Consider the following 72,089-nt stretch of genomic DNA (forward strand, 5'->3'; position numbering starts at 1 on the left):
TGGCATCCCATACACGGGCCAATTGTCCTGATGATTGATATGTGGTGCAGTGAGGAGGTTCAATGAAACCATTAGGTGAAATTTGGACTCACAAAGGGGCCCTTTAAGGAGTTTGACTTTACCTCTCTCTACTAAAACGGGCGCATGGATAAATTTTTGCAAACAAACTCCAAAGTTGGCGGAGGTTTGTCACTTTAGAATGTCACTATATATCTACTAATATATAGCACGCCATGAGATTCCTCATATTTTAGATGTTTTTCTTTTATTCACTTAGATTCCGATAGAGTTGTCACATCTAGGTGAATCAAAAAAAGAATCTTCGAAAATATGAGGAATCTCATGGCGTGCTATATATCAGTAGACAGAGCTTGAAGAAGACATTCTAAATGTCAAACCTCCGCCAACTTTGGAATTTGCTTGCAAAAATATATCCATGCACCCATTTTGGTAGAGAGAGGTAAAGTCAAACTCCTTAAAGGGCCCCTTTGTAGTCCAAATTTCACCTAATGCAAGAGCAAAATCTTGATTTTCAACATTGTTGTCCTTTTGCAACCACTTGTATCTAAATGGTAACTCAATTTATAATTCACGTGAGTACTTTAAAGGAGGAACCACAACTAAAAGGTGTCTAAAGACATAACCAATTTTCAGACTTTCTGAGAGATACTAGAAAATGCAAGAAAACCTTGACACAACTTTCCATGAAGTTGTGAGCCAGATTTCCAACTCGCATGAGTATCTTGAAAAGCTCATAGCTATTGAGGGACAGAATAGGGAGTTTTTGCATGTCGATTGTTGAACATTGTGGAACACACAGAACTACATGTTCGCCCCTAATGAAGGTTAAATGTCAACGGTCTTTCTCAGCACACCTACTAAGTCCTTGACTTATGAAGCTATTGATTCGGTATCCAACCCCACTATAACAGGTGTTCAAAATTGAAAACCTAAGCAAATCCTAGAATAGGGAGACAATTGTCCATTCATAATGCTTTGTGCTAACGTATGCTCTTAGCAGATCCTTTAGTACTAGAAAAATACTTTGTAAGTCGCCCATCCAATGCAGGAGGAATAGCAGTAGTAAGAGTGAGAGACTTGCCCCAACCACTTACAGATAGTCTTCCATGACTGATAATAACTTTGACTCAACTAGTGAGTAGCCAACCATATACTTAATATGGAGTGGAGGCAACCAACTCATAGAGTATAGACCATCCAACCCCAGACACCCATCCTGAGCCGTTACCTTGTACGGTAGGGTGTAAACTCATAAAATGGCTGGAAAAGTTGCACTTGAAGTGCAAAAAAATCCAAAAACAAAAAAGTCCATGAATTGGCATGTTGTTTTGAACAAATTTGTGTTAAACACTAGCGCCCATAACACCTAGTGTGCATGCATTCAACATAAACAAATCCGAACCGCAATTCCATGACGAGATGTTCCACGGCACGTACGTGAAAGCCTTGCAAAAAGAGTTGGACCATCAGAATGTGAAAGCTAAGTCACACCTAGTTACCAACCATGAGGCAAATGTACAGCCTATGGGGGTTTCCAAAAATGTTATAGATCAGCCTATTACTGATGCAGATGTACATGATGTACTTGATGAGGAAAGGGCTGAAATGAGCAGGCTAAAGGTATGCTAAAATGGCTGGTGCACACTTTACGTGACAGTAAATTGGATGCACCTTTGTATAGTCGTACTCGTTTAGGCTCTTGCCATGCATCTTATGCATCAGATTGTTATGCTTTGGCTGTGTCTAGCTTACGTGATGTTGAGGAACCTCTGTCTTTTGAGGAAGCACAAAATTCAAAAAATTGGATGGTTGTGCAATCAGAATATGATGCACTTATAGAAAATGACATATGGACTTTATGTGATTTGCCTCCTGGGAAAAAGGCCATTGGTATGAAGTGGGTTTACAAGTTGAAATGCAAGCTAGATGGTGAGATCGATTGCCATAAGTCTTGACTTGTTGCAAAGGGTTATGCACAACAAAAAGACATAGATTATGAAGAGACTTTTGCTCCCACTTGTCATATGACTACTGTGCATTTTCTATGTGCATTGGCAGCTCATTTTGGTTGGGATGTGCATCAATCAGACATTGTTACTACTTTCTCGAACTGTGACATATTTGAGGAAGTTTATGTAACGCAACCTCGCGGTTTTGTCAAGAAAGGAGAAGAGGACAAAGTGTGAAAATGTAACAAGGCTTTGTATGGGTTGAAGCAATCTCCTCGTGCTTGCTAAGAGAAAGCTGACACTCATTTGGTCAAACAAGGCTTTCTTAACATTCCAACAAAAAGCACATTCTATGTAAAGCATGAGGGTAATGTACTTTTGTGGTTCTTTATGTAGATGATTTGCTGATCACTGGACCAAATGAGAGACACATTGCTAAATTTAAGGCTGATTTGAATGCTACTTTCAAGATGAAAGATTTGGGGCTATTGCATCATTACTTGGGCATACAGTTTAAGCAGTGTGATGGTGGTATTGCCTTGTGTTAGAAAATTTACATAGAGACATTGCTGCATTCTCTTTATGACTCGCATTAGGGTATCAAAATCTGTAAGTTTGGACTTGAGCATTGTAAACCTATTGCCACTTCCATGGAAACAGTTTGAAATTAAGTCTACATGATGCTGGTGATCTTGCAGATGTCACTCTTTACCAAACTACTGTTGGATGCCTCATTTATGTATGCAACATGAGGCCAGATATTAAGTTTGCAGTCTCACAGGTCAACACATTTATGCATAGCCCAGGTTCTAAGCATTGGCAAGCTGTCAAGAAGATTTTTTGCTACCTTAGTGGCACTTTACATCTTGGCTTGTTTTATCCCAGGGGGAGATCATTGCCACCAGACTTACATGCTTTTTTGGACTCAGGTTGGGCTGGTTGTTTTGACACGCGAGTGTCCATAAGTGGTTTTTGTTTCATGCTTGGCAGTTCATGTATATCATGGTTGAGCAAGAAGCAACCTACTGTGGCCACTTCGAGTTGTGAGGCTGAGTACAGGGCAATCTTCACAGCTATGATTGAGTGTGTATGGCTCAGACGCCTTATGGCTGATTTGGGTGTTGGACAGGACACTACCAACACTATCTACACTGACAGTCAGAGCGCATTGGCAGTTGCAAGGAACCCAGTTTTTCATGCTTGCACAAGGCATATTGAGGTGCATTACCACTATGTCAGGGAGAGGCTCTCACCAGGAGAGATTAGCTAGGCTTATGTGCCAACACAGGACAACCTTGCAGATCGTTTCACAAAGGCATTGTTGCGTGAGAAGCTTGAAGCTTTTTGCAAAGCTTTGGGCTTACTGCCCTTTGTGGACTGATCATGTCCTCAGGGCATGGCACTTCCCTTTACTCATGTGACATCTCTCATTCACCGCATCACTCTTGGGGGGATTTGTTATACCATATACATGTGGTAGTGATGTGTGTGAACACACTAGGACCGCTGGGGTATTTTTTTTCCCTCTTTAGGAGGTTTTTTTCCTTGTGCATTGTATATACGCCCATCATTCTAGGGCTATCTATTTTTCCATTGCGCACTAAGTAACACACTCTCAGTTGTGTCCCTTGAGCTTCCTTCATCTTCTCCAAGCTGTGTGCGTTTCCTTGCAACCGTAATTCCAATAACTATTACTTTAGGTTTTTTGGCCCAAACATTGGTGTTCCCCTGGAAGTAGCCTTGAGTAGTGAATGACTCATTCGACGCTACCCACCTTGTCACCTGTGGTTGTTGAGATTGAATTTGTGAGTGATGTATCCAAATTAGATCTTTCACTTTGATGTGGTCTATTGACACTAACACTTGGTTGATTCTCTTTGGCTTCTTTTGAATGGTCTTTGGTGATGAAAACTTTGGTTATAAACTTTTTACTTGCGTTTCCATTGCATTGCTGATGGTATATTGGCTATTGATGTAGAGGCTGTGCATGAATTTTGATGGAGGTTTGTTGAAGCTAAAATCAACTTGCAAGGTTGATCTACTTCGGTGTTAGCCTTAGCTTTACCTTTTTCTGTGATGGTTGGTTGCTTCTTCTCTGCATGGATTTGAGATGCTTCTGAGGGTTTGGATGGTGTTGTTGTTGAAGCTTTTTTTTGTTGTCCGAAGGAAGGCATTCATCCAGATTTTAGTCAAGACCAAGCTCTCTTTGATGTGATGAGAGTCAATCATATCATGTAGAAAGTGTCCTTGAACTCCCCAATACTCAATTTGAGTACGGCCTCCACCACGCCAAAGCTAGGAATCAACATTTTTGAACTTGTGTGCAATGTTTCTTGTAGTTCTTTGATCGATGGCTTTCCCATTGTTATCCAAGTGCCATAAGACATCTGATTTCTTATCGCATAAGCATCAATCACATAGATGAACATATGATTTTGAGTCGTATTTCTCCACATACACTGACTTTGACACCGTAGGAGACAATCGATCTTCTACCTTATCCATGTTCTTCTCTTGATCTTGCGTTTGTTGGGCATTTGATGTGGACCTTGGTTCTTCATTTGCTTTCCATAGTACCTTTTCTAGATCCATCCTCTTTGAAGCATCTTCTATCGATTCTTCAGGTATGTCAATGATGACATATTCTCGCAGTTGCTTTGCTTCTTTTGTTTGTGGTTTTGCATCATGGTTCATGACTTTGTTTATCTCACATATTCTATTTTCATACTCACAATTTTCATCAGTTTCTTTCAATACCTTTATCGTAAAGCAGGGATTTATATCATTGTCATTCTTGTCACAAAATTTTGTAGGCGCTATTTTGTTTGTGCACATATTTAGAGTCACCAGTATTTGTTCCCATCCAAAGGGTTCAAATAAATCTTTTGGAAACGGTTCTTGAATGTAAGATTTATCCTCCACTAACCTCTTTAGTGTGCAATCTTTTTTCCTTAAGCACACTTCCAAACATGTGCTCCCTTCACCAACCAAGCAGGCAATTGTGTTTTGGAATCTATAGCTACACCAAAATCTTCCATTGGGGTTTGATTTACATCTTTGTAACTATGGTCCTTTGTACTGACCCTAGTTCTGCTACCCTTATGCCGCAAGTAGAGATGGTCATAACCCCAATCTTGCGCCATTTTGAGTTGATGCATGAATGTCCGTCCCAAAAAAACCTCAAAGTTGTTGCCTTTTCCAAATATAATTACAATAAAATTGTGCTTGTACTGTATTCCACAAGAGGATACAATAATTTGTTCCAGCATCCTCAAGGGCTTCACTACAAGAGGTTGTGTGCTCTTGTGACGCTTTTAGCAACGAAAATACACTGGGTTTTTATAGCCCCCGCCATGTACACGGTGGTGCAGCCAAACCCTGTCGACGGTGGAAGTGGGCACAAGTGGAGGTGTGTATGCCTACAGGTGCAGGAGGAGGTGCTACAGCAAGTGTGAACTGCATGTGCAGCTAGGTGGTTATGGGAGTGTATGCTTGATGCGGTGTTTTTTGGCCAAAGGTGTGTTGCAAAGAGCTAAGCATGGTGATGGACTTCTGTGCCCGAGATGATGGTTTTTTGTGCTAGAATGTGGTGCTCATTGTGCTTTCCATGCTGGTCCAAACGGCTTGTCAAACGGAGCTATATGGGGAGAGATATGCCAGTGTGAAGGTGAAAGTGGTTGTAGATTCCCGACGGGATGGACATGTGTGGTTAGGCCAGGGAAGTGGATGTGAAGTGATAGAGTTGGAGTACTCAATTTATGGAGCCTGTTGGACTTTTCAGATCGATGATCGGAGCTACGGTGAGCAAGATATCAGCTATCAAAGTTTGGAGGGGAGCCGGGTCTGAGCCCACTTGGCTGCATGGGAGAATGTGCCATCTGGCATCTTCTGGGCCTTGACGAAGTTCTAGAGCAGAGTGTACACCATAGGGAGCTAACAGAAAGTGACTGCATGCCAAACGAAGGCCGGAGCGAGGAGATATAGCCGTCGGAAAACTGGGAGCATTTAACCGGATTGGATTGCAGATGATTTTTCCATTTTTGAAGGCCCTGATTCGAGGATGCCGAGAAGTCGAAGTGCGGATACAGAGAGGGTGATTGTAGCCGGGAAGATGGAGTTTCAGAAGGGTTTTACATCTTGGCCACAGGAGGTGGGAGCAGAGAATGGGGTCCAGGCAAAGGCAGGTAAAACAAAAAAAGTTTTTTGTTAAAAAACAAAGATGTTTATGGATTTTCGAAGCCCTTAAGGCTCAAGGCACTGGGTGCTCCCACGTGGCGGGAGACAAATCCGACATGCGCTGAGGGAGCTCGGCAGAGGAGCCTATATGAGCAGGGCCATGAGGCTCATTGGGTGTGTAGCAAGGGCGTGGAGAGATCTTGGAGCTCGTGGCTATCGCGCGTGAGGCGCGGCGCTACAGGGGCGGAATGTTGGTGGTTCTAGCGACGGCGGCGGCTGGCAAGGCGGTGAGGCGGTGGCGCTCGTGGGCGGCCGCATAGCGGGGGAGTTTGTTGATGATGTGGCAAGTAGCCAAGAGGTGGTGCCCGCGCCTGTTTGGGCCAAAACTTTTGAGGTAAGGGGTGTCCCCCCCCCCCCCCCTCCCCAATAGCGACAACGCTATTGCCTGGAGGGGAAGGGGTCCCACTGCAAGGAGGTGGCGGTAAAGACAGTTGGCTAGGATACTCAAGGGCCAAGGAAAAAGAAGTCCGGCCTGCCAAAATCAAAGGTGCAAAGGGCAAGTGTACACACCATGCAAAGCTTTCCAAAGTGAGCTAGGCCAAGTGTTGGCAATGCAAGTTAATGCTAAAAGGAGCTTCAAATGGAGTGCATGACATAGAATGACACCATTTTTTTCTTTTTTGAGATTTCTAGGCACACCCCTATAAAAGGAGGTTTATGCTCAGTTTTGAGGGTCTTTTCGACCAGGGTCTTTGGCCAATGTGATTTTTTTGCTTGAGGTGTTTTGCCAAGGCCTTTGAGCCATTGTTTTTGGTTGCCAAGGTTCATGCTGACGGTGTGTTGGTTGTACATGATATTGCCTATGCTAGAAGACTATTCCCTACTGTTTCTGGGCATCATTCCCCCTTCTCTTCTCTGCTTGTGTGCGTGTGTTTCCGGGCATGTGTAGGCGTGTGTAACCCCCGAGGTTGTCGTGCAAAGAGAGATAGAGAGAGGTTGTATGAGTGTGGAAGGCTGTGAATTGAGCGAAGCGGAGTGATTGAGTCTGTCTGGTGCATTGCAAGGCGTATGTGTGTATGGTTGTGTGAAAGCGGTGGTTTGTTTGTGGGTAGTGTTGAGTTTTGAAGGTGAACTCTAGTGGATTGGGGCGTTGTGTATACTCTGGGCTATAGTGAGGCATTGTGTTGTGTGCTGGGTGTGTCCCCCTTTCCCCCTCTCCAACGGTTAGACGGGGCTCAGAGGTCGGGTGCCATGAGCTCTGATACCAATTGATGGAGCAGAGGTGGAGTGTCAAAGAGAGGGAAGGAGAGAAGGGGAAGAAGAAGAAGAGCAGTAGACACATAGTTTGGTGGAGCATATGAGAGAGTCCCTCTCACTCTCCTTAGTGTTCTTTATTACCAAATGAATAAGTGGGTGATCACCTGCCACCACAGGCCATTGGCTTAAAACCTAACAGGGTGGTCTTACCATGAAGGACTCCTTTGGGCAGTGTGTAAAACCCATGCTTGTGTGCATACAAGTGCCGTCATGCACAAGTGTGCCATAAATGTTATAAAGGGCTTTGTGCAAATGCATGGTGTGAGGGTTTTTAAAATCTTGAGATTGCTTGAAGTCATCCTTATGTGGGCAATGCCTTTATAAATATACATTTTTCAAATTTGAAAGCATTGGTGCTAGTAGATATGTTCCATTGTTGTGAATCATGTACTTGTAGTCTCCATATGATAGCATTATCATTGCATGCATTTCTATTATCCTTCTCTTCTCGTTATGAGAATAATCCTTTAAGAGCTCAATTGTTCTTGGACACTGGTGATGGGAAAGCACCCTAACAAGAGGGCTTCCATTGCAATCACTCACACTAAGCACTATAGATCTTGAAAGATGTCACTACAAAGCTTGAAAAATGTCAAATGTGGCACAATGTGTGGGGAAATTATGTGGTGATTGTGAAGCTACACTTATAATCAAAAGGATCCATGATTTTTTATGATACACGAGCAAGGCTAGAAGCCGTGGATAGGAGGGCACGTTGTTGGGTTGTGGGGTAATGAGGCCCATGGAAAAGGCATCCAAGAAATTAAAATGTCACCAAAAATGATGTATGTAGAGACCATCGCTTATGGTATCAAAAACCAAGCAGATGTGGCATTCGGCAACGCAAGTCATATTTGATGAGTGCATACAAATTTCCGCACCAACTCTTGAGAGAAAAGGCTTGTAGATAGATGCTCCTAATGTTGAGGCAAGATGGTGTTTTGGGGCCACACTATGGTAGTGTAGCATAGTGAAGACAGTAGAGCATTGAGTCAAGGCTTTTGTAACAATGCTGATACAAGAAGCACAAATTGCTACTTCAGTGTAGGAAACCCACTTGATGTTGATGAATGTGAAAAGGGGTCTACGGACCTGACTTTCTTTTTCAGTCTGGCTAAGGACCTTTTGTTTGAGGCCAACTTTGGCTGCTCACCGAGAATAAATGTGACCTTATGCCTTTAAGTCGTTGACCCTATAAATAGTGGTTTTTCATATGTTCCTTCAAATTCTCTTAAGACTTGAAAGCTTTTATCTCCCAAAATTGTTTTGAGCAGTAAATGCTCCCCACACACATACACAAAGTGCTTTTATGCTATTTTTATGCAAAGATTACACGAGCTAATGATGCACTAATCAAGAAAATTTGATTCAACAATTAGTTGCACTAATTGGAGTCCAATTATGGTAAGAATACAATCAATAGAAAGATCTTGATAAGCGTTTCCTCCATAATTTAAGGCTCAAGTAAAGAGTAATTATGAAGCAAAAATTGCACAAAATAAATACAATCAAGAAATGCAAATTCAATGAAACATACACGCTAATTTTAATCTAAAAATGCAAAGCACAATCTTCTCCTCACCTAATCACCAAAGGGTAGTGGAGCATGCTCGTGCCCAAGTGGTGATTAGAGTGTAGAATTATTAAGAATGCTAATGCAAGAGAAATTAGTCGGCCTAGGTGTGGAATTGTTGGCTCTGATACCGGTTAGTAGTTGCAGAAGCATACTCCCTAATCAATAGTTAGGCTATGGAGGATGAGGCCTTAGCTTTTAACCATGGTGTTAGTGTTAGGGTTTGAGAGATGGTGACTAGGGTTAGGTTATGCCAAGAGCAAGAGCATAGAGGGAGAGAGAGAGAGAGAGAGAGAGAGAGAGAGATTTGAGACACAATGAAGATACTCAAAGTGAAATTAGAGAGTAGCCTCTTAAATAGGCTTTGTGCCTTACAATCATTGGCTAGAGAGGTTGCACCCTCTTTCTATTGGGCCATGTCATCATTTATCTTTCCTAGGTGGCTAGAGGGCTTTCCCATATGGTGCCACAAGTTGGGCTTACCTTTACACCACCATGTCCCTTGTCAATTGATGAGCCGGCAGGCACCCCTTCCCATAGAGAAGGATCTAAGGGTTCTTATTTTTACCATAATGGAGTGATGGTGTCACATTTCAAGGTAGGTGAGGCAATCTTGTTGCACACATAGAGGATGAAAGAGGTGTCATATGACCATGGCAAGCATATTTTTATCCATCTTGGAGCCCTCTACTTCCTATTGTGGTGCTTGGATAATTTCACAATGTATATATGGAGTTGTGTGCAACCCTCCAATGTTTCCAACCTACTTTGTGTGCCATTTCTTGAGTGCTCCAAAAGATTAGCTGGGTAGATTTTATCTTAGTCCCACTACAAAAGCTCGAGGGGTTCACCTTTCAATACCCCCCTATATAACGTGCATTTGTGGGGTATTAAAAATCCCCTCTTTTAACATGTCTGAATGAATAAAATGACCCCTTATTTTAGGGATTTTTTTGAAAATTGAATATAAAAACCCCCCCTTATTTTAATGTATCTCTGTTAAATTGTTTAATTTTTTTGCTTTTTAAAATCCCTCCTTTTGAACTCACATTATACATTAACATGATTACACAGTGTGCCTTGTTAAGTATGGAGCCTTATTTACCCCTTGTAATTCTTTGTATTAAAAATGCACATTTGTAAGGCCCCCATAATGAGGAGAAGCCATTGTGCGTCAAGAAAAATCACTCGCCGAAAATCAAAATTTTCACGGCCTCTTGAACAAAGCTCGAGACGGGCTTCAACGGAATATTCCTTTCCGCCTGAATATTATGTTCGGACGACGACTGAAAACTGATCAAAAAATGGATGGTCGTTTGGCCGGTTGGCCAGTGGCCGGTAGTCAATGGCCGTGGTCGATGGTCGGAAGTCACTGGCCGATGGCCGGTAGTCAATGGCCGGTGGCTGGTGGCCAAATTCAATGGTCGGTGGTCAATGGCCGGTGGTCAATGGCCGGTGGCCGGTAGTCAATGGCCAGTAGCTGGTTTCAGGCAGCCACACATGAGCAGATTGGAGGGTCCATTTGGACTTGTCTACACAAAGGCGGCTACACACGGCTCCCTCTCATGAGAGAGGCCAACCCTTTTGGCCTATAAAAGGAGGCCATTTCTACACACATTTTTGAGTGTGAAGTTGACGCAACAAGCTGGGTGTGAGGTGGTGAGAGTGAAGCAAGGTGGGAGCTCTATTAAGGGTATAATCCCTTTGTAATCTACTTCTTGTTTGAAGTACTAAATCCATTGAGTGGTTGCTTTCCCGTGGATGTAGCCCACATTGGGTGAACCACGTATATCGTGCTCTCTCTCTCTCTCTCTCTCTCTCTCTCTCTCTCTCTCTCTCTCGTGTGTGATAATTTGTCTCTCTTCATTAAGTGAACTACTCATTCATCTACTTAGCTACATCATATATCCTAACAACTAGTATCAAAGCAAGGTTTGCTCATAGTAAAGCATCTCAAGGAAAGGATTCCTTGAATTTAGTGGGAGTAATGGTGGAGGAAGGGAAGCTCAAGATCGAGAAGTTCAATGGCAAATACTACCAACATTGGAAGATACATATTGAAGACTATCTCTACCAGAAGGACCTCTATCCACTAGGCGGTCTTGCAAAAAAGCCCGCAACAATGGCAGATGAAGCATGGATTGTCCTTGACCAAAAGAAATTGGGAGCAATCCGATTAATCCTGGCGTCAATGGTGGCCTTTAATGTTTCAAAGAATGAAGACCAGGGAGGACTTGATGAAGTCACTTGATGGCCTCTACAAGAAACCATCAGCATCCAATAAGGTATTTCTCATGAAGTGCTTGTTCAATCTAAAGATGGCAGAGAATGGTTCAGTTGCAGAACACCTAAATGACTTTAACACCAACATAAGTCAACTTCGATTGGTGAAAATAGGTTTTGAGGATGTGACGAACTGTGACCTTTCCTTCTACTATCATCTCTATCCGATAGTTGAGACAGCCTTGTGATGGATATAAGCAATTCTATCTCTGGCACAAATACTCTTAAGTTTGATGATGTTGTGGGTGTTCTTTTAAGCAAGGAAATGTGAAGGAGAAGCACAGGAGAATCATCGAGTGTTGCATTGTCAGTGGAAACAAGAGGAAGGCCTAAGGAGAGGGTTCAAAAACCAAAAGGGTCATGATCGCTCAAAATGGAGCAAGTCACGCACAAGGTCAATTCTTGAATGTTGGAATTGTGGCAAGAAGTCCACGTCAAGAAGGATTGCTGGTCCAAGAAGAAGAAGGATTCGGAGTCTCAAGACAACAAGCCAACATCGGAGGCCAATGTGGCAGGTAAAGTAGAGCAAGATGCTCTCATTCTCTCATTAGACAATGTGTCTAATTCTTGGATAGTAGATTCCGGGGCTTCATTCCATGAGACGCCACACAAGCAACATTTCCAATATTACACCAAAGGTAATTTTGGGTATGTATATTTGTGAGATGATGAAGCTTGTGAAATTGTTGGCAAAGGTAAAGTTTATGTCAAAACTGCTAACAAAAATGAATGGAAGCTTAAAGATGTTAGGCATGTTCCTTCTCTTCGCAAGAATTTGATCTCTACAGGACAATTGGCTGATGAAGGTCACAACATTACATTTGGAAACAAATGGTGGAAGATCTCAAAGGGATCTTTGGTGGTTTCCAAAGGAGAAAATATTGGTATACTTTACTTGTGTACTATCAGCTCGCAATCTTGAGCTTGTCCAACAACTACAAAAGTTAACAGTGCGGTGTGGCACTACCGGATTGGACATATGAATGCCAAAGGAATGCAAATCCTTTGAACAAAGAAGCTTCTACCAGGTTTGAAAGAAGTGGACTTAGATTTCTATGAAGATTGTGTTTATGGAAAACAAAAGAGGGTAAAATTTCAAAAATCAATAAATGAAAGAAAAATTTAAAAACTTGAGTTGGCTCATTTTGATGTTTGGGGTCCTGCAAGTACACCATCACTTGGTGGCTCATTGTACTATGTAACATTCATAGATGATGCGACTAGGACAACATGGGTTTATGTAATGAAGAATAAATCCGATGTATTTTCCATATTTCAAAGGTGGAAAACTTTTGTGGATAATGAAACAAGTACTAAGGTTAAATGCCTCAAATCCGACAATGGAGGCGAATATTGCAGCCCAGCTTTTGAAAGCTTTTGTGCTAGCAATGGAATTTGGAGGTAAAAGACAACCCCAAGGACACCTCAACAAAATGGGATTTTGGAAAGGATGAACTGGACAATCATGGAGCAAGCACAAAGTATGAGGCTACATGCAGGCCTACTGCTTGAGCTTTGGGCGGAAGCAGTAAGTACGTATGTGTACTTAATCAACCAATCACCCTCAATAGCGTTGGATGGGGGAGTTCCAAAGGAAGCATGGACAGGTAATCGGTAAACTATTCATCTAAATTGTTTGGGTGTGAGGCTTTCATGCACATAGATAGAAGCCTAAGGTCAAATCTAGATGCAAAGTCCAAATGTGTTTCTTCGTCTGTTATGGAGAAGGTGACTTTGGGTATTGCCTATGGAATCGTGAAGATGGTAAAATATTTAGGAGTAGGGATGTAATTTTTAACGAACAAAATATGTACAAAGATTACTTGAAAAGAAAACAAATAAAACAAACAGGTGATGAATACATGGAGCTTGAGGACGGTGAAGACTCAAGGAGTGAAAACGGTGACAACGTACAACAACTTCAACCAATTGAGGAGACTCAACCTATTCCCCAAAGATCTATAAGAGCAAGTAGACCTCCATAATGGTTTATTCCTTCCTTCAACCATCTCTTGATCCCAGATTCTGGAGTGTCGGAATCATACAAGGAAGCTATGCAACACAAATTCAAAACAATGGATAAACAGCATGCAAGTGGAGATGGACTCATTACATCATCGCGACCAAACATGGGAGTTGGGTGAGTTGCCTAAAGGTAAGTGGGCACTTCAAAACAAATGGGTGTACAAGCTAAAGAAAGAAGAAGGTGGGAAGAAAAGGTACAAGTCTAGGCTTGTGGTAAAAGGGTTTTCTCAATATAAAGATATTGACTTCAATAAAATATTTTTTCCCATTGTAAAAATGAACTCAATTAGGCTTGTCTTAAGCCTTGTGGCTTCTCATGATTTAAATCTTGAGCAAATGGATGTAAATATGGCATTCCCTCATGGTCACTTAGAGGAGGAAATTTGCATGCTTCAACCAAAGGGGTATGAAGTAAAAGGTAAGGAAAAAATGATTTGCAGATTAAAGAAAATCTTGCATGGTTTAAAGCAAGCATCAAGACAGTGGTACTTGAAGTTAGACCAATGGATGTTGGATCATGGATTCACAAGATACAATCTACACAAAGAATTTCCGAGATGGGACGTTCCTAATGTTGTATGTTGATGACATGTTGATTGCAAGTGCTAACATGTAGGACATCAAAGACCTAAAAGAGGAATTATCTAAAGTTGTTGGAAAGAGGATACTTGGTATGAAAATATCAAGGGATAGGACGAAGAAGACAATAAAGCTATCTCAAGAGGATTACATCAAGAAGGAACTAGAAAGGTTTGCAATGCAAAATGCAAAAACGGTTTCTACACCTTTGGCTGGTCACTCTAAACTAACCAAGGATATGTGTCCAAAGACACAAGATGAGATAGCCTATATATCTAAAGTTCCATATGCTACAGCGGTAGGTTCTCTTATGTATGCTATGGTCTAGACAAGAACAGACATTGTACATGCTGTGGGAGTTGTAAGTAGGTTCATGGACAACTCAGGTAAAGAGCACTGGCAAGATGTGAAGTGGATACTTAGGTATCTGAAAGGGACAACAACAAATGCTTTGTATTTTGGAGGAATTGATATTTTTCTTCAAGGGTATGTTGAAGTAGCACTAGTGGCTATGTCTTCACGGTTGGAGGCACAGCAGTAAGCTAGGATTCAAAGCTACAGAAAGTGGTCTTACTTTCTACCATGGAAGTAGAGTATGTAGCAATGAAAGAGGCAAGCAAAGAAATTATGTGGCTTCACAAATACTTAGAAGAGTTTGGATTCAAACAAGAAATTTGTGTCTTGTACAGTGATAGCCAAACTGATATCCATCTTGCAAAGAACTCAGCCTTCCATTCAAGGAGAAAGCAGATTGAGGTAAGATATCACTTCATACGTACTCTTTTGGAAGAGGAATAGCTAAAGCTAGGAAAGGTGCATACAATTGAAAATCCTGCAAACATGTTTACAAAGGTGGTCAACAAGGAGAAGTTGAGCTTTTCCTCATCTTCAATCGGCATTCAAGGATAAGAAGCCAAGATAGAAAGCAGTCACAGGTTTCGTTTGCAGATCAGTCTCCAAGTGGGAGATTGTTAAGTATGGAACTTGATTTACCCATTGCAATTTTTTGTTTTAAAAACGCACATTTGTAAGGCCCCCATTAAGTCTCTCCAATCTCAGAAAAATAAAAATTCTCTCAAAACATATTAAGTGCATAAGTGAAGTGTGAGATTAGGAAATGAAAAGACGAATGAAAGTGGAAAGTCGACAGACATATGAAGGTGGAAAGTCAAAAGATGTGTCATAATAATCAATATCTAATTCTCCTAAATGATTTTCTCATATTAAACTGATCATTTAGTGTGGGGAAGTGCCAAGGGAGAAAAAGCTAGAATATTGGTTAAGCTAGCAGACCAGCCACAGTAGGGATCCAAAGGAGGGAAAATAGGGATCCAAAGGAGGGGCCATCTACAAAAGAGCCATGTGCAACAATGGGCTAAAAAGACCCTAAGGTTCAGCCCATTAAGACTTCCAAAATGCTAAGGTTCCAAAATTCAAAGGTTGTGTCCAAAGGGTTAAAGCTTAGGATGAATTGGGTGGTTTGTGTGCTCTCCAAAGTCAACACACATCCCTACACATGAGGGGGCGAGCCCTAAAGGTAGGGGATGAGAGAGAAAGCCACACACACACACACAAGCCCCCTTTACACAAAGGGAATGAAGGACACATGTCAAATGTGCTCAATTCCTATTGGATGACCCTTGAAGTGGACCAATGAGAATTAGGCCAGAGTAAATTTAGCCTAATTAATTTTAAAACACTTAATAAAAAGAACCAATGAAAATTAAGTCTCCTGGATGATTATTGGACAGCCTGAGAAGGGGTCCAATAGGAATTGAGCAGCCCAATGGGCTACTTAATTCCTATTGTTCAGAATGGGGAAAGGTCCAATGGGGATTTAATTCACGTAAATCAATTAAGTTTAATTGATTAAGCTCTCACAAAAGGGGAAAGGGGGACACATGTCAGAAGGCTATCACTTATGCTGCTTAATATCCATTGGCTTTGACTTGGGGAGGTCCAATGGGGAGCCTGCAAGAGCAAATAGCAAGAGGGCTCGCCCAAGAGAGAGAGAGAGAGGGCTGATTTTTGCAAGGAATTATCACACACACACTCACACAATCTCATGTGTGAAGAAAGAGAAGACTATCTCTTCCCAAGCTTTAATGGACAGCTCATCACCTACTCCAAGCTTGTGAGATAGAAGCCTACATCGGCACACTCTTGGCTTGTGGATGCAAATCCAACCAAGATCCAAGCTTCAATGCATGCTCATCTCCTCTACCAAGCTAATCACTAAGCTAAAGCTATGCTAATATGAGTGATTATGTGAGGAGATGTACATCTTTCTCGTAAGATACTCCTTCTTCCTCTCAATCTACTCTCATACCCTGCTAGCTCTCACCATCTTCGAAGGTGTGTGAGGTCTTGGGTCTGAGAACGGGGACAATTAAAGTTGTGTTTGCTAAGTGTTTTGCTAAGTGCATGAAGATTTCATCTTCATTGCACTAGCTAGTCTTGAAGGAACACAAAGAATTGTATTGTACAATGTCTCTCTTGATGGGAGAAACCATAATACAAAGCCTTTTGGAGAGGGGACCGGCTCCATGCAAATCCGGTCCTCAATTGTTGTCAATAGCTTAATTTCTCTCTCTTTTGAAAGTATTGTTGATGCTATCTAACTAGGTGTTATGCTTTTTGTTGCTCTCTCCACCCAAGCACTCTTGTAATTCTCATTAGGAATCTATTCTAATGAAATGCCCACTATGTTCATGCTAATTTCCGCTACACACAAGTTATTAGGCCATTAAATGTTACAAGACGCATAAAGATAGAAAGCCAAAAGACGCATGAAGATAGAAAGTCAAAAGACCTTTTGTGTCCATATAAATAGGTGTTTCTCTTCTCCTTTATTTTCCCTTTAGCGTTTTTTTCTTTTCAAAGTGTCCTCTCTCTCTCTCTCTCTCTCTCTCTCTCTCTCTCTCTCTCTCTCTCTCTCTCTCTCTCGGTATGTTGCATCCATCTTTTATAGCTAACACTATTGCAGATGTACATGCTTCATCATTGCCCGTGGCTACGGGATATAGACTACTATTGTTGTAGTTGAGGGAATCTTTGAATTAGGAATACCTTTTAATTTTTTTGAGGCCATTAGTAATACCTTTTAATTATGAGGAGAATCCATCGTGCATGAAGAAAAATCACTCGCCAAAAACAAAACAAAAATTCACGGCCAGCCGGAATATTATGGCCGGCCAAAAAGTGGTCAAAAAACGGCCGGTCGTTTGGCCGGTTGGCCAGTGGCCGAGAGTCAATGGCCGGTGGCCGGTGGTTGGAAGTCAATGGCCATGGCCAATGGCTAAATTCAATGGCCGATGGCCGATTTCAAAGGTGGACTTGTCTTCTCAAGGGCGGTCACACATGATGTATTGGAGGGTCCATTTGAACTTGTCTACACAAGGGCAGCTACACGCGGCTACCTCTCAAGGGCCATTTGAACTTGTCTACAGAAGGGCGGCTACACGCAGCTGCCTCTCATGAGAGAGGGCAACCCTTTTGGCCTATAAAAGGAGGCCATTTCTACACACATTTTCGAATGTGAAGTTGATGCAACAAGGTGGGTGTGAGGTGGTGAGAGTGAAGCAAGGTGGGAGCTCTATTAAGGGTAAAATCCCTTTGTAACCTACCTCTTGTTTGACGTACTAAAGCAATTGAGTGGCTGCTTTCCCGTGAATGTAGCCCACATTGGGTGAACCACGTATATCATGCTCTCTCTCTCTCTCTCTCTCTCTCTCTCTCTCTCTCTCTCTCTCTCTCTCTCTCTCTCTCAACCCTAACAGAGAAACCCCTCTCCTTCATGCTCGTCAACCTCCCCCTGGGCGAGGGGCAACCCCGAGGGGAGGTCCCGTCAGACACAATGCAGCACCCTCCTCCATGTTTCCAATCAGCATCCCATAAGCCCCTCCTCCACGTCGCCAGACAGCAACCTACTCATCCCGTCACTACTGCAACAGGACAATTCACTGTTTGGCATGCTAATCTCCTCGTGCTGCCTGTCGGCTTTGCTTTCCTCGACAATTCGAGCCTCTTAACCCTTCCTCGTGTTGCCTGCCAACTTAGCCTTCCCCGACACTCTGAACCTTTCTCCAAGTTTTCCCACTAAGGTTTACCTTACATCCAAGGATTCATTCCCACAAGATGCAGCAAACGAAGTCCTCCACACCAATCAAGCCGACATGCCTCTTTGTGCCCACTCCATGGGTGGATCCGATAGACCTCCTCCAAGCACAACTCCGAGAACTCAAAGATGAAAACATGGAACTCAAGGGTCGTCTTGAGGCCTTGGAGACCCGTCTCACCCTCTTGGAGTCACAAAAGCAAATCAACACGGAGCATATCCTTGACCAAGCAAAGGAATTTGAGCACACATTCACCGCAAGTATGGCAAATCTTTCCACTCAAGTCAATGACGCAATCACCGTCGTATCTTCCAAGGTAGAAGAATGCATTCAAGAACGTCACCGACAAAAAGGATTGGCGCTATCCCTCCACATCGGGGGCTTACCCTCTACTTGGTGGGAGGATGACGATTTCACTTCCACCTTAGCCTCAACCAAGCCATTCACCTGACTTTGATCCCAACACAATCGAGAAGGTCCATCATCACCACCACAACAACCAAGGCACCCTCGTCTTCAAAAACAAAGAGGCTCGCAAAGCACTTTTACAGCAAGCTCGACTACTCAAGGGATCCAAAATCTAGATCAGCAAGGCCTTAACCCCCAACTCAAAATCAAGAAACAAGAACTCCAAAAGGTGTGTGATGCTCGAGCAGCAGGTAAATGGGACGTCTATCAAGGTGGTAAGGCCATTATTGAGGAATTTCAAATTCCAAGGACTCCCAGACCACCCTCCCCCCAATCCCTAAGTGACGTAGGTTACAACTTTGTTGTATACTCATCTAGTCATGTTCCAATGTACCCTCTTGGTAAGAGGCACCATGTATGTTTTCTTGGTCCCATAGGTCATATTTGACCTCCAAGGGCGATAATGAAATCTCTCTCTCTCTCTCTCTCTCTCTCTCTCTCTCTCTCTCTCTCTCTCTCTCTCTCTCTCTCTCTCTCTCTCTCTCTCTCTCTCTCTCTCTCTCTCTCTCTCTCTCTCTCTCTCTCTCTCTACTCTACTCTTTAATCTCTTGTGTGTGATAATTTGTCTCTTTCCATTAAGTAAACTACTCATTCATCTACTTAGCTACGTCATATTTCCTAACACGCCCCCCGAGTACAAAAGATAGGATGACTCAGTCATTTCTAGGTCAAACAAATCCATTCTTTACAAACACTTCTTTAATGCTTTTGGGATAAAGAAAAGCAGTAAAATGCTCAAAACACTTTAATTGATGATGATTCTTTGTATGAGTGTTTTTGTAATCTCCACCATTGCTATTTGATTTTGTTGAAGCTTGAAAATATGTGGAAGTCTCAGTTTGATGAGTATTTCTCAGTTTGATGGGTATTTCTCAGTTTGATGGGTATTTCATTGATAAAGTTTTGAATTGTCTTTGGCTTTGGTTGATTTCACCTGACCACCCACAATAAGCTTGGGAGAACATGATATTCATACCCCCTTGGATGTTGAGATCCTGTCAGTGTTTTGGTTTGTAACTAAAACTTAAGTTTTACCCATTGGCATTGCAACCTCTTTATACCCTCTTGCCCATCCTTTAAAGGACGTGTACTTTTGGCTATGCTCAGTATCCCCTCTTGCTCGGCCTTTAAAGGCCTTCTACTTTTTGTTGAGCATACAAATTATTGTGTATACATGTGTACACGGTTTGCAAAGTGCCCAAAGGTTTACTGTCCTGAAATAAGATAACCTGCCAGTGTTGCATTGAAATTGGATAGCTTGCCAATGTATTGTTTTTTGATCCAATACAACTATTGTTTTGTACTTTTGTAGGTCTGTATGAGAGATAACTTTTCTTGCTTCCTTCTACCATGGTCTCAAAGTCTAGAGCTCCCAAAGAAGAGAGATCTCCCCCTCTTCCTCCATCAAGCCCCACCCATCGTCTTTTCTTCTCCTCTTCCTTCTCATTCCTCCTCTTTACCACCCCTTTTTTTATGCCAATACCCCTAGAAATAGACCCCCCTCTCCCCTTAGCAATGACAAAAACCATAATTTCTAAGCATGGGAAGGGAGGTTTGATGATGTTGCATGTCAAAATCAAGCAGCACAAAAAATGCCATGGATTGAGACAAAAAGAGGCATTGTGGTGGCATGCAGAAGTTGAAACAGGGACCTCATCAATGCCCAGCTTGAGCACATTGGAAGAATTAAAGCTCAAATCTATGGTACCTAAAGAGACTGAGCAAATCTCAAAGAAAGCCATAAAATGGGAAGAGATGGTTTTGCACTCTTTTAATGTCACCATAATCACCCCCAAGATAATCAATGAATAGTGGCATCTGCAATCTCTCCCATATCGCTGATAAATTTGAGCTGCTATCCATCAAAGAAAGACTAGTAAAGGAGCAGAAAGCCAATCCATCATTGACACATTTGGTTGTCAAAGTATCCAAGGTACCTATACATCATACAAATGCTCCAAAAGATATCAGGAAGGATCCTACATAGTGCCTGGTACCATGCACGTACAGTTGGGAAAACCATAAGGTCGTTAAGAAAACACATCGAACCTGGTTGAAATACCCAAGTATAGCATCACCAAAGTATGATCACATGCAATTGAAACATGAAGTTCCTAAAATCACATTCTCATTATTTAATAGAAGTCAAGAAATCTGTTTGACCTATATAAACCTAAACATGTCCTCAAATATTTCAAATTAAAAGGGTAACGCAAACTTGTTTCCCTTTAAACACTCCATTTGCATCCTCTAAGGGACCCAACTTAGAATCTTGGGTACATAAATTGATTAATTTCAAGAGATGAAGCTAAGTGTTGAGCTAGAATAAAATTGAATGAAAGTATTTGATCGCAAACCTTTCCCCAATCATAGCATACTGTCTAGCTCCTTGTGGAGTTGAGGTAGCATGTGAGAGGATTTGTGATGTCTTTGTGTTTCCCTTTAATGAATATCCTTAGGGAGTTGAAGTGTCATGTAAATAACTTGAGATAGCTTGTGAGTTATCCTTTAATGCTCCCTTGGTAGGTTATGCATGGTAAGTTTCAATTGTTTCTCCACATTTAAGACATGTATGCTCTTGCTTGCACCATTTCATGCTTTTGGGAGAGAGAGCTTATTGTTTCCCTTTCAAAACCCCTTCTCCCTCTTCTTGATATTATTGTTCTTGCCTTTAAAATGTACATTAGTAGATATTTAACTTCCTTGGAATTCATCTTCTTTATCCAAAAACTTGTACATAGATTTTCCAAGGGGAGAGAAGATCTTGGAGCAACCATAGTGTGGTGAATTATCTCTAACTTGACCCTATGTATTCACATATGCATGCATGCCAAGAATTCCTATCTAAATTTTTACTGCTGTGAAAATTTTATCATTTGAAGATAGTAGCTTTTATATGTAACCTCATAAAATCTCAACACAGTGTTGAGTAGTCTCTCCTCTTTAAAATCAATGCTTCTCTAAGCCAAGATAAAAACATCTTGAGCTTACTCAATGAGAAGTTGCTTCATCATAGCAACCCTACATTCTTTCCAAATTTGAGGTGCCTCTCCTTGTCAACAAGATCTAGGGCTAGAACACAACTTCTACCTAGAAACCTTTTGAAGGTGCATCTACATGTCCTAGCTTGGTTTATTTTGTGAATTGATCACATCCAAAGGCAGCATAAATTTTTTGGTTGAAATTTAGGACTTTGAAAATGTTTCTATAGCTAACATTGATTGTAACAAAAGTGATGCTCTTCCCTCCTCCCTTGAGTTTTCAACATCAATTGCTCTTTTCAAGGTGAGTTGAGCATGTATATGCCCTCAATTATGAGTATCCTTGTAGTGATAGTGGCCTTTTTATGGAGACTTACTCTTTGAAGAGTTTGATGGAGAAGAAGTGGGATATAGTCTCCTCCCTTTGAAGAGTTTGATGGAGAAGAAGTGGGATATATTCTCTCCCTTCATATACGCTCAATTCTTAACTCAATGGACTACCTATAAGGTTGTGTTTGTGGAGCCATTTCTTCATTAAAGTTCTCCCTAGAAGTATTTTGGCTCTCCTTATATTCATGAGAGAATTAAATCCTCTCTCTTAGATATGCATAAGCATTTTTGGTGATTCTTTTGTTTTGAGTAGGAGGGATTCCTCAAGGAGCCTTCATTTCTTGATCTTAGGTGATTCAAAAGACTCTTGAGAGGAATCTCTCCCTCTCTATTGGGAAGCCTCTTGCCTTCTCGACTCAAGTTTTCCAATTAATTAAAACTCTGCAATCTTGTCTAGCATGAGCAATCAAATTATAGGCTCTAGATATGCTTGGAATATTTGTTTGAAGATTTTGATTGTTTCACACTTCTTGTAGACATTGTGGAAGTATTTAATTGCATAAATTTCTTGTGTAGATGTAGCATTGTAGCTTGAGTTAACATGTTTTGAGTTCAGTATGTTTTATTGTATCAAACATATTATTAATTTCTTAAAGAGTTAGAGGATAAATAATCTATATCCACACCCCAAGGTTATTCACAATCATAAACATAGCATATGAGTGGAGGCATACTTCAAAAATGATGGTCCATGTCGGCTTAATTGCTTAACATCATTGAGTTCCAAGGAAACCCTCAAAGAGGAATACTCTTGATCAATGGTGGTAGAGGATGGATAACACCTCTCATTACATTTTGCCCTACTTTTTTATTGGACTCCCTTTTATGCCCCTATTTTGTGATCGGTTGTCTACTTCATAAAGGAAGGAATAATGTGCTTTGATAACACCTCTCTATATCTCCTAACCTCCTTTATTATTGAACTCTCTTTTCATTGCCTACTCAGTGATTGGTCCCTTGCATAAAGAAAGGAACAATGTGATTTGATAACAATGAAGCCTAATTAGTATGTATTACAACTTGGTATAGCTACAACTACAAAAATCAAACCCATTGTTTATGTAGTCTTTAGTACCAATTGTCCTTTGAGCCATTTGATTTTGTGTGATGGTGACTAAGCTACATGTACAAAGAGTGATGTCATAGATATTGCTTTTATGGTCTCAAAAATCTCATTATCCTAATAGCAACCTCTGATTTAAGTTAAGGTAAATGTACAAAACTTAGCAATGCAAGTTGTCCATACATTCATTTTGCACACACTTGAATAGATGGAGAAAAAAATTATCCAATATTTGATGAAATTTAAGCTATATGTGTACCTTCATAAGACATGCAAGTTATCCATACATGCATTGTGCATACAAATAGTTGGAGAAAGTTCTTTGTTCTGAGTGATTGAAAGTTTGAAGCTTTAAAGGATAAATTTTGTACATGTAGCTATCCATTTATTCCTACCTTTTTCATACTTGTTTTTGAAATAATTTCTTTATGATTGATTACTTTATGCACACATAAAATATTTCATAAATACAATTTGAAATCTCCACAGTGAAGAGTCAATTTGAGCCCAATACTCTCATTTATGATGTTAGGTTGCATGTGTATCTGTAGTTTTAATACGCCTCTTAATATGTGTAAATCATGGTTTGGGGTCATTTTAAGTTGTTTTGAACCCAAAATTAAGCTAAGTATGTTTGTACATTGGTAGCAAGTTTTTATTATGGTAACAGATTGTAGTAGATGTTTTAGATTTTGGTATGAATATGCTTTTAAGAGAGTTTCTTATGGCCACAAGGTGTATGAGCCAGCATTAGTGTAGCAACCTCTCCTCTTGCTAGCTCTTGCGAGACAAAGTTGGAAACATCTTGCAACTACTTTAAGATATGGTAGCAGATTTCTTTCATGGTGGTAGCATGTCTCTTTTGGTTTATTATTGTGGATATAGCCATGTATCTTGGTTAGTTTATGGCTAGTAGCATTCCCACATGACTATTTTTGGCTTATGGATTATGGCTAATATCATGCCTACATGAATACTTTTGGTGTAAGGCTTATGGCTAGTTTATGGCTAGAAAACCGCCTAGAGTACTACTTTTGGTTTAATTTGTGGTTTCAAATACCAAGCTCAACATCTTTTCCTTTTTATTATAAGTGGGTTGACAAGATTCATCATATTTTTATCGGTCAAAAAATTATTGTCCAATCAATAGATTTTTTTATTAAGAGAGCAACCCTCTCCCCTTTTATTTCTTTGTTAAAACTTTAATTGAGTTTTAAATTATAAATTTTCAATTGAAAAAGGCCAATAAAATTGTCCAACTTCAAATCAATAACCTCAAAATATTCTCAAAGATCAAATTATCTTTTTTCTTTGAGAAAAATAGGCCCTTTGCAAAAAGACTAGAATCAGCCTCACATTTTAGTGTAAAAGACTATATGGTATTAGTCCAACTGAAAGCACATAGATCCTATCCACAACCTTGGTTAAAGTATGTACCAAGATAGAATTTTCTTGTTTATCAATGAGTCAATACAAATAGCCAAAGCACTTTAACATTTGGGGTATCATATTAGTGAAGCATGCCAGAGTCAATTAATCATTATTTCATCTATTCTCCAATTATTTATTATACCTAAAAAGGGGGCATAGTAAAATTTTATCTCAATCAAATGTTCAACTTTAAGAGTTTCCAGGTTTCAAAAATGCATATGATATTCCTATATGCTATGGATTGCTTAAGCAAAAACATGTACCGCCATTAAAAGCTAGTTAGCATCCCAAGATCCATCAATACATGATTGTAACAAAAACAACAAGAAAAAATCTGCTAACCCTAATGTCCATAACATGTACAACATCCACGGTAGTATTATTGGTACAGCTTCCTCGCATTCCACCGGTGTCGTCAGGTTGTTGGGATCGATTTCATGGTTGTTCGTGATGTGATATGGAACTCCCTTATGTGTTACCATAGCTTATGTGGATGGTATCTACTACATTTAAACTACTTTATTATGCTATTTAATTTTTTAAAGTAGTGAAATAAGACTATCATTGCACTCTCATATTTTTTGTAATTTTTTATATTTATATACATGATTTTAGGGATAACTTCTAGATAAATTCCTAGTTTATAGATCTGTATGGACTAAGTAGGCTCTCTAGTAGTTACCATAAGTAAATATAACTAAGGCATACCTACCATAATTATCTTGTAATTAATTGAATTATCCTTTGTGAGGTCCCCACCCTGCCATATCAAGACGGCGGATCTGATGGTGGACCTGGTGGCCACTAGATCTATAGCAGAAGCAAACAAAGTGGTTCAGGGTTCAACTAGCGGACGATCTCTCATCACAAAGTGAGTCAAGTTCGAGCCTACCTCGCAGGAGAAGCGTACTTATCCTCTCTAGCGATCCTAAGACCCACCTTCCAAAACGAGAGAAATCCCAAGTGCCTTTTTCCCCATGTTTCAGAGGCACGTACACTTGAGACTTTGCCGCCCTAGGGGCAATGAGTATTACTAGTATCGATTTAACACTATGGGGACAGAGAGTTCCCGACCAATCGGGACCACCCTTCTCATAGGCATTGGCAACCTGAGCCAAGCCCCTACTTTTCACCCCCACACTCACACTTCCTTGTGTGTCCTAATTACTACCACAATAATTGTTCAACATAAACATTCCTTGATTAGATTCTGAATCACAATGTTCGTTAAGACAGCTCTTCAACCAGTATTGCACAGCGGCACCAAGATAGAACCTGTAGTAAAAATTCTACTCAAACTTATTCATTAAAATTCCAACGTTCTGGAGGCACAACATCCCCCCTTCAGTGAGAGTTTACTCCTCCTGTTGTCTCCTAGCTGCCCATACAACTAGGTATGTCCATCGCATAGAAAGCACGACATGGACATTCCCACCGCATAGAAAGCAAGACGTGGGTTCCCACCGCATAGAAAGCAAGTCGTGGGTATCCACTGCATAGAAAGCAAGTCGTGGATTCAAGAGCCCTTAACCAGGAACTCTGCCCCCTGTGATCAGTAGGGGATCATGACTGATTCAACATTGGAAATAGAATGAACATGTCGAGCTAAATTTTCCCTAACAAACATTCTTTCCTATTGCAAACAGTATATCCATCAATCAATTCTTTCCTACTTTAGACTTTAATGTACAAATGAATTCAATGCCGAGGTTTCCGTCGGATTTCTCCAACATGTTTGGGGATATGTTCTTTCCTAGCTAAACATGTGCAATGTTAAATTAAACAACTTGAATGAAATTATGACCTACCTCTTCCATTTCTTTGTCAATGGCCCGTGAGATGGCCGGTGCTTGTTCGTCCATGGGAGCTTTTCCCTTTCCATTCACATTGCTCGTTCCCGCCTCACGATCATGGGCACCACCGAAGCGAGTTCTCTTAACCGGGACCATTTTATACTCACTACTTTAAATGATAAACTTGAAGAAAAAGAGCTAAGGTCTGAGAGCATCATAACAAACCAAATGGCAGATTAGAATCATTGAAGAATCTTCCTTATGCAAGAGGGTTAGACTTTTCCTTCGAGACCTAGCAAATTAATGGGTAATACTTTACTTGTCCTATGGGAACCGGCTCTAAAGTTAATCACTTGTTTTAAATGATTAAGAAATTCAAAATTTTTCTAATTAATTTACAAGAGAGGTGAAGTAAGCAAGCTCAATCACTTTCCTAGTGCAATTAGAAAGATGCAGAGTTACCTCATGCATAGGTGAGAGAAAATTCTCTTCTTAGTGGCCTAATGACTGATTAATTTTTGCCTTAATCACATCTTAATGTGTGAGAAAAATGGAATCTAACTTAATTACATTACTATTGAATGGTAAAAGGGTGAATTTCATCAAATCTACCTTATTACCGGTTGACTATTTATTAACTATGCTGCCTAGAGAGAATCTCTCCTAATCATGTATTAATCATTGATTAAGAGTGATGAATGGCTGCATAAATTAGCTAATTGAATGATGATTATGTAATGGAGTATAGCTATGTAAACTTAGAGAGCAGCTATTGGGAATTATAGCTAGGATTAAGCATAGTAGACGAGGAATTTGGAGAATAATGAAGAGAATTAAGAAGAGCAGGAATTAAACTATGATTATCGTGATTAGGGGCTGAGAATCCTCTTGATTTTCTGATCCAAATGAGTCCTCAAGATTAGAATTTCGGCAGCACCTCCCTCCTTGCTTCTCCTTCAAAAACTGTGTGTGTGCCGGCAGCACCTCCCCAAGGTATGTGCAGGTGTGTGTGTGTGTGTGTGTGTGTGTGTGTGTGTGTGTGTGTGTGTGTGTGTGTGTGTGTGTGTGTGTGTGTGTGTGTGTGTGTGTGTGTGTGTGTGTGTGAGAGAGAGAGAGAGAGAACACCTTTAAATAGGCTCCTCAAGGCTGAAAATCGATCTGGGTTGCTATAAGCATCTGAGTGAGCACTCCCTCCTTGCATTGGCAAGTCTAGTTACCTATCCACCAAGTGTCCAGTTGGCTAGTTTAACTGGCTCTCACACCCACTCTCTAGCATGGGAACTCTCCTACAACTCCCACAAGACAAGAGGGCGCCCCCTAGCTGCTAAAGCTGGCTCAGAGTGGCCTGGAACGTGCTCCCACACAGCCTCGAGCTCCGGTGCCTCCCTGGACAACTTTAAGAAAAATTGGTTTATGCTAAAACGGGCCATATGAGTCGGAATTTAATGCCGTAAAGTGCTATATTAAGCTCTAACTAAGGCGTCTTGGTCCGAGTACCTACCATATTTAGCAACCCCTAGGGTCCGAAAATGCATTTTTTTCAAATTCAGGGTACGGGTGCAGTTTTTCGAGACGGTCAAAACTAAACGGGTCGGGTTACCAAAAACTTACTATTTTTGAATTTTTTTACAAAAATTATTTTAATTCACATTTCGAAGCTTTAAAACATTCTAAACATCATGGCACTGACAAAATTCAGAAAACTACTAAAAATAGTAACTTTTTCCATTATGTTCATTTCATGGTACAATGGTGCTCTCTTTGGGTCGGGTCACAGACCTTACATCCTTGTAACTTCCTATTCAATCTAGATATGAAAAAGGCAATGTTGCTAATAATAATTAGAAAATTTTGAAATTCCAACTTCTCCTAATTATATTTGGTCATCTTAATAAATGTCTACTAGATCTAATCTATTGGTAATTTTTAAGCTAATTTTCTATTTTTTTAACCTAATTATGGTATTATTTCAACAAAAGATGGCCAAATTAAATATAATCTAAGGTTTAAAAAATAATTTAAAGTTAAAAAAACTTAGGTCAAAAGAAATGTTTGATTACAAGAGTTTGATTTTAAATGGTCATATGAATCATTAGATGTCCGCAATCTCAAAAAGTTAAAAAGTCTTTCAAAACATATTAAGTGCATAAGTGAAGGGTAAGTTTAGGAAATGAAAAGACAGATGAAGGTGGAAAGTCAAAAGACATATGAAGGTGGAAGTCAAAAGCACTTTTGTGTCCATACAAAGAGATGTTCGAATTCACATTGTATATTTGTGTCTCTCTTCTCTTTTATTTTTCCTTTAGCGTTTTCTTCTCTTTAAAGTGTCCTTGCTCTCTCTCTCTCTCTCTCTCTCTCTCTCTCTATATATATATATATATATATATATATATATATATATATATATATATATATATATATATATATATATATATATATATATATATATATATATATATATAGTATCCATCCTTCTCAAGTCCACCTAATACTGTTGCAAATCTACGTCCTTCCTCATTGCTCGTTCCTGCGTGCTATAGACTAGCACATCATTTTTGTTGATATTGAGGGAATCTTTGAATTAGGAATACCTTTAAAGATGAATTCTTATTTCTTAGAAATTCTAAAATTAACTAAACAATTCAATAAAATGTAAAATCAAGAAACATAACTTTATCAACAAGCTTTTCAATATCCTAATGGTTTCAAGAAATTAAAGTTAAGCTTAAATTTTCACAAAAGTAATTTACCTTTATTTTAATAGCCCAAAATTAGGTTTGTAACTAAAAATTGACGGTGCATTTCTCTTAATCATACAATAGAGAAAAAATTCAACTTTGTTTTTTCTAATTATGCTATGATTTAGTTGATGTTTACTATGCTCGTCAATAATTTTCTTAAATAGAATTACAATAGAAAAATTAATGATGCATTATATATGACAAAAGCATAATTATCATTCGTAATTATCTAATTAAAATTAATCACACATAATGAATTAAAATGATTATCATAATTAGACTTGTTTAAGAAACAAGGTGTATAATTAACAGAGATTCTAACATAAAGAGAGACTTAGCATAGTTGCATAGAGTACCTAAGGAAAATTTTGCATAATAACACTTGACCTTGTAAATCCACTTGAGGTATTAATCTCAAAGTGGTTTGTGGATGCCCTTCTCTTGGAATAAGCATAGGCCTCAAGTGAGCTAGAGTACGTCCAACACCATGTGTGTGTGAGTAAGGTTACTAGGTCTTTTTGTAGGTTTTGCAAAGCAAGGACCTTGCTAAAAGCTACCCCCTATTGTAGGAGCAAGCCCCCAGCTTTCAAACTTACCCAAGCTTGTTGACTCATTTAGGTCACAAGGGATTCACTAAGGGTTACCGTATGGTATCACGTGAGTGTACAATAGGGGGGTTTTCTACGGCCAAATGGATATATTTTACATAGGAGGGTCCCATATGTAGGGGTTAAAAAGGCAATTTTGTTGCACGCAAGTGGCATACCCCCTATTACTACTAGTGAATCCCACGTGAGTTACGTATGGTCTTGTAGGCCACTTTCAGCTTCTACATTGCCCATTTGGTTAAGTTCTAGGGCTTGCAAGCATTGCAATTGATCACTTTCTTGATCAAAATGCCACACTCTCCCTATGTGACTCCATATTCATCCCATGTGATATCGTATCCGCTCTAGCTAATAGGATTAATGATTTTCAACCTCTTTTCAACCCTTGTAGATTACAAAAGATCTAAAAAAGGTCTGAGGTTCCATTAAATCTTCAATCTGTGTTTCAAGGGTCATGACTTATCTGATATCAGAGAAAATAGTTTTTATGTGAAGTAATGTTTAACTTAGGATTCATAATAGATCATCACTTATATAATTTGGAATTTCCTTGATCCATTTATAATAAAAGGATGCTAAATTTTAGTGGATAAGAAGGTAGGTAACTTACAACCTTCCCAACTTAAAAAATTACATGTCTTCATATCAATAGTAGGTTGGGGTAGTCCTTGAGGAGTATTGCTTACTCTTCCCAAGTAGCATTTCTTGGACTCCCATTGTTTTCACTTTAAGAGTTAGTCGCTTCTTCGGCGAAGGGTTTTGGCTCTTAGAAGAGTGTCTTGCTAGTTAGTTGGTCTCGTTTCAAGATGAGTGTTCATAGTAGAATTTAGACCTTGTAAAAAATGGGCTACTTGTTGTTCTAATAGACATCCAAGGATCATAGCACCTAAGCATTATATATTTTGAGTAAGGTGATACCAGCATAAGTTGAAAAATTGATTTATTTTAAGGGACTCAAGAGATGTATGATCAATTTCATAGATAAATTTAGCTTCTTGTAGTTTTTCTATCTCTTATTTTACCTTTTCACCAAAGGTTTTATTTTATTGATACTATCTTTGTTGGCTAGATTAAAATTGTACGTTCATAAACCTTTAAGTTTCTGTTAATTGGAGACGAAGTCAGTTAACAAGATCTGCTAAAGATCAAAGCCTTATGAATCCACATCGAAGATAAATATGAAGAAGTAGTGAATATTGGAGGTACACACTTTTCACATTTTCCCAAAATGGCCATGTATTGTAATTTCTCGATTTATTTAGCCATTGTGATAAATGTAACGTGTTATGGGCTCAATGAGAGTTCCAAGATGTAAAGAATAGGTCAGTTAGTGTGCCTAGGTTGCAGATTCAGTAAGTTGTGGAGCCTCAAAGGTCTTGGACACCCGGACATTTCACATTTTAAACCTTATGGCTAAGGTATAAAAGCCAACTTTTGTAAGGGCTTTGTAAGTTTTGGATAATGAAAGCGAGCATACGATGCAATACAATCCTATGAGCTCTCTTCTTTTTCAACCATTTGTGTCTCCCTCTTGTAGTGTTGTATTGCAAATCCGAGCATATCAATGCGCTCGCTGGTGAAAGCTCTCTCTTTCTATGTAAGTTACTCGCAATGAAGTTGTGGTTTTAGTCATGTCTGTCTATGAGCTATTTTCATTCCCTACGCACAATACATGCATCTAAATTGGTCTTTGACCATAGGAATAGATAGAGCACGTCCTAAGGAAGCTATAGAGTGCTTCAGAGTCCGAAACCAACTAACCTAAAATAGGTTGTTTATCTTATGTGTAATTTTTTCCAAGTGGCAAAAATGACATTTGAGCACATTAGAGTATTGAGGATACTCTGCACATTCTAGATAGTAAGTTTTGTCGCATTTGGAGCACTGTAACTACATGAAATTAGCATACCAAGCTTTTGTAAACATGTTGTTTATCTTAGGCGTGATTTTTCCAGAGTGTCAGAAATGACTTTTGAGCACATAGGCATGTTGAGGATACTCTGTACATGTTAGGCATTAAGTTTCATTTCATTCAAAGCACTGTAGCTATATACATTCATCGGATCAAGCTTGCGTTAAGGAAAGATTGATCTAGCTGAGAGCACACTATACTTGGGTCTTTTGAGAGATTAGCTATCTTGCATAGCCTCCATGCACTAGTCAGGTCAACTACGTCCCATGGATTGATATTTTATGTCTATGGTTCTTGCTTTGCTAGCATCAATACGGTGAGGCTTGGCAGTCGGCCGAAATTTTGGCACCATTGTAAGTGAGATTTTGGCACCATGTAAGTGAACTTGCAAGGTGGTAGACCAACTTGATTAGACAATTCTCCTTGATTTGGGAAACATTTGGATCACAGAAAGGCCTGGTCAAAGCCCAAATCAGCAAAAATTGAAACTAGGGTGTGGATAAATCATAAAACTGGTGGAAAATCAATCTGTGAAGAAAAAAGTGAAAAGGGTCAAAATCTAGCATACTTTTATCTTAGGCGCACATAAGGTAAATTTTCTATCAGAAAGATAATTTTTTACTTTGACACCAAGGTTAACTTTATCTTGTCATAAGAACCATATTCAAATGGTCAAAGTTGAAATTTTGGAGAATTTTATCTTAAGCGCACATATGATAAATTTTCTACCAGAAAGGTGATTTTTTTATTTTGAAACCACGGTTAGCTTTGTCTTATCATAGGAACCCTATTCAAGTGGTCAAAGTTCAAATTTTGAAGAAATTTATCTTAGACGCACATAAGATAAAGTTTCTACCAGAAAGGTGATTTTTTTATTTTGAAACCAGGGTTAGCTTTGTTTTATCATAGGAACCCTATTTAAGTGGTCAAAGTTCAAATTTTGAAGAATTTTATCTTAGGTGCACATAAGATAAATTTCTACCAAATAGGTGATTTTTTTTTTTGAATCCAGGGTTAGCTTTGTCTTATCATACAACCCCTATTCAAGTGGTCAAAGTTCAAATTTTAAAGAATTTTATCTTAGACACTCAAAAGATAAATATTCTACCAAAAAGGTAATATTTTTTATTTTGAAAGGGTTAGCTTTGTCTTATCATAGGAACCCTATTTAAGTGGTCAAAGTTCAAATTTTGAAGAATTTCATCTTAGGTGCACATAAGATAAATTTCTACCCAATAGGTGATTTTTTTCTTTTGAATCCAGGGTTAGCTTTGTCTTATCATACAACCCCTATTCAAGTGGTCAAAGTTCAAATTTTAGAGAATTTTATCTTAGGCACACAAAAGATAAATTTTCTACCAAAAAGGTAATATTTTTTATTTTGAAGCTAGGGTCAACTTTGTCTTATCATAGGAACCCTATTCAAGTGGTCAAAGTTCAAATCTTGAAAAATTTTATCTTAAGCAAACATAAAATAAATTTTTTATCAGAAAGGTGATTTTTTGGCCTACCCAAAGGGCAAAGGCTATAGAGATGCCTTCTCTTTTTGCTGACTAAAATAGAAAAAAGATTAAATTGTATTTTCAAGCATTTTTTGATAGGCCTAAAATACTGATTGGTTGAAATACGATAGTGGGCACTCATTTAAATGAAGAGAGTGTAAATCTAATGATGGAGATGTCTTGTTTATGAATTCTAAACAAAAGATCTCTTTCATAATTTATTCCGACTAAAAAATAGAAACAAAATTCTAGGCTTCTTGTTTATAAATTCTAAACAAAAGATCGATTCCATAAGCTATTTCAGGTTTAAAAATAGAAACAAAATTTCAGGACTCTTTTTTTGTAGCTAAGTTAGCGGGCACTGGGTACTCATTGTGGCAAGTGCGTTGCAAGAAAATGATGAAGCCCCTCGTAATTTGGGTAAGCTCAAGTGTTGAGAGACATGGAGAGGTGGCACGCCGCACTGTGGCATTTGCTTGGGCCTCGTTTCTAGTAGTTTCATTTATGTGTGTACACACAGCGCTGCAGATCTGGAACTCATCGGGGCTCGGCAAGGAGGTGTGGAACGTGCTACTCTATGGCATTCAACAAGTGTGGAGGCACACCAAGGACCTCAAATACCTCGCCTTTTTGCAGAATCTCACGGACACCTTTGTCAAGTCCGACGGCACCTACAACCTGACGGAGTATAATCTGGAGAACATCCGCTTCGGCATGGTCTTTCTCTTCTTGTGGAAGCAGATGGGCAAGAGCATGTGGCCACATCAGGTAGGGGTAGATGAGCTTGTTCCAGAAGCCACCTTCGTTGGTGCATGGATGCGACTTCAGTTGCTCCCGCAATGGGTTGTTCATGGCGGAGCCCTTCTACGTGCAGTAGGATGGGGTTGCTCTATCACGGCTACAATGAGTTGCGGCAACAGGCATGGGCCAAGCCACAGACGGGGACGTCGCCTAGCTTCTGGGGACGCGCGGTGGGCTGGTTCTTTATGGCGTTGGTGGACACTCTAGATTTCTTCTTGAAGAGCCACGCTCAGAGGGCTGATCTCGTGTCCATTTTGCAGTGGTTGGCGGTGGCAGTGTGTACGCATCTCTCTCTGCCTTTTGCGTGCACGTAGCACTTCAGATGGGTATTAGGGAACATGACAGCGCAACGGCAACAACTGGAGCAGCAGTGAGGAGGCTAGGGGGTAGGGCAGGGAGGTTGGACGACAGCTAAAGTAGCACAAAGAGGAAGATGAGCTCTCTCTCCTTCTACACTGCAGTGAGGGCGAGGGTGGTATCAGGAGGAGGAGGTCGATGGGTGAAGGGGAGAGGACAGGAGACTGGAAGACAAGGAGGAGGAGGGACAAATCCATGAGCAGCTCTCTCTCTCTCTCTCTCTCTCTCTCTCTCTCTCTCTCTCTCTCTCTCTCTCTCTCTCTCTCTCTCTCTCTCTCTCTCTCTCTCTCTCTCTCTCTCTCTATGGGCAGGTGTGTGGGCGAGGAGGATCACTTGCTGCACTTCAGAATAGCGCACGGGACAGGAGAGCCGAGTGAAGGCTGGCCGGGATGCCTTGCGCATGGCTATCATGCACCTTGATTAATTGAACCATGCACAAGGAGGATCTGCGTGAGATGCAATGTAAACCGCTTGAAGACAACGATGTCAGCTTGAGGCGGCGGGATGGGCAAAAGGTGGGGAGGAAGCTTCATGTCATCACACCACTACATGTGTCCGACCCCTTGACGTGTACGAGTGGGTCACCAGGATTGTCGTGGCTCGGTCTAAAAAACGGACTCTGAAGTCCAGTTGGCAGCCACGCAAGCCAGTTCACAGCCACGCAAGCTTAGTCAAAGCGCGCATCTTGGGCTCCAGCATGGCAAATGAAACGTGCAGGCAAACGGCTGCATCGTGTCAACACCTCGATCTGGCACCGCTTCCTTCGTTGGCATTTTCTCGTAGTCGCAGTGCTGCCAGGGCTCTTTTGTTGGCTCTTTCTCGTAGTCAGAGTGCTGCCAGTGCAACATTATTAGTATTAATATAATAATAAGCCCTCCAGGTCTCTGACTTGTCTCATTCACACACACACACACACACACACACACACACACACACACACACACACACATGAAACACATTCACACACATACACATTCAGCGCATCTCACTTTGGGTGGTTCATGGGATCACCATCACACAAAGAGATTTCTCTCTCTCTCTCTCTCTCTCTCTCTCTCTCTCTCTCTCTCTCTCCGCCTCTCAGCATCCCTACTATGACTTCGTTCATGTGAATTGCAAGTGTTAATTCCCTTCCTTGCAACGTCTCAATTCAAGATGAATCTACAAATTCCTAACCCCGGTATCTTCAATTCTTCATCACTACAATGGTTGCATATATACAACGAAAAATCCAAGTATCGAATAATGCGCGAAGCTCGAATTCCGTGGTTTCAAGTGAATGACTTCATAGCCGGCGAGGCAAAGTCTAAGAATTTTCCTACGTCTTTCAAGATTAGCACGCACCATAGGCGAACATCAGAACAACTTAAACATATCACTATCGACACGTGGATTGAGCGGAAAGTGTAAGTGTATCTCCAACTTCATTCAACCTCTAATCACATTGTTATGTTGGGTAATTGCAATGCAATTAGGAATTTTGTGTTCTTCATACCAGGTTTTGGTGTGCATTTGGACCAAAGACATCATCTCTTACACACAAGATTATGTGATAGAGGGAGATGGTGCACCATTTGAAGATGGTAATGAAGCATCCCCACAGGGCCCATCAAGCGGCAAAAAGAAGAGGCGTCCACCTCTTAATAAAGGCATGCTTTTATGAGGTTGTCAATGTCACTTCCAAGTTAAGCGATTGGCAAATGAGCCAGATGTGGGCGTCATTTCGTACATCCACCCCTATACGAATAGGGATGATGAGGTGTGCCATGGTTCTTCTCATGATGGCGATTCTTCAAAGTTCTCTCCTTGGATATCTATGCACAAGAAAGTTTGGGTTGCGAACATGCTGTTTCGTGGATTCTCACCTCAACAAGTTATGGAAAAGCGCATTCAAGCATTGCACACTCAAACGACCAAGGATCCTGCGTACTCCATGGTTAGGGACGATTCTTTGAGCATAAAAGATGTCCTGAATATCGGCCAAAAGCTCTCCATTGATGAATATCAATGGCACGACAATGATGCTGAGAGTGTCAGGAGATGGTGCATGGAGAACAAGGACAATATTTTTGTATACCAACATCAGGATGAAAAGAACTCCTTGGACTTTGTTTTGGGAATACAAACTCCATGGCAAAGAGAGATGTGTTTCAAACACGGCAATGCAAATCTCCTTGCAATGGATGCAACCTTCGGCACCAATAAATACAAGGTAGCATTTGTCTCTTGCATTATGTGGTTTTCCTCTCTTGCATCGGGAGGTTTTTTTCATTAAGGCAATTTATAAATCATGCCCAAATGTTTATTGCAGTTCAATCTTTACACTATCCTTGTGTTTGATAGCCATCGTAATGGTGTCCCCATTGCATGGGTCCTAACATCATCAGCCACCTTTGAAAGCACTCGAACCTGGTTGAGCTGCTTTAGGAACTCCATGCTTGACCACCACAAGTCTTGGGAGCCTAGAGCATTTATGGTTGATGATGCAGAGCAAGAGATTGCTGCTCTAAGGTATAGACCTTCCAAAACTTTATGGTTTACATTGAATAACTAGGTTGAGGCATGCACTTACAAAGGTCAATGGGGTTTGTCAAGCAGAGTTGTTTTCCATCAACCTATTCTACTTTGTTTGTGGCATGTTAAGAAATGTTGGCTAAAACATCTTATTAGAAAGGTCAAGGACTGGCCAAAAACAGTAGAGATGTTTAGGGCTTTGGGGGCAATTATGAATATGCAGGGTGCATGTACAAGGGAGGAGGTCACGAAGGAGGAGGAAAAGTTGATGCTCGAGTCCTTCTACAAAAAATATAGCCAAGAAATTGAGTTCATCATGTACCTAAAGACCTATTGGGAGCCCAAGATAGGTGAGACAATGTCATCACAGATATCTTACGTATCCCTATCCTTATGCCAATTTGTCTTACCCTTTTTTTCCCTTATGGCACAGAAATGTGGGTGCGTGCAACACTCAATTTTCCTCATGATGGACAAGATGCGAATGGTGCCATCGAGGCATATCATGGCCAATTAAAGTCTAAGTTCCTTGGTGCCACAAAAAGGCTAGTGGCTCGGCGTGTAGATTGGCTCTTGCACAAGCTCACCACTAGTTGCTTGCCCCACTATTGGTTCATTCAACAATTGAAGGATAATGGATTCAGGCGCAACAATTCCATAGAGGTGGTTGTTGAGAACTCCTACCAGCGGGCACTTCAAATTCCTGATGGGCATGTCACCTTCGTGGATTCCTCCAAGGGGGTGGCCTTGGTGGAAATTGTTTCATCCCCTGGCCAAGGGTACACTGTATTCAACGTCGATTGTGAATGGGCATGTTGCACTTGTAAGTGGGCTAAGCAAGGGAATATATGCAAGCATCAAATTAAGGTCATGCTAATGAGAGGAGATACCCAAGCCTCACTTGTGAAGCAATGCATGGACATGTATGAATCATGGCAATTAGGCAGGCAACCAAGAGGAAGAATGGAGGCCCACACAAAAGCGTTCTCTAGTGTGGAGTCTCCTCCTACCAACATGGGCTTACCCATTGAGGAAGTGGAGCATGAACACGTTGATTCTTCGACATCAAAGGTGAGCATTCAACCACTACGGCAAATCTTTGATGAATTGTTAGTGACAGTGGAAGGAGACAAAGCACTCATTAAGGAAGCATATGATCGACTAAGACGCACATTGGCCCATGTGAACTTGATGAAGGCACAGCATGACATGGCAGCTTTTTCCACTATGGAGGATGGCTTTGGCAATACCCTAAAGAGGGCAAAGCCATTCATTGAGAAAAGATCTTCTAAAAGAAAGAAAGAGAGCGGTGTGCATCCCTTTACCAGGCCCAAGAAACAGCAGAGAGTGTCCATGCAAGCTAAATTGGATAAGAAAGCCAAAACAGAAACCCCATATGTGTTGTAACATTCCATTGTATCATACTTGTGGTAATGCTTAATATGTGACTTATGCCCATGCAAGCTATTTGCGGGGGGGGGGGGGGGGGGGGGGGGGGGGGGGGGGGGAAGAGAGAGAGAGAGAGAGAGAGAGAGAGAGAGAGAGAGAGACTTAAGTGTGGGTGTGGGCGACTTTTGCTCATGCAAGTTATGTGTGTGTGTGTGTGTGTGTGTGTGTGTGTGTGTGAGAGAGAGAGAGAGAGAGAGAGACTTTTTCTAATGCAAGCTCTGTGTGTGTGTGTGTGTGTGTGTGTGTGAGAGAGAGAGAGAGAGAGAGAGACTTAAGTGTGGGTGTGGGCGAATTTTGCTCATGCAAGCTGTGTGTGTGTGTGTGTGTGTGTATGTGTGGATGTGTGTGTGTGTGTGTGTGTGTGTGTGTGTGTGTGTGTGTGTGTGTGTGTGTGAGAGAGAGAGAGAGAGAGAGAGAGAGATGGAGAGAGAGAGAGAGAGCAAGCTAAGTGATATAAACCAAAACACCATGAATTAACAAAGGAAACAATTGTCTTTTGCCCATGGCAAATAAAAGGAATTCCACATAGCTTTAACACAAAGCAACATTAAACTCCACATGTATTCAATCTTGTAGGTCTTCAGGTAGCAACAAGATCGTTCTTTGACACTTTTTTACGAGGCCTTTTACCCTTGCTAGGGCCCGCCACGACATGGTCGACAATGATAGGACCTTCATCCTCTGCATCAATGGAGTTGTCCACCACTTGAGCTACTTGTACTATGTTTTCTTCCAATGCGTTCATGTCGGGCGCTACCTCGTGAAGTACACCTTCAAGAATGTGAGCCCCCCCTTCATGTCTTTGTACATGAGGAGGGGTGACCAAATCAACTGCAACCACCAATCATAATGATTAAAGAAATGTGTAAAGCACAACATACATACAAGAAGATGCTTGAGTAAGATTCTTTGTTTTACCTTCATCGAGTGGTTGCTCTTCTCTCTTCCCTTTCTTGCACTCCATGTAACCGGCTATGAAGACATGGGCTAGCTTGGAGTTGTGTGGAAGGGATGGGTTGAAAGATCGCAATGCACGCTTTGCTGAGTCTATGTCCTTATTATCTCCACTCGTAGTATGTTTCTGAGCAAGGCGTTGGTCGGGGATTTCCACACGGAGTCCATGCCTTTTTGAGAGGTGGCGTACCATACGCTTTCTGCCTACTATGCCTACAATGCCTGGTCATAGGTCTTGACATGCCGTGAGTTTGCAATAGAATATATTTCAATTTAAGGTTGAATAAACAAGCTCCTTGTACTACATCAATTAATCATCCCATGTCATTAGTAAACCTTTCACATGTATAAACCTTGCCACATGAATAAACACACAAGGCTAGATATGAACATACACGTTGGTGCAGCCAAAGTGTGTCGACTCTAGAAGGTGGCATGGAAAAATGTGTGCAGGCAAGCAGAAGCATGGCAAAGGACTGGAGCGGCCAGGAAGGTCACGGGATAGCAGGTAGCAGCGAAAGTGTATGCATGATGCGGCTTATAGGCCAAGAAAGGCTACATAAGGGGCTAATTGGGGTAGCAGATGAAGGAGATGCAAAGTGCAGCCTTTGGGTCCAGAAATGAAGAGCTTGAAGTGCTGAATGAACGGGTCCAAACGACTCATCAAACCGAGCTATGGAGCCCAAGTTATTGAAGGTTGAAGCTTTGGTGGTTTGCAGTTTTTTGCCGGACAGGGCAGCTGGGGACAGGTGATCCAAGTGGAACTTAAGGTGTAGATGTGTAGAGCTCAATTCATGGAGCCTACCCGTCTTTTCGGATTGCGGATCGGAGCCATGGTTTGTAAGATATGATCAGTTGAAGTTTTCCCGAGGGCCGGGTCTGAGCCCACTTGGCCGCATTGGAGAATGTGCCATCCGGCATCCTTTGAGCCTCAACAAAGTTCTAGTGCAGGGAGTACATCATATGGAGCTAGCAAGAAGTCACTGCATGCCAAACGGAGTCAGGAACGAAAAGATATGGTAGTCGGAAGCTGGGGTGCCTTTGACCAGATTGGATTGCAGATGATTTTTCCACTTTTTGAGAGCCTTGGTTCGAGGGTACCGATGAATCAAAATGCAAAGATGGAGGGTGTGGTTGGAGCCAAGAAAGTGGCATTTCAGTTGGTGGTTACACATTGGCAGAAGGAGGTGGGAGCTAAGTATGGGAGCCAGGCAAAGGTAGGCTAAAAAGGATTTTTTGTTACAAAAAATAAAGGGGTTGTTTTGTTGTTCAACAGGCTATGGCCTCCTGGGCCGCCACGTGGCTGTATTAAAATCCCACATGCGCAGTCCGGGGTCAGAATTCCGTGGTATATAGGGTGAGGCATGGCCTCTCCATGGTACACAACAAGGGAGTGGGCTCCTTGGGAGCTCCTTGGCCATGGCGTCCGTGGGTGTAGCGCTGCGTGTGGCGCGGTGTTTGGCATATGGCGGTTATTTTGGGTGGCAGTTTCAGCGAGGCGGGGTGGCGGTGGCGCCCGCGGTGGTTGAGTTCATTGATGATGTGGCATGCAGTAGGGGCTATGCCCGCGCCCGTAAGGGGCCAAAATTTTTTGAGGAGAAGCGCCCCCTCCCCCCCCCCCCCAATAGCGACATCGCTATTGGGGAGGGGTCCCGCTGTAAAGGAGGTGCCGACAAGGGTTGAAGATGTAAGCCAAGCCAAGGGCGCTCAAAGGCCAAAAAGGAAGTCCGGGCGGCCGGGCAAAGGGAAAGGACCAAATCCTAAGGTGTACACCATGCAAGTGTGTCCAAAACTAAACTATGCCAAGTGTTGGCAATGCAATCAAATGCTAAAAAGAACTCCAAATGAAGTGCACGACATGGAAGGGGACCCCATTTTTCTTTTTTGGGAATCTTAGGCACACCCCTATAAAAGGAGGTTTTGTTAATTTTTTAGGGGCTTTTGGACCAGGGTCTTTGGACCAATGTGGCTTTTTCGCTTGTGTGTGTGAGTGGAAGCTTGAAGCTTGTGTGTTGCTAAGCTTGCCATTGAAGCTGCATACGTTGGTTGTACTACTCCTTATGCAATAATACCACTCGTTTGCCCCAATCTCGTGTGTTGCTTCTCCCCATCCCCCTCCTCTTCTCTCGCCCTTCGCCGTATTGGCCATTGCTTGCAGAGGGTTTGCCTGCAGCTCGAGAGGTGCTACCGAGAGGGCAGATTAGGAGTGTTTTGTGATTCGGAAGGGTGAGTTGAGCAGTGTGGGTGTTTTTGTGTTGTGGGTGTTTTTTGCAAGGTGTGAGGTAGTTGTTTTGTATGCTAAAGCGGAGTTGTTAATGCAAATAAGCCAATTTGAAGGTGTTTTTTGAGAGGTTAGGGGTGTTGTGGAATCCCTGGGCTATAGAGAGGCAGGTATTTTATGTGATGGGTGTGTTCCCTATTCCCCCTCTCCAACGTGCTTAGACCATGCATATATTACGAACATGCATATTTGAATAAACCTACACACACAGGTACAAGGTTGTTCTTGCATGGCTATGCACGATGATTATGCATATTTGAACATGTTTATGCTTATGTATATTAGAACTAAAATTGCTTAAACGTAGATTGGCATAGACATACACATGTATAAATATATACGTGCGCATACCCATGCATACATTACAAACATGCATATTTGAATAAACCATTGCATTGCATAAGCAAACGCGTGCACGGGCATAGACATACACATGCATAAACATACACGTGCATAGACCCATGCATACATTACGAACGTGCATATTTGAATAAACCTACACAAGCATGTGCAAGGTTGTTCATGCATGGGTATGCACGATGATTATGCATATTTAAACATGTTTATGCTTGTGCATATTAGACCTAAAATTGCTTAAACGTACATGGGCATAAACATACACATGCATAAACATACACGTGCATAGACCCATGCATACAGTACGATCATGCATATTTGAATAAACCTACACAAGTATGTGCAAGGTTGTTCTTGCATGGGTATGCACGATGATTATGCATATTTTAACACGTGCACGGGCATAGACATACACATGCATAAACATACACGTGCATAGACCCATGCATACATTACGAATAAAAAGCATGTGCAAGGTTGTTCTTGCATGGGTATGCACGAACAACCCGATGATTATGCATATTTTAACATGTTTATGCTTGTGTATATTAGACCTAAAATTGCTTAAACGTACATGGGCATAGACATACACATGCATAAACATACATGTGCATAGACCCATGCATACTTTACGAGCGTCACCATTTGAATAAACCTACACATGCATGTGCAAGGTTATTCTTGCATGGGTATGCACGATGATTATGCATATTTAAACATGTTTATGCTTGTCTATATTAGACATAAAATTGCTTAAACGTACATGGACATAGACATACCCATGCATAAACATACACATGCATAAACCCATGCATACAGTACGAACATGCATATTTGAATAAACCTACACATGCAAGTGCAAAATTGTTCTTGCATGGGTATGCGCGTTGATTATGCGTATCAAGACATGTTTATGATTGTGTATATTAGACCTAAAAGTGCTTAAACGTACATGTGCAAGGTACAAACACATGCATAAACAAGGTACAAAGTTTATGCATGTGTATGCTTGTGCATATGTATGTTTAAGCAAGAGTATGGTTGTACATATGTGGGTGTTGTTGCTCGAGCACAACCCTAAACCGTTTGCAAACATGGTGACACAAAGTAAAGCTTAAATCTAATGCATAATCTTAGCGTTGTATTTACTCAAACATTGTATTCGATTCGCCAAATTCAAATTGTTTCGTCCCACAAGTCAACCTTGCGGGATGAAGACGTTATGAGATGATTTCATTTCATCCCTTTGCACAATTTTTCCTTTAACAGATCATTTCCTTTACACACACAAAAGCCACTTAGACCTTTGAAGACGTTAACAAATCATTTAATTTCAACTCTCTAACTCTCACACAATTCTGCCTTTTGAAAACGTTAACATATCATTTCATTTCATCACACAAGCCACTTTGACCTTTGAAGACGTTAACAAATCATTTGGTTTCAACTCTCAAAAAACACACACACACACACACACACACTTTGACCCTTGAAGACGTTAACAAATCATTTCATTTAAAAACACACACACACACACACTCAGACATTGTATCTCATTCAACAGTTTGTAATTTTTTGAACTAATTGTTTACATTGTACTCTCTCTCTCTCTCTCTCTCTCTCTCTCTCTCTCTCATTCTCTCATACACACACACACACACACACACACACACACACGCATCCACATGCACACAAACCATTTCCTCCCTCAATTAATTTAATTTACTCTCATACCTCATTGGTCTCCCTTCGAACGTAAAATTGGCCCAACCGACGAGCTTTTGCGATAGCATCATTTGCGTCGATGCGTGACATCGCCGCTCTTCTCATGTTGCAAGAGTCGGGAGAGACAGTCGCCTGTGGTGCCTTGGGTCATAGTGCGCGGATTGTCGATGGAGTCACGCATAATTCCAAGCTTGAGGAGCTCGGTGAGGGACGGCTTGAGCTCTCTGGCTTTACGAAGCTCGCCATGACGGTACCATTGATAAGAGGCTTTGAGGGTTGAGAGAGAGAGAGAGAGAGAGAGAGAGAGAGAGAGAGGACTCTCAGCGCTGCACAGGAAGGAATTCTCAGTCTGAGAACGAGAGAGAGAGAGAGAGAGAGAGGAAGCGAGGAAATGAAAGCTTGGCTGGCTTGAATGCCTCGCCAGGAAAAGGCTTGAATGCCTCGGCTGGAAAAGGCATCGGCTGGACCCGCCCCCTTTTGCGTTGGACCCGCCGGTTTTCCTGACTGCTCTGGACCCGGCGTTTTTGCTGACTAGGCTGCCAACGGCTGGCGTGGCTGCCAACTGGACATAGAGTCCGTTTTTTAGAGCGAGCCGATTGTCATTCTCTTTGAGCCTTGCAAAAACAGAGAAAGTTGTAGATAAGTGTTTTGAGGCTTTCCTGAAGATCTTAATGGCTGCAGGCCCGCTTTGGATGTGCGAGAGCTTGTTGCTGTTTAGTTTGGCTGAGTGAGCTATATAATTTATGTGCCTTTTCAGTTCCTGATAAACTCCTCTTTGACAAGCATGTTCAAGCAGAGGTTTGTTGCTGCTTTACCTGCCTCTCGCAAGCGCAATGTTGACTTTAGTAGGCCTGACGTATTTACTGTAGCTGCATTTTATCTTTGTGCAAAGAAAAACAAGGTGATTCTGCAGTATTTTCTAAGCTCTTTTTTTTTGCCATTGATCCTATAGATAGAGAAAAGTTACATGGATGCAACCTCTCAATGGATGTTTGTGATGCTTGCGAGGTTTATGCATGTGTTATGAATGCCCCATTTCTCTACGATTCTGATTCATAAATCCATATTGGCAGCTAAAAGTTGATAAAATGTGCCTTATAGAGTCTTGTGGGACATGAGAATCAGAATTGCAATGGTGCACTATTTCTTTTGCCCTTCTGCTCATTAAAAGAAAGCTTTGATGGGTGGGCTTTCTAAGCATGCTCATTGCACGTATCAACATCCATGCTCGATATTTGCTTTGGCATGGTGGGTATTCAGAATGAAAAGAAAGACTCTAAACCTGTTAAATGCAATAACATCATGAGCAGCTGCTTCTTGTAGTGAGGGAGGGCTAGTTCTCACACAATTGTACTTGTTGCTAATATCTTTGCTAATTAGCAGCCCTCCGTAGTGACCTTCCTCCTCTAGCTGAAACTGATAGTTTTAATGGAAATTACCATAATACCCTTGGTATTTGAGGAAATTCCCAATATACCCCTCAATTTTGAAAATCTCTCAATGTATCCTTCATATTTGGCCAAAGTCCCAATATGCTCTTCCATTTTTTCAAAATTCCTAAAATGCTCCTTTTTAAAAAAAAGGTAGGATTATATTAAAAACAAAAAAGAGAGAATTAATAGATAGAGTATGTCCTAAGGAAGCTATAGTGCTTCAGAGTCCGAAACCGACTGACCTAAAATAGGTTGTTTATCTTATGCGCAATTTTTTTCAAGTGTCAAAAAGACAATTGAGCACACGAGAATGATTGAGGACTCTACACATTCTAGATAGTAAGTTTTGTCGCATTTGGAGCACTATAACTACATGAAATCAACATATTAGGCTTCTGTAAACATGCTATTTATCTTAGGTGCGATTTTACTAGAGTGTCAGAAATAACTTTTGAGCACCTAGGCATGTTGAGGATACTATGCACATGCTAGGCATTAAGTTTTGTTGCATTCAAAGCACCGTAGCTATACAAATTCATCGGACCAAGCTTGAGGTAAGGAAAGGGGGTTTTGGTGTCTGAATACACCTGAGACCGATCTAGGTGAGAGCACACTATACTTGGGTTTTTCGAGAGATTAGCTATCTCTTGTAGCCTCCATGCACTAGTTGGGTCAGCTATGTCCCACAGATTGAGGTAAGGAAAGGGGGTTTTGGTGTCTGAATACACCTGAGACCGATCTAGGTGAGAGCACACTATACTTGGGTTTTTCGAGAGATTAGCTATCTCTTGTAGCCTCCATGCACTAGTTGGGTCAGCTATGTCCCACAGATTGACATTTTATGTATGTGGTTCTTGCTTTGCTAGCATCGATATAGTAAGGCTTGGCAGTCGACCGACACTTTCTTGCATCCAAATTGCCTTATTTACCCCTATACACTTGCGGTGGGGCCGAATGGTGGAATGATCACCTTGCCACATGGATGAGATGATCTATCAGGGCCCTCTCATCTACATTCTTTAAGTATTGTGCATTGCCCATCTATATATATTTGCACAAACTTGTCATTGCCACCATCTAGCCGCATATTGCTAAAATCAGTGTTTGGGAAAAAGTGTGTCTCAGCTTATATTTGTCCTGCTTCAAAATTCAAAAATGCCGCTTGAGAGCATGAGAAAAAGGAAAATTCAAGCCTAGATTTTGACAAAAATAGTGTAAAATATTAAAGGAGGGGGAATTTACATATATAATCAATTGTATTAGATTTTTCATGATGAAAAGATGAAATAGATAATACTACAATTATAAAAAAATTAGATTTTATCTCAATGTTTCATTTCATAAAATCTAGCTTTGAGGTTTCTTGAGAGACTAGAGAGATTCAACTTCCACTAATAGTACATATTTTGGCAAGTCACAAGAGAATATGTCAGCAAAATTCCATGCATATTACAAAATTTTGTCTCTAAATGCAGGGTGTAGCATTTTTCTTAATGGAACATGGCTCACAATTGCCTCCTTTCCCTAGCAATATCGTGTTGTTGACGGAGTTGATGAGAGTGAAACTAGCCAAGGCAAACATGCAAATACATTGACTTGAGAGAAATTTTTATCATTTTGAAATGTATCCCACTGATTTTGGATCATGTGAAGGCAATGATGAGTGCCAAATAGACTTGAGATCATGTGGAGTCTATCCACGATAAAGAATACAAGCCATCATGGTTGAATCGACATCCATAGTGATCCCCTTATCATGTGGCCCTTCAACCATGGTTGTAATTAGCTTATATGCCATAGGTAAGGCCATCTCTAGGTTGTAGAATGTCATGTATGGCTCAAATATAATTGTGGGGCGCGCCGGGGGGAGAGAGAGAGAGAGAGAGAGAGAGAGGTGTCTAGTAATCAACTGTGAGAGGGAGATTTAGAGTGAGGGAGAGGGATGAGAAATAGGAAGCAACCCAATCTATCAGAAAATAAGAGCAATCTTTTGGGAATTTATAGCGTTCAAGTGTTTTTTTCACTACAAAAATGTAGAATTTAAAACATACAAGCCATAATTTTTATTGGGGGTCTAATCTTAACAATAAATAAAAAAATACATTTGCATGTACAATCCATTCAATGGCAGTCAAGAAATTAAATCCCACAAAACACAAAATGATTGTAAGGCGATTACCATAAAAATCTCACATTTATAAAAGTATATAAGCTATTCTAAGATTTCGGGTTCTGTTCTTAGCTATATTTTAAATAGGCTTATGTGTCAAGGTTAAGATAGGCCCTTTCTCTAAACAAAGCATTGAAGAACTATGCTTGGCGATGAACATATTCTCATTGTGACTTAATCTTAAGATACATAAGAACACAAAACATAGGTGTTTACATGTAAGGTAGGGTCATCTTCATGTTACGCGCTCAGAGAATTCTTTACACATGCATGTTGACTCCTTGCAAATTTGTAGCTTGTAAATTTTCTCATGACCATCTGCTCCGTCGCTCTCAACTTTGAAAATTTCATGGACTCTTTCAAGGTGACAAATCTCATGTGTCACCCTTGTCTTCATAGCCAAAGCCACACCAACTTTTCATACTACTTCTACAAAATTGAGATACAATACTTAGCTCGCACACTTTGTGCAAATTCCATCAGTAATTGCAGCATCATTGTGCATTTCTTGATGAGCATGCTTCTTTTCTTTACTAGCTTTCTTCTTCTTCCCAAATCGGAGAGAGGCCTCTTTTGGAAGTCTCGCAAGGAGGCTTATTAGGTGCTCTCTCGTCAAGGTGGGGAGCTTGGAGAATCCCATGAGCAATAAGCTGCCGTTGCACTTCACTTTGGAGGGATGGATTGCCCATGGCTTGTTGAAGCCTAGAAATAAGATAGTTAACAAGCATCGGGGCATCATTAGTAGCTTGCTCATTAGCAAAATCAAAGTTATCAACATTAATTTCACTCTCTTTACTATTGTCAGCCATTCTAACAACTTTTAAGTGTAAACTTTTTAGGTGTACTTTGGCACTTCAAGCCCTAGTTGCTACTCCTCTTTACCCCTTTAGAAAAAGCACTCAAGCTACTGTACCCATGGCTCGAATACCATTAATTGCAAGGAATAGAAGAGAGGGTCGTTCAACACCAAAACAACATCGGCTCCTGTCAAGCTTCTAATGGCTCAATAGTGGTTAAGCCGTAGGCAAGCCCCGTAGGACTCCACTATTAAGACCATAGCTCTCGACGGTGATGCCCCGTTAACTGGACAAAGGCAAGCGCACTGCAAGGCTGAAAAAACCTATTCTACTTACTCACATGCAATTAATACTACCAAAAACATTTATAGCTAGCTTGAGGACCTCCCTTCTTGAGCACGAAAAGACAAACCTTGTGCTCTGATACCAATGTAACTTTGAATGGTTTAGCAACTTGTGTGTAGCGGAAAATAGCATGAACATAGTGAGCATTTCATTAGAATAGATTCCTAATGAGAATAACAAGAGTGCTTGGGTGGAGAGAGCAACAAAAAGCATAACACCTAGTTAGATAGCATGAACAATACTTCAAAAGAGAGAGAAATTCAACTATTGACAACAGTTGAGGACCGGATTTACATGGAGCCGGTCCCCCCTCCAAAAGGCTTTGTACTATGGTTTCTCCCATCAAGAGAGACATTTTACAATACAATTTTTTGTGTTCCTTCAATACTAGCTAGGGCAATGAAGATGGAAACTTCATGCACTAAGCAAAACACTTATCAAACACAACATCAATTCCCTCACGGTCTCAGACCCAAGACCTCACACACCTTCGAAGATGGTGAAAGCTAGCGGGGTATGAGAGTAGATTGAGAGGAAGAAGGAGTATTCTTACAAGAAAGATGTACATCTCCTCACATAATCACTCATATTAACATAGCTTAGCTTAGTAATTAGCATGGTAGAGGAGATGAGCATGCATTGAAGCTTGGCTCTTGGTTGGATTTGCATCACAAAGCCAAGAGTTGTTGGTGTAGGCCTCCCTTCTCACAAGCTTGGAGTAGGTGATAAGCTTTCTATTAAAGCTTGAGAAGGAGAGAGAGTCTTCTTACTCCACACATGAGCTAGTGTGAGTGTGTAGGTGATAATGCCTTTGAAAAATCAGCCCCCTCTCTCTCTCTCTTGGTCGACCCCTCTTGCTATTTGCTCTTGCTAGCATCCTATTGGACCTCCCTAGGCTTAGCCAATGGTAATTAAGCAGCATAAGTGATAGCCTTCTGATATGTGTCCCCCTTTCCCCTTTTGTGAGAGCTTAGGTAATTAATAAATGCAACTAAACTCTCATTGGACCCCTTTGCCTCCTGGCCAATAGGAATCAGGCAAGCCATTGGGATGTTGAATGCTCATTGGACCCCTTGGGAGACTATCCAGTAGTCTTCTAGAGAGCTTAATTCCCATTGGTTCTTTTATAAGGCGTTTTTAAATTAATTAAACTATATTTACTCTAGCCTAATTCTCATTGGTCCACCTCCAAGGCCATCCAATAGGATTTGAGTACACCTTGTGGGCATCTGGGCTAGGGAGCTGACATGTGTCCCTCATTCCCTTTGTGTAAAGGGAGCTTGTGTGTGTGTGTGTGTGTGTGTGTGTGATTTTCTCTCTCATCCCCTACTTGCAAGGCTCGCCTCCTCCTATGTAGGGATGGATGAAGACTTTTAGGGCACACACAAAGCATCCAATTTCCCTAATGTTTGACATTTGGACACAACCTTTGAATTTTGGAACCTTAGCATTTTAGAAGTCTTAATGGGCTTAGCCTTAGGGTCTTTTAAGCCCATTGGTGCACGTAGCTCTTTTGCAGATGGCCCCCCCTTTGGATCCCTATTTTCCCTCCTTTGGATCCCTACTGTGGCCGGTCTGCTAACTTAACCAATATTCTAGCTTTTTCTCCCCTAGCACTTCCCCATATTAAATGATCAGTTTAACATGAGAAAATCATTTAGGAGAATTAGATATTGATTATTATGACAATTTCTAGGCATATGACCCAAATAAGACCAAATCACTCCATGAGTGTTGATGGTCATTGATTGATCTCTTCACAATTGTACTTTCAAGAAAAGAAGTCTTCAATCTGCCAAGGGGTAGAGGATAAGTTCAACTTCACAAGTTGATTACAATCACTATTGAACACAATAGACTGTGTTCATCATTGTTAACTAAGAGTTTAAGGAGTTCCCATGGAGAATCTTACCAAGGGGTTTGAATTGCCAAGGCAACACCTTGGGTTACTAAATCTAGCCAAGGGGTTTGGATTGCCAAGGCAACACCTAGGGTTACCATTTCAATATTTTTTTATTTTCACTAATCTCTCATTTAGTATTTAACATGTCAAAGACATATTGGGTCTTTTGAGGTTAGATTTTTGGTAATCTACCTTTCACGTTTGAAAAGTGCACTTGAGTTATTTTCCATCTCTAGGTAAGCATATGATTTCATTTAGATTAATTTCTGAATATGCTTTCATTGAGTTTTACAAGTAAGATGCATATGATAGAATGCTTTCATCCATTTTGCTCTTCAAACACGTGCCAAGGTCATGTAGGAGGGCAGAATTTTGGGATAGTAGTGTACCAGATACATTTTTGCACATTGCAATTATAGATCTACATGGTAGGGCTTTGTTTGGCATATGGTGATAGTCACATGGTGTGTAACATGGTCTAGAGCTCATGGAGTTTGGTTCAGCTAATGTGGAGTAAGATCTATGAGGGTCCCACTCACTCATGTCATTGAGTGTTTACAAATACTTCGACAGACAAGTACATCTCATACTTGATGTGTATCATATTTTTTAACATCATTATATGAGACACATTCCACATGTGGAGAACATGAGTCTTTGGGACTAACATTGGCACATGTTATTCCAGTTATGTGTCACGACAGAGCCCCTAGGTGCTGGTCAGATCCGTTTATTAGGCCATTTTGAGCACATTGTGTCATGAACAATTTTAGTGGCCCAAAATTTTCAGATAGTGAGAAAGACTTGTTATGATTATAAGTACAATAAAACAACAGTAACGGATGGTTGTTGCCACATATAGCAAGGCTTTGTATTGTTAATAAGAATGTTTCATTATTGGTACCTACATGTGATTAATTTTCACATACTATTATGGTCCAAGTATGTTAGCACGACTTTCACTTGATTGCAATGGAAAGTATTTAGTTCTTTCCCTGTGTGCTGTGAACATAAGCATTGGCAATCATGGTCATGGACATGCATGTTCAAATCCGTTTTTGCTAACTACATGCACACTAAGTGTTATGGGCCCTAGTGTTTAGCAAAGGCAAATTTGGAGCGGCATGCAAATTCGTGAAATTGATAGCTTATAAAACATTCCGCACTACATGTCTAAAAAGCTTATAAAGCATTCGCACTGTATGTGCAGTACCTCTATGAGATTAATAGTAGGTCTACCAATCACCATAAGAGGTCATGGCTCGGTTTGGGTGCTTGTAGATAAGTTGACTAAACTTTGTATGGTTTATCTAATACACTATTCCAATCTCTAAAGTTAACCAAGTTGGTTGTTTATGATTTGTATTGATTATATGGATTACTGGGCGTCATTGTGACCCACACTTACCAATCATCTCTGGAGGACCGTCTATAAATGGTTGGGAAGAAACAACTCAATATCCATACTGCCACCAATCTAGAGACAGATAGGCAGTTTACAAGTAATAATCTATTGCCAAAGGATATGCTGAGGACATACGCTAGTAGGAAGCAATCCAATGGAAAAGGTTTTTTATCTAGTTTGGAGTTTGCTTACAATAGTGCCAAGCATGTGACGATTGGTTTAAATCTATTCATGCTTATGTATGGTTTTCAACCTTGATCACCAATTATGGTGGGGTTGACAACTAAGAAACTTCAACAAGTCAAGGAATTCCTCCAGACCACATGGAGATGTTGACATTTGCTAGACAAACATGGAATAAGTACAAAAGGTATGTTGATGATAAACATCACCAAGTTACCTCCACGAAAGGGAAAGATGTATTTTTACGTGTGCCAGAGCATTTAGAAAGTCGTCTAAAGATTCGTTCAACACCTAGTTACCGTTGAGATATTATGGGCCTTTTAAAATACTCCAGTGAGTTGGAAATATGGCTTAAAAACTCTCATTACTTGCACACTCTCGCATTCATCCGGTATTTCATGTACGTCGTTTACTTGAACGCTTGCATAGGGACGACAAACATCATTGACTAGTAGATATTGATTGATTTCATTGAACCTCCAACCGAGCCGCATGAACTAGAGCATAGTCTCGACTATCATGATCTACATACGTGTCATCATATGCGTCAACAAGCATAAGTCAATGGAAAGATAGAATTGAAGAGATTGCCACTTGGGAAAACATTAGTGTTCTTGAGAAGAAAGTTTCCACTTTTGTTTTCGAGGACAAAAACGCTTCCCCAAGGAGGGAGTAATGTTAATACAGGGCCAGAGGCCAAGAGGGCTAGTCTAAACCGAGCTCAGGGGGTGCTTGTATAATGGGTAGAGATTGCGTGGAGAGACAGGTTCATTACTCACTCTGGTCTCATGTCATAAAATCTAATATCTAACCAACTCAAATGATTTTCTCATATTAAATTGATCACTTAATGTGGGAGAATAAACGGGAACAAGTGTTAAGATATAGATATGTGCTTATAGATCTATCTCAACACGGGGCCAATGGTAAAGGGGCCCAAAAGGGAGATGGTCTATCAAAGAGCAAGGCTAACCAATGGAGCATAAGACCTTAGGGTTAGCTTCATTAAAGACCTCCAATAAATGTGTGTAAAAGTCCTTTAACCTTAGGTAAGCTAGGGCTGAGCTTGAGGTGGGAACCCGGCCCAAGCTCGAGATGCTTGTCCTGCTTGAGGTGCTTGTCGTGCTTGAGGTGTTTGTCATGCTTGAGGTGCTTGATTAAGATGCTTGAGGTGCTTGAATGGCTCCTTGCTTGAGGTGCTTGACTTGCTGCATGATTAAGGTACTTGAGGTGCCTTGAGAAGCTTGCCTGAGATGCTTGTGGGAACACCCCCTAGTTCAAGTGCTTTGTCATGCTTGGTGAGTAAGGTGCTTGATCTACAAGAGGGGGGGCGAGCCCTTTTCCTATGGGCTAGAGAGAGAACACCCACTCACACACACAAGGGAAGCCCCAACTTGAAGAGGCAGCAAGGACACATGTCAGGTCCCTACCCATGTTACCTTCATGAGTTGCTTGAAGCCTATTGGCTAGGCTTCAAAGGGGTCCAATGATAAATTACTTGAATTATCTAATTGATTTTGCATTTATCAAGTTCTCTCTCTCAAAGGGGAAAGGGGGACACTTGTCCCAAGGCTACCCATGTTGCTTGTAATGGCTCTTGCTTGTGATTGGCTAGGCCTGGGAGGGTCCAATGAGCTTCAAGCATGAGCTACAAGGGGGGGTCGACCCAAGCTAGCTAGGGGCTTGCTTGAGGGGTATACTCACCCACACACACTCACAAGCACTCTCATTGTGTGCTATGCAAAGTGCAAGAGCTCCCTCTCCAAGCAAGTAGAGGTTGAGAGCCTACACCAACACTCCTGGCTATGGAGTGCAAATCCAACCAAGAGCCATGCTTCAATGCTTAAGCTTTCCATCTCCTTCTTCTTCATTACTATGCTATTATGTATGCTAGCAACAAGAGTATGATAAGTGAGGAACTAATTCTTTCTCCTACGAAATGTTTCTTCTTCCTCTTCCCTACCCTCATTCCCTGCTAGCTCTCTCCACCTTCGAAGGTGTTTGAGGTCTTGGGACTGAGGCTTGGGATAGTTAAAGCTTTCTTCAAGTTCATGTTATGCTATGATTGTGATGCATGAAGCTTTCCATCTTCATTGCATCACCTAGGTCACAAGGAACACAAAGAATGTATTGTAACAAGTCTCTCTTAATGGGAGAAATCATAATACAAATGCCTATTGGAGGGGGGACCGGCTCCACATAAATCCGGTCCTCAACTGTTGTCATGTTCTCTAAATTCTCTCTCTTGCAAAAGTATTGTTCATGCCAAGTTAACTAATTGCTATGATTATGTTGCTATCTTCGATTATGTCTACCCGCTATGCTCACAAAGTTATTTCTCGAAAGTATTCTCATTAATTTCCGCTATTCTCAAGTTGAATAGGCTAATTCCATTACATCTCACATGGGTGATGACAAATATGAGTGGAAGCACAAAGGTAACGTTCAGTGAGGTCATGTCGAGTCTCATGAAATTTGGTGTTGCAATGGATCAGTTCCTATTACACTTGATAAGTCTAACTACTAAATGTCTGCTAGACCTCACAAATAACACCCTACCAAATGCTTGTTGGCATTTTTTTGCTTCAATGTCATGTAGTTTGCCATGCATATCACCTCTAGAATGCTTGTATAATCACCAATCATGGGGCAATCATGCCAGTTATGAATGAAACTTGGCCTTTGAGTCATGTTTGGCTTGAAGGATTTTGTCAACATTTACATTTGTGATGCAAAAAAAGTCTTGCTTTAATAGCTGCTCTTTTGAGAGTATTGTGAACTCAAGTCTTCACGTAATTTGGCAATAGGCAATGACTTTGCCCAACAATATGCAAGAGGGAAATGAAGGTGGTGTTGGTGTCCCCTTGAAGCCTCATCCACCCATGGCATGACCTCTTCTCTAACGTGCCGACTACTGTAGGCTAAGTGGGCGGTTCTTTCAAGGCGACTTCTAAAACTGTAGCAAAGCTTGGATGGCTCCTCTCATTTGCTTGCCCCATTTTGAAAAAAACAAATGCTGCCTATTGAGTTATATTTGTACGTAAGCTATACCATCGTTATCTCCCTCAATTGCACACTTTCACCTTTGTCATCAACTCCTCCATTGAATCTAGCAACAATGTTCACATTTCTACCTTTGACATACATTGATGTGGTAGTGTGGACTAATGTACAAGAGAAACATTTCATTGAGTTTGACGCTTAGAAGATGAAAAACACTCTTATAGTCAGTCTGTTTAAAGAAAAGAAGGAGCTTTCAATGATGATGAAATGATAGCTTCTTGCTTATAGATTCAATAGTTGATGAGGCCTTGTTTCATGGTTCAATCCATGCTTTCAAACTCCCCATCATCCCCTACTATTCTTGTTGAGGTAGGCTTAAACTTCCTAGGTTCGTCTAAAGAAAATATCCTCTCCTCCCTTATAAAATGCGAAAGTGCCTTAAACCCTAGTGCTGGGCTTTGGTGTAAGAACTGCGCAGAGGATCGCGGCTCACAGGTACGCAGAGAGAGAGAGAGAGAGAGAGAGGGAGGGAGAGGGAGAGGAGCTTGTCACGGCTATGGGGTTTCTATGCTTTCATCATATGTCTCTGCTATGAAAGCTGTATGTCCAGTGATGATTGTGAACGAGGCAGGCTGCGAAGGTTTAGGTTGAGATTGCCCAGTACGCTGCCTGCCTCTTAGCTTGCACATAATGAAACGAGCACTTGCTCTCAGGCAGAGTTTAGTGAGAGATCCTTCTCGATGTGGTTTTTTCAATTGTAAAAATGAAGCCATCTAAATGAGGGAGGATCTGCTGATATCATGGACTTTTGCTCTGCCTACCTTGGGAAAGCTTTCGTGCAGCTGTCAGAACCTAAATTTTAGGGTATCAGAGTTCCCTAATTTGAGATTGAGGCTTTGTCTATTTATTTTAGATTAGTTGTGTTGCCCTTTCTCAGTAACAATGCAGATTGAATGGACGCAACATTGCATGTATGAACCATGTACTTCCATCCCCTTTATTGTACCTCCCAACTGTTTATTTGATTAAGCTGGAAGGCATTGGCACTTCAATCCACGGAGTTATGGCTATAAAGGTGCTGCCTGTGACATTTGATGTCTGAACGCAGCTATGGTTCTTCTACGCTTTGCTTTTATTTCTTTTCAGGTTGGTTCTTGTGACAACTAGGTGATATTCTGGGTCTCAGCACTTAATCACATCATGCTCGTGGCATTCCTTGTTGGTAGTGGCTTTGCTACCAAGGATTATTCCTCTTGCTCCCACCTCGAATGTATTAGTATTGTCTGGATAGGCTTGAATCCTCTGTAGTCTGGGTCTCCACATTTCAGCTACCGTCATTCCATCCCCAAGGTTCTCCAGCTATCATGACTCCATCCTAAATCCTCAGGTTCTAGCGGGCAGGTAATGTACATGCTCCAACACAGGGCTCTGAGCTAGCCCGAAGCAGTGTCACTGAGAAACAAGGCTGAATCATTTTGAAATGTGTGCAAGGCCTTATAAGCGAGGCTTTTCAAAGATCGATACGTACCACCTATCCAGATTGGCGGAAATGTGATTCATTGTGAGGGCAAGTATTTCTTTAAATGAATGGAACATTTCAAAGCTCAAAACGTTTCACCTATGAAAGTTCAAAACACATCTCATTGTGACAGTGCCCTTATCTTGGAAGAATGGATTTTCTGTTGTGGAAGGGACTTTGGGTTTCGTTAGACCTTTCTAATCTCCTCTCTGTACAACTGAAGGTATTAAGGCAACCTACATGCTATGATTGTGTACATCCCATTGTAGTCCAAGACTTAACCTTTTGTGCTGCTCAAATGATTCTTTTTGGTGCGATCTGGAAGGTTCATGTGCATAAGTGTTTGTGTCATTGAAAGAAGGTATCTTGACAAAGTGTACATAGGCACATGTATGATGCAAGCATAGGTACATTTGGTTAATCAAATATTCTTTTGGAGCAGAGTGAGAGTATGCTGCAATTAGCAGAGCAAGTCTTCATCAGCTGATAATATAAAGTCGTAAGAAAGCATTTGAGAATGGCAAGTGTCACTGAAATTTTTAATACAGTTTGGGGTTTAGGCACTTATTCAAGAAGGAACGTCCGAGGGATTGAGTGCTCGTGGTCAGAACCTTGACGTGCGCACTGCCAGAATCTTTATGTTCCACTTATTGCTTGTGTAATTGCAAACAGAAGTCTTTAGCTGTATTTTGCAACTTAGTTCTAACTCTTTGTGCTCCTTGAGAACCTCAAGAGAGCCATTCAAAATGCAGGTTATCTCGAGGTTAGTAAATATGGAGAGCACCATTTTGAGGATGGTGCCTTCAGCCCTTGCTTGTTCTCGGCTTGCTGGTGGAGTTGGACACTCTTCACATTCACTAAATAAGGTGGGCAGAGGGTTCTGTACTGTTGTTCCAAACAATGCAGCAGCTACCCCCACAGCGGCGGCACAAGACAATCAGGGAACGGCTTCCCCACAGCAACCTTCAGTGACACCACCTGAAGCGCAGCCGCAGCAACGGAGCTTTTTTGATGTAAGCTACTCTGTTTAAGCACTCTTTAAGTATGTTGGGCTCTGTTTGTTGGAAAGTTTGTTTTTTGAGGAAAGCTGCTTCTGACAAGTTATTGTTCCATTGGTTTGGCAGAGGAAGAGTTGGAAGAGTGACATTTAGTACTTATGCATTAGCTTTTGCATGGCAGATTTTGAGGCTGCACTCATTGTGGGTGGCTTTTTTATTAGGTGATGAGTGAGTTCATTTATTGATTTTCAGGACATGGATTCCTATCCAATGAGTCCCACTGTCAGAAGACGCCCGTACAATCTTGAAGCTAAAATGCGCATGAAGCAGTATCGCAGGGAGGCCATGCTGCAGAGGCGTCAGCAAGAGCTTGAAGAGGAGCAAAGGACTTTCCAGCTTGATTATACCACCATATACAAAAAGGGTGACCCAGGCACAGTGCAAGGTGTAATCAAAGAGATCATTAATTTGGGTTACATTGTGACTCTACCCAATGGCAGAGAAGGTCTTTTAGCGGCATCGCACTTAGGATGCTCAGGTGGGATTCCTTTGTTAGAGCGTCTCTTTAAGGTGGGACAAGAGATTGCTATTCGAGTGATTCCGGTGCCCAATCCTGCTGGTAAGGATAGGGTTTATGTAAGGCCTTGAGAGTAGTTTTGCTGGTTGAATGTGTTTGGGATTGGTCTAGTCAACATGCATCCTGAACTTTTGTGAAGGCCTATATTGCAAGGTGTTACTGATGCTGATTAGGCTAGGTGCTTTTCAGAATGTATTGAGGACGGATAATTCCATCTGCATTTGATGTAATTATAAAGGTCCTTTACTGACTTTGTGTTGCCGAGGTTCTAGGTTATGGGAAATATACGTTGTTTATCAAGTCTGCAATTGTGTCTTAGCCTTGGGCTTTGGTAGCCTTAGGGATTACTTCGGAGGTTTCGCTCACATTGAAGTGGAAGTGTGCATAACTTTATTTTTTATTGTCATTACTCTCTTCCCCCCCTTCTTTTCACTTCTTTGGTTGCGTGTGGATTGTATGAGTGGGCCTTATGTTTTTTTCTTTTGTACACAGCTGATATGTGGATGTTTTAGGAATTGTCACATTCGTCATGACGATGGGTGTTCATTGTAGTATATTTTCAAGATGAGCTCTTCCAATGTCCCACATAGCTTGCATGTATTTAACTAGCAATTTTTAGGAAACTCAGTTTTGGTCTTTATCAAGTTATCCCCTCACATAGTGTTAGTATATGTATATCAGCATTCGCTTTCATGTAAAAGGTAAAAGATAGTGTACGATGTTTCTATCTGGTGCCATTTGTTTGTGTGCGTGTAGTACAAAAACCATTTTGAAAGTTTTGATCACCCAAGTGTTACATAGCACTTCAGACTTTAGGAGAGGTATGATATTATCTCTATTGTCTGTACATCCATTGTACTATTATTGTGTGCGAACAAAGTCACTTGTCATTCTCTTAATATTATGGGGAGGTTTGCATCAGCCACATAGGAGGTCCCTATATCAAGTCTTTACTTTGTGAGCTTGGTGTATCAAGCTAGGAACTCCTTGTGTAGGCCTGCATACAGCATGAAGATAAGGAAGGTTTTATGAACTTTTGTTGTGTTAAAAGCACATGATCTAGACTCTTCTTTCATCCAACAAGGGGTATGCAGCTAATTATGCAAAGATCAGATAGCCTAGTGTAGGGGTTTATTGCCTTCTATTTCTGGTTTTACGGAGCAGGGTAGTAATCTATGTTGGTTCAAGCAGTCCCTAATCAAATGGAAACTCTTTACTAATCCATCCTTTTTATTGGAAGTTTTTTTTTTTGACGCATGTATTGAGGTATAAGTTTATCGAGTGAAGGTGGTCAACCTATCTCTTTAGTGCCTTGTGTTTTTAACTAAGTTATGCTAATTACATTTCAATACCTTCCATAGTTTCCAACAATCGACTGTGGTACATTCAATTCTCAGTTTCAGGATAAATCAATGGTAACTTGTCTGGGTATTTCTTTGGCCTCTAATAGTTACCAATAATTACATTTGGGTTTATAATAGGTCCCTCATCTTGGTCAAAACATTACCTATATCTCTCCCTACTTCATAGGAATAGGAAGCAAACTCTCATTGGTTGCCTTGTATTGCTTTGTTGGTGGTAAATTGGAGATTTGACTTCTAAACAACAATTATGCACTCCCTCAAGGCCTCGTGTCTTGCATGAATGGGCAATTTGCTAGGAGTAACAAATGGGAGACAATGAAGGTTTAATAGAGGCTAACTAATATGTACTAGCAAAATTTTTAGATTAGATCTTTCTTGTCAGTCTTGTAAATATGTAATTTATTCATAGTTTTAAGCTGTCTCGGCTACAACTTTTCGCTTATTGGTGGCTTTTGCAAGACTTTAAGATAAATTGGAAGGTTAGCATAAAATGTCAAAAGATCATAAAATTATTGGCTTTATGTACAATATTTTCTTCATATCAAATTTATCATGTAAGGACATTTGTAAACTAACATTTGATCATAAAAAGCCCAACAGCACCAAACGCATAAAAAGAACTCATGCATTGTGTAACATATTGATGAATGTCCTTTTTCATTGATGAACATTGAAATTGTCTCCATAGCATGAGTGGTGGCTTCAATGTGGTGATGCCATACACAAGGAGGAGCATGTGATTTTAATTGTAGCATATTGATGTGTTGCATTGATATGATCATTGTGAGATGCTATAGATTCCACATTAACCTTAGGTCAACAAAAAAGTGCTTCACTATTTGATCGTGCTTGTTGAGAGAGTGACCAATATGGAAAAAAAGTTGTGATGAAATTTTTCACACCTAACTTATTTGTTGGATAGTTTTGTTCAAAGTCATGAAGATTTCTACTTTATAGGCCATGTAGAAATACTAAATGAGTTATCCAAAAGATAATGCTTCCACGAGTTAAGAGCATGCAGTACCGCAAGTCCTTTCTTATATATTTCATGAATCACTTGTCTTAATGACAGAGCATGGCCCTCTTGTAATAAAACAACTCCTTAAGAGTCTTTGCATGTATCACAATTGATCTCAAAAGGCTTGGTGAGATCACTCAATACTAGCATGAAGAGAAGATTTTGTTTAAGAGTGTTAAATCTTGTTCTCTTTGTGTTCATTGATATTTAACTTCATTCTCGGTTAAATTATGGATTGCCCTAATTAGTGCAACAAAATTTTTCTATACATCTTTGGTAATAAGAGCATACACCAATAAATTTTCTAAACTTATGGAAGGTCTTTGGGATATGCCACTCCTCTTCTGATCTTGTGTTTTTGTGAATCCAGCCTTATACCATCTTTAGAAATTATATGACTCTAACCATCATTAAAATTTAATTTTGATATATTTTAGACTTTGCGATGGCTTCTCTCTCTCTAGAAAGGACTAGACTAGAGAGAGAGAGAGCACAAATCGAAGGACAATGAGGCATGCAAAGAAGTGCACTCATGGCTAAGGAAATTCTGAAAGATGAATGCCTCTTTATAAGTGCATGGAAACTTTTTCGAAGATCTCACAATAACTTTACGAGGCTCAAAATGGCTTACGGTGGGTGGAAACGAGAGGTAGAGTCCGTAGAAGGGCATGTGGATAAGCATGAGGGCTTAAAACGTTCATATGCCTCTTAAAAATTCCCAAGAGAGGTTAACTCTCCACATTCGTACTTCCATACTTTGGACTCTTCCACCTCTTCTTAGAATTTAAAGTTACTATTTTTGAAAAGAGAAGAAAAAGTAGTCTCCATTAAAGCCGTTATAACTAGCTTATACGAGGTCATGCTGTAAAATCAAATTTATCAAAATTTAGCTCTTTTCAAGTTCAACTATGTAGAAGAAGTCAATAGCTAGGTCTAAGATCACATAGGTCATCTGAAATGATTATTAGGGACTACCCGGAATTTCAGGAACCTCTACTGCTATTCCATCTACTACTATGCTGCTTCTTGTCAAGCTTATAAATAAAGCCCTATGGATTCCACTCCTTTTCTCTGCAATATACTTGTGTTTGATTTTATTCATTGATGCTTTGACGAAGAGAGGAATAAAATATGATGATCAAGGAAGCTGCTAAGCTACTTGGGTCATGTATATCTTAGCCTCCAGGGTCCTATGTATACTCAAGCTTCTCCTTATTGTACAAAGATCCATGTACATGAGTAATGAAAAGCATGGGGTGGTTAACCTTATGAAATCCGGCCCTCAATCTTGTGTTGCCTCATTTTAATGATCATTTCCTTAATTTTGGATATAAGCATGCTAATTTAAATATATATGAGGAAATGATGCTTGAATACACATAAAAAAATGTAATCTATGCTAAGGTAAAATTATGATTAAAGAAAGCTAAATTATGATTAAAAATAGTGAAAGCTACTGAAGGTTTTAAATACTGTATCTCTTGCTAAAAGAATCCACTTTTCTTGTAGAGCTTATGATTAAAGAAAGTTAAAGCTACTTCAAGTTTCAAATATTGCATCTCTTGCAAAACGAATTCACTTTTCTTGTAGAGCTTATGATCATGTAAGCTCTTTCAAATATTACATTTCTTTCAAATAATGTATCTCTTGAAAAAAATTCCACTTTTTTTCACAAGAATTTTCTTTAAGTGATCCTTATGCTTATCAAGATCATTTGAATAGGTAATGACATCATCAAGAAGACTCGTGTAAGCCCTATGCTTTCAAAATGATATTCATCATCCAATTAAATGTGGCTGATGCATTAACTCCAAAATGCATCATTAGGTATTCATATAAGCCAAAAGTGGTTCTAAATATAGCTATCTTTTGACATTATTCAAATTTAGTGATAACCACTTTTAAAGTCAATCTTACAAAACTAGGACGAGTCTTTTAATTTATCAAGCAAATTCTCAAATTTTGGAACCGAAAATCTATTCTTTCTTGTGATTTTGTTTAGTACATGATAGTCCACACATAATCGATATGAACCATCCTTCATTTGCACTAAGGTACCAAAGAACAGAAAGGAGATAAACTTGGTCTAATCCTACCCCTCTCCAACAATTTATTAACTTGTGTCTTAATCTCTTCTTGTTTTCCATAAGAGACTCAATAAGGGATTTTGTTAGGCGCATAGCTTTTAGAAAAAAGCTCAATCTTATGGTCATCTTTCCCTCTATAAGAAGGGATCAATTGGAACAGAAAGTTGCTCCTTGATGACGCATCTCCTCTCAAAGGAGAACTCAAGAGCCTCCACCGAAGGAACGAGAAAGAAGCGAGTCTCCTGCTACCTCGGCGGAGATGGCTCCACAAAGACGGCGGGCTAAACGCTCTCCATCACCCCCAAAACAGAGAAGACCATCGCATACTTCTCCACACCATACTTCAAAGAGGGATGACAAAAAGCAAGAGAAGAAAAAGGCGAGAAAGAGGACACCCTCTTCTCCATCTTCTTCATCCTCTTCCTCTTGTGAAAGTGATGGTGAAGACAAAGAAGATCAAGGAAAGAAAAAGGCGAGAAAGAGGTCACCCTCTTCTCCATCTTTCTCAAATTCTTCATCTTCTGAAGAAAGTGATGGTGCAACCTTTGAACCATCAAAGAAAGAGGCCATAGGAAATCCTATGCCACGTGGAAGAGGTCGTCCAAGCTCAAGAAATTCAAAGAGGGAGGGAAGAGCATCTCTTTCCTTACCTATGATGGCACTTTTGGTGCTACGGACAAAGTCTTGGCCTTTATCCAACAGTTTGATGCGGCGTTCGGAGATGAGGGCTTCACGGAGTCCTCTAAGCTACGCCATGTAGCTATGCACTTTCAAAAGTCCGCCAGACAATGGTGGTCTAGCCTACGGGCCAACTGTGAAGCTCCACGAACATGGAAAGCTTTAAGCGCTGCTTTAAGCGCTTCCATTATGAAGCAGTTTTTGGCCACCGATGCCAAAGACAAATTACTCACCGAATGGAAAAGCTTGAAGCTCTCTCCCTATGAATCCATCCACAAATATGTAGACAAATTTTGGGACCTACAACTCAAAGCCACTGTCTTCAAAAAGTTGGATTTTGGAGAGCAAAAGCAGCAATTTTGTGCGGGCATAACCGAAGAAATGGTGGAGTATGTCAACTCCCAAAGGCCACGCACCATATCGGCGGTAATACATCATACTATGGTGGCCTCTCGAATCAATTTCCAAACAGGGGCTAAGAGGAATTCTAAGCCCCCTGAAAACAAGGGTTCCAATGAGCCTAAGGGGAAGGACAATGTCCAAAAGTCTCTCAAGGGCAATTCCAACAAAGCTAAGGACAAGGGAGTTTGAAAAGGCAAAAATAAACTCTCTCCTGAAGAGCTTGAGCGTTATCGCAAGGATAACCGGTGTTTCAAGTGTGGCGAGCAAGGGCATGTGTACCGCGCTTGTCCCCAAAAGAACAACCGCCATGATCCTCCTAGAGCTACCTTGGTTGAAATCCAAGAGGAGGAAACTCACCACAAAGGATCTCCTCTATGCCATGCTTGGGGAAAGGTAAGAGAACATGATGCTTTTATTCTCTTTGACCCCGGTTCTACTCATAATTTTTTATATCTATAGAGTTGGCCACCAAGCTAGGCATACAAGCCTACGAGATGGGAGATGTCCTACCCGCAGACGGTGCTTTCAAGGGGCAAGAAGCTTCAGTCACTCCCTTAATCGGGAAATTGAGTCTCCATGTCCAAAGCTATGTGGACGCAGAGGAAAACATTCCATAGTAGATATGCGGCGTTCGGAGATGAGGGCCATTTGGCAACCCTCTTCATTTCACAAATCTTCAAGTACCATGGCTTGCCAATGTCCATAGTGTTGGATAGAGATCCTAGAATGATCAGTAATTTCTGGAAGGGTCTCTTTGAGAATTTAGGAACAAGGCTAAACTTCTCTTCGGCCTATCACCCGCAAACGGATGGCCAAAGTGAAATAGCTAACCTAATAATTCTCGATCTACTAAAAGCCTATGTAACGGAAGTAGACCAAAGATCCCAATGGGAGAAGTACTTACCCTTAGTGGAGTATGCCTACAATAGCACTCTACACACTTCCACGGGAAAAGTACCTTTTGAGGTAATTGAGAGAAGATAAAAAAGTCCCTTGCTATTAAGGTACACAGGAAGATCTTTGCTGCAGATGAGTATAGCCGAGACCTACAAGAATCTTTTCAAAAGATTAAGGATGCTATCTCTATCTCACAGCAAAGGCAAAAGGCTGCTGCTGACAAGCACAGAAGAGCCCAAGCCTTTAAAGAAAATGATTGGGTCTTACTCAAATTTCCCAAGGCTCGATTAAGGCACACGACGGGCAAGAATCCTACAGGACACCAAAAGTACTATGCCAAGTTAGCAAAAAGGTACTATGGTCCCTTCCAGATTCTTAGGCCAATCAATGAGACGGCCTATCAACTCAAGTTGCCCAACCACTGGCTCATACACAATGCTTTCCATGTGAGCCTACTAAAGCCTTACAAAGGACAACCACCACAAGAACCAACAATTGAAGACCCACCGGAGATCGAGGACCAAGAAGAGGTGTTGTAGCCCGAGTCCTTCTCCAACATGAAGACAAGGTACTAAGAGGCGGTAAGACTATCCGACGACATCTTATTAAGTTTAAGAATTATCCTTTTAAAGATGCTAGATGGATGCAAGGCATATAATTAAAGGATAACCTAGACCTTGTCAATGGTTACAATGCTTCCCAAGAGTAAGCAAATGTACAAATGTTAAAAATGAACAATTTTTTTGTCTTATAAGACTCTCTTTTTCTTTATTGTGCAAAAAAATGAAGTAGTATGCATGCTTAGATCAAGTTTGCGGAGATGACATCTCCCGAACACCAAGTAGAGCTTGTCATTCTACTATGGAAGATGATAGGACTAATGTGCAGACATGCTTGCGGCGAGCTTGTGGCAGCCCCAGGCTCTCAAGCGCCAAATGGACTAGTCATCCATTATCGAACGATGTCGTAGGGTAACATAGGGATCCTCTACCCGCTAGGAAAAAGGACTAATGAATATGCTTTATCTTCTCTACCCCATAGTCAAGGACGACTATGATTTCAAGAGAGAGGTAATGTCATAATAATCAATATCTAATTCTCCTAAATGATTTTCTCATGTTAAACTGATCATTTAATATGGGGAAGTGCCGGGGGAGAAAAAGCTAGAATATTGGTTAAGTTAGCAGACTGGCCATAGTAGGGATCCAAAGGAGGGAAAATAGGGATCCAAAGGGGGGGCCATATGCAAAAGAGCTATGTGCACCAATGGGCTTAAAAGGCCCTAAGGTTCAGCCCATTAAGACTTCCAAAATGCTAAGGTTCCAAAATGCTAAGGTTCCAAAATTCAAAGGTTGTGTCCAAAGGTCAAACATTAGGGAAATTGGATGCTTTGTGTGTGCCCCAAAAGTCTTCATCCATCCCTACATAGGAGGGGACGAGCCTTGCAAGTAGGGGATGAGAGAGAAAATCACACACACACACACAAGCTCCCTTTACACAAAGGGAATGAGGGACACATGTCAGCTCCCTAGCCCAGATGCCCACAAGGTGTACTCAAATCCTATTGGATGGCCTTGGAGGTGGACCAATGAGAATTAGGCTAGAGTAAATATAGTTTAATTAATTTAAAAACACTTAATAAAAGAACCAATGGGAATTAAGATCTCTAGAAGACTATTGGAGAGTCTCCCAAGGGGTCCAATGAGCATTCAGCAGCCCAATGGCTTGCATGATTCCTATTGGCCAGGAGGCAAAGGGGTCCAATGAGAGTTTAGTTGCATTTATTAATTACCTAAGCTCTCACAAAAGGGGAAAGGGGGACACATGTCAGAAGGCTATCACTTATGCTGCTTAATTACCATTGGCTAAGCCTAGGGAGGTCCAATAGGATGCTAGCAAGAGCAAATAGCAAGAGGGGTCGACCAAGAGAGAGAGAGGGCTGATTTTTCAAAGGCATTATCACCTACACACTCACACTAGCTCATGTGTGGAGTAAGAAGACTCTCTCTCCTTCTCAAGCTTTAATGGAAAGCTTATCACCTACTCCAAGCTTGTGAGAAGGGAGGCCTACACCAACAACTCTTGGCTTTGTGATGGAAACCCAACCAAGAGCCAAGCTTCAATGCATGCTCATCTCCTCTACCATGGTAATTACTAAGCTAAGCTATGCTAGTATGAGTGATTATGTGAGGAGATGTACATCTTTCTCGTAAGAATAATCCTTCTTCCTCTCAATCTACTCTCATACCCCGCTAGCTCTCACCATCTTTGAAGGTGTGTGAGGTCTTGGGTCTGAGACCATGAAGGAATTGATGTTGTGTTTGATAAGTGTTTTGCTTAGTGCATGAAGTTTCCACCTTCATTGCACTAGCTAGTATTGAAGGAAGACAAAGAATTGTATTGTAAACTGTCTCTCTTGATGGGAGAAACCATAATACAAGGCCTTTTGGAGGGGGGACCGGCTCCATGTAAATCCGGTCCTCAACTGTTGTCAATAGCTTAATTTCTCTCTCTTTTGAAGTATTGTTCATGCTATCTAACTAGGTGTTATGCTTTTTGTTGCTCTCTCCACCCAAGAACTCTTGTTATTCTCATTAGGAATCTATTCTAATGAAATGCTCACTATGTTCATGCTATTTTCCGCTACACACAAGCTTCTAGACCATTAAAAGTTACAAAATGCTACTCCTATAAGGACAATCAATGCTATAAATCAAATAGCAGATCCTCTCAAGTTCAAATCTTATTCACAATTGTGAAATAATCATATCTCCCTATGAAAAGAAGAGAAATATTCCCAACACCCTTAGGGGAGTATACTCTCCCACACACTCTCACACACCTCACACACACAGTCATTGTGCATTGTGCAAAGTGCAAGAGCTCCCTCTCCTTCTCCAAACAAGTAGAGGTTGAGAGCCTACACCAGCACTCTTGGTTGTGGAGTGCAAATCCAACCAAGAGCCATGCTTAAATGCTTAAGCTTGCTATCTTCTCTATCTTGATTACTATGCTATTATGTATGCTAGCAAGAAGAGTGAGGATAAGTGAGGAAGTAATTCTTTCTCCTATGAAATGTTTCTTCTTCCTCTTCCCTAACCTCATTCCCTGCTAGCTTTCTCCACCTTTGAAGGTGTTTGAGGTCTTGGGACTGAGGCTTGGGATAGTTAAAGTTTTCACAAAGTTTATGTTATGCTTGTGATGCATAAAGCTTTCAATCTTCATTGCATCACCTATGTCACAAGGAACACAAAGATTGTATTGTAACAAGTCTCTCTTAATGGGAGAAATCATAATACAAATCCTTGGAGGGGGGACCGACTCCACATAATCTGGTCCTCAACTGTTGTCATGTTCTCTAAATTCTCTCTCTTGCAAAAGTATTGTTCATGCCAAGTTAACTAATTGCTATGTCTATGTTGTTATCTTCAATTATGTTCACCCGCTGTTAACCCTCACGGCTCACGGACACCCTATCACCTACGACGGATGTTGTATTATTTACTTGGTAGAGTCAGGTACCGGGCTTGTCGGTCCAATAGGAAAAGGGTAAGAGTGATCGCTGATGAGAGACACACTCTAACTGGAACATTGAGGGGATTAATTGGCTAAGTGTGGGCGCCCAAGTGTGAATGGGGTAAGATTATATAAAAGTCAACTAAACCTAAAATTCACTCATTGTCTCATTTGTGCAATTGAAGAGTGCTCTTGCTCCATCTCCATCTTCTTCTTCTTCATCTCCTCATGTGTGTGTGTGTATGCGTGAGAGAGAGAGAGAGAGAGAGAGAGAGAGAGAGAGAGAGAGAGAGAGAGAGAGAGAGAGAGAGCGATCGAGCATTGCACCGGTACGACAACGGCGAGGCGGTTGAGCGCGGCATAGCGGCGGCTCCCTCTTCTTCGCGGCGAGGAATCTTCCAAGAAGCAAGCGTAGAGCGGTGAGTGACACACCATCGTCATCTTTGAGCTTACTAGTTTAGGCTTGTTGTGTGCTTGGAGACATTTGTGGCTCGCACACGGTGTATCGGCAAGTTCCTTGCATTCACACGTGCGACATACGCGCACATTTTTGGCACCGCTGCCAGGGAATGCGATACACTCGGCTTGAATGGCACTCTGTGCTTCTTTCGTGGTGCAATTTCAATTGTAGGAAGGGTAGGGAAGGAGTTTGTGTGTGTTGAGAAGAAGGAATTTGTGTTATACTGTGTATTTTTTTTGTTAATGGAGTTTTCAATGGTACTATGTTTATTCTCTGTGTCTTAAGGTTGTTAGTTTTCTTTGTTAATGGAGTTTTCAAAGGTACTGTGTTTATTCTCTGTGTATTAAGGTTGTTAGTTTTTTGTGTAATGTAATGTATAGTAAGTAGGAAGCGGATATGTGAGAGCTAATAGGGTGTGTTAGTGTGTAGCAGTAGGTGTATTAGTTAGAAGTAAGTAGATAGAGTGTGTGTGTGCTCTTGCGTAGGCCGCAGCGATCTTATCCTTTAAAAATTTTAAAAATTATAAAAAAATTAAAAATTTAAAGGTAGGACCGAGATTGGGAATATCTCCCAGACCCAAGCCCAAGCTCACGCTCAGGCCTAGGCCTCAGTCGCCTTTTAAAATTACGAATTTTAGCTTCACAAGTAGCTAAAAATCGATTTTTTGAGGACCAACGAAACTTCAGATGCCCGAAAATTGTGTTGTAAAGCACACAGCGATCCTCTAAGTGATATGCTCGTTTCAAGCTATCACACACTTTAATAAAAAAAATCAAACATTAAAAAACATTAAAAACGTAAAAAACACGAGTGAAAACGGACGCTTAAAAAAGGTAAGCGGTTAAACTTCGAGGTTATTCGCCGACACTTGTAGGGTGCCAAAGGCACATGCATCTACGCTCTGGTCGTGTGCTAGAGACGGAGCAACTAGAGAGAATTTCGACTTACGCGAGTTCTCAATATCCACCTACTTTAGTTTTCGAGCCCTCGACGGGACCCAAGGTAGTACAAACCAAGACCGAAGATAGCAGCTAGTGACTCTTCCTCTGACTACGACGTCATGGAGGGTTTCGCAATGCCTAATCCCGATAGCTCAAGCCAAGACATGCATGCCATGGGCCCGCGGTCCTGGCCGAGCGTGCTTAGCCGCCTGAAGGAAACCTTTAGTAGAGCCACTGGCTCCGAACATGGAGCTAATGATGTAAATGAGGGGGGTGGGGAACTAAATTCTCCATTCGTGACCAACGTAGACCCTATACCGTTAGAGAATGTGCACGTGAATACTTCATTCACTGCACCTCCGGACTCTTTAGAGTTATTTTCCTCCGAGGTCATATTACCTGATGGTAGAAGCCTTGCCGAAGAGCAAGAGGTTGAGCGATATATCCTTGCAGCGAGGGAAAAGGAAGTCGAGAGCTTGTACATAAGGCGGAGCAACGAAGAGAGTTAAAAGTGAAAGCCCCTATGTCAAATCCTTGCTAAGAGAGCAATCGAGTGCTCCTGACTTAGCAACCGCTAAGGGCCAACCCCTAGAAAGCAACATTGCATCTAGCTCAAAGGACACCCCTAGCACCTCAATCCTAGATGGAGTGTTCCTAAATGAGAACTGGGAGTATGAACTACAAACGAAAACTGTGACTTACCTATACACAGGTCACACCTATCACCTGGATTGGTTAGATGTCCTACAATCCACAATGGGCGCTACTAGTGTGGAGGATCAACAACAAAGAGTTTGTGAGGTCATCCATAGGGTCATTGAGTTAGAGAGACAGAACAAGGGGATCAACATGCCTTCAACGGGTCTCATGAGATTCTTGGATACAGGAAAGGCTAAACAACCGACCTTATCGCGAATGGAGACTCCCTCGGTAAGTCCGATGGATCCTCCATATGTTGTTTCTCCAGGGGTTTCGGTGCAATCTAAGCCCACAAGTGATAGCTTCACCTTTCCAAGTCTAGCTCATCTTTCCCTTGATGACACCACTGCTATCATGCCTACCCCAATGATGGGCATGTCGAGAAACACGCCATGGACCTCATTTGTTAGTAAAGCACCGCTACATGGTAGCTCAATGCCTGCAACAGTACCTACAAGTGTGTACCAATCGTATACACCCATGGGTCCTCGTACTCATGTAGTCCCTACCCCTCCCATTGTTTCAACTACCTATGCTCCACAACCACAACACCCAAGTTCTTATTTCCATGGGACTATACCGGCTAGCATTAGCATGTCACATCCGACGTCTGATATGCCTAGGGCCACACATATGAACTTTGGACCACCACATGGCACAACATCGTACCCAATGTGGAACCCAAGGGCTTCCTATGCGCCAAGCAGGATGCCAATACCTACTCCACACGTAGTCTCTGGAGCACCTCCACCCATGGTGCCTGCTCACTTAGGTGACTTGGCAACATTTGCTCAAGCTATCGGTCGATCTATTGCTGAGAATATGCGTAACGCGCCTGATAGAGAGCCTAGAAGTAAGGCAGTACAAATAGCCAAGCTCACACAAAAATTTAGTGGAGACGGGGATGTGAGAAAGCATATCGAAGTGTTTGAACAAATATGCGATTCTCTAGGAGAACACAATGACCTACATAAGAGAAATGCTTTAAGCCTAACCTGAAGTGGAAAGGCTGGGGATTGGTATAGAACCCTAAGGGTGGAAGAAAAAACGAATTACCCTAATCTTAGGACACTGTTCTTGAAAGAATACATACGAGAGGGAGTGCTTTGGGGTGTAGCCTCTCAGCTCCAGAAAGCCCAACGAGAGGAAGGAGAGTCGGTGAGAGACTTTATAAGTCGCTTGAAGCATTTGAATTCTTGTTGTAATCCAAATGAATGCTTCAACAATAACCAATTGCTCGTTAGATTCATTCGGGGATTATGACATGAGGATATCTACAATGGCCTAGTCATTAGAGGTATCACCACTTGGGAAGCAGTCACCACCAATGCGATCCAATTGGAGGATAATTTAATGATTCAAGGAGAAAGAGTGTTTGTTGAACCTAAATCTATTAGCTCGCAAGCATCGGGGCATCAACCAATGACCCTAAATCCTATTGCTAAGGAGCCAAAGATATTTGAGATGACTTTAGCAGATCTCACCAAGGCTATTCAAGAGAGTCTTAGAGACAATCGTGCTCCGCAAAACAATCATATGTATCCAAGAAGGGGGAAACAATGGTGCTCAGTATGCTATGGACCGCATAGTACCAGTGAATGCCCTACTTTTAGAGTAAAATTCAATGGGAACTGCAATGCATGTGGGAGGTATGGTCATCAAGCTAAGGATTGCATAGTATTTAAGCGCGCGATGGCCAATAGACCAACCTTAGCATGGACAGACACACCTCGAGTTCCTGCATTGATGCCGGCCCCACCTCTTGAACAAACATCACAACATATGGTCCCTAGGGCCCAAAATGTTGTTCAAACAACACCTTTACCACCTCCAGTGCTAGGACCACAACCACCACATCCGAGAATCACTTCTTTGAATCAAGTGGGTTGTGAGTCATCTATTGCTTGTTTGGAAGGCTGTGAGGAAGATATAGATCCTAATATTGCCTATGGGATGGATGTGCTTGAAGAAAGTCCACAATACTACATGGAGGACTATTGGGGACAAGTCAAACCTGTATATCAAGTAGCTGCTATTGCGGCAAGAGGCCAAAATATCAATTACACTTCTAAGAGACCACCTCTTCAATGCTATGAGTGTGGAGGTCCGCATCGTGTAGCCGAGTGTCCTATTAGGCTACAAAAGAACGCCACACTAATGCAAACTAGTCAAGCAAGCACGTCTGCAATGCCAATACTCATGTGTAATCGATGTGGCGTAGATCATTTGATTGCCCAATGTCCAAATAATCCAAATGCACCGAAGATCACGCCATTAAACTTGATTGAAGTTACGAACAAGCCATCACCAAGTACACTTGTGGTAC

The 72,089-nt window shown here is 41.1% G+C and overlaps 1 protein-coding gene and 3 pseudogenes across 3 annotated transcripts; 3 read left to right on the top strand and 1 right to left on the bottom strand.

The window, feature by feature from the left end:
* The first annotated feature begins 18,060 nt into the window (after positions 1-18,060).
* On the top strand, positions 18,061-18,625 carry LOC147439431 (uncharacterized; annotated as a pseudogene).
* A 16,912-nt stretch (positions 18,626-35,537) lies between these two features.
* Positions 35,538-38,009, top strand: LOC147439432 (uncharacterized; annotated as a pseudogene).
* Positions 38,010-38,615: 606 nt separating this feature from the next.
* On the bottom strand, positions 38,616-43,614 carry LOC147439433 (uncharacterized; annotated as a pseudogene).
* An 11,334-nt stretch (positions 43,615-54,948) lies between these two features.
* LOC147439434 (uncharacterized) lies at positions 54,949-58,004 on the top strand. Of its 3 annotated transcripts, none has more exons than XM_086485285.1 (3): positions 54,949-55,102; positions 56,860-57,139; positions 57,377-58,004. In XM_086485285.1, exons 2-3 carry the CDS (start codon positions 56,873-56,875, stop codon positions 57,770-57,772), a joined length of 663 nt encoding a protein of 220 aa, XP_086341411.1. In that variant the 5' UTR covers positions 54,949-55,102; positions 56,860-56,872; the 3' UTR covers positions 57,773-58,004. The 3 variants fall into 3 exon arrangements, with proteins under 3 accessions (XP_086341411.1, XP_086341412.1, XP_086341413.1); XM_086485286.1 differs by lacking the exon at positions 54,949-55,102 and adding an exon at positions 56,603-56,625; XM_086485287.1 differs by lacking the exon at positions 54,949-55,102 and adding an exon at positions 56,708-56,729.
* The last annotated feature ends 14,085 nt before the right edge of the window (positions 58,005-72,089 follow it).

The sequence above is a fragment of the Adiantum capillus-veneris genome, chromosome 16 (assembly GCF_014529385.1).
Source record: "Adiantum capillus-veneris isolate H3 chromosome 16, ASM1452938v2, whole genome shotgun sequence".
Taxonomy (NCBI): domain Eukaryota; kingdom Viridiplantae; phylum Streptophyta; class Polypodiopsida; order Polypodiales; family Pteridaceae; genus Adiantum; species Adiantum capillus-veneris.

Excerpts from the sequence above, each read along its gene's own strand:
- LOC147439434 (XM_086485285.1), top strand. The coding sequence starts at position 56,873 with ATGCAGGTTATCTCGAGGTTAGTAAATATGGAGAGCACCATTTTGAGG. Across the intron at positions 57,140-57,376 it reads AGCAACGGAGCTTTTTTGAT|GACATGGATTCCTATCCAAT; the intron begins GTAAGCTACTCT and ends ATTGATTTTCAG.